At 40.9% G+C, this 72,089-nt stretch overlaps 1 protein-coding gene, 1 non-coding gene and 1 pseudogene across 3 annotated transcripts in view; 2 read left to right on the forward strand and 1 right to left on the reverse strand.

Annotated features, from left to right (window-relative positions):
* The first annotated feature begins 22,291 nt into the window (after positions 1-22,291).
* LOC121435647 lies at positions 22,292-39,238 on the forward strand (annotated as a pseudogene).
* An 11,834-nt stretch (positions 39,239-51,072) lies between these two features.
* The window catches only part of LOC121435185 (zinc finger protein 431-like), a 25,422-nt gene continuing 4,405 nt past the window's right edge, over positions 51,073-72,089 (reverse strand). Inside the window, exons 2-5 of one of the 2 annotated variants that reach the window (XM_041634278.1) lie at positions 60,875-60,958; positions 55,982-56,108; positions 55,669-55,729; positions 51,073-54,448 (exon numbers count right to left, since the gene is read on the reverse strand). In XM_041634278.1, the coding sequence (XP_041490212.1) occupies positions 53,413-54,448; positions 55,669-55,729; positions 55,982-56,108; positions 60,875-60,886 (1,236 nt within the window). In that variant the 5' untranslated portion in view covers positions 60,887-60,958 and the 3' untranslated portion in view covers positions 51,073-53,412. Of the gene's footprint in view, positions 54,449-54,900; positions 55,012-55,668; positions 55,730-55,981; positions 56,109-60,874; positions 60,959-72,089 lie in introns of those variants that run through there. The other variant, XM_041634279.1, reaches the window with a different exon arrangement.
* On the forward strand, positions 56,339-56,411 carry Trnar-acg. Its single transcript has one exon. It is a non-coding gene; the product is annotated as a tRNA-Arg (tRNA).

A 72,089-nucleotide genomic window follows, 5' to 3' on the forward strand; every position in this document is an offset into this window, starting at 1 on the left:
GTTAATATGTATATCTATATTAGTATCTGGGAATGGCCTGAAGATTTGTAGTGGATTACCGATAAATTAATTATATTAATTATATGGGAATACACACACACACACACACACACATACATATCACCAGATTTGAAACTGTGTTGGTTAAATAAGTGTACTACTGTAGTACTTGCTATACTGGACTGATGCAGAACATTTCCCTCATCACAAAGTTCTGCTGGGCTGTGCTCTATAGAGAATATATTAAAAAGTAATAAGGTCTGAGGTTGTAGCATAGTACAGTGGCAGAGTTCTTGTCTAGCATGTATAACGTCCTAGGTTTGATTACCAATGAGAGAATCGGGGGCATAGAAAAAAGTCTCGACTATTTCATATTACTGAAAAAGCAAACAGGAAAATCACTCAATCGATGAACTATATATTGTGTTCATCTTTCATGTAGACCACAATTTGAGTCATTTCCCGAAGAATCTTACATAAATGATTTATGCTACCCTCAGACTATATCACATGTGGCTATGTGAGAACATTTAACCACATTTTATAATAAGGTTTTAAAAAAGTGTTCGGTTCCAAAGAAACAGCACCTGAAATCTCCATGTGTTACACAGCACAGTAGCACTCAGGGTGATGTGCATGGGCACAGACCTCTCTCCTAGCCTTCAGGAGACTGTAAGTTGTAACACTATTTTTGGTAGTGTCTATAAAGAGTCTAGAACCCATGCATGCCCCTTGTCCTGGCAAGTATAGTTGTTTAGCTGTGGGCGTGAACAGTTAAATTCTTAGTGTACTTAGACAGAATTCTGAAACTACCGTGAACCAAGAGGTTGAAAAGTCCTTTGTTCAGGGGATTTTTGAAAAGAAGATAAAATCTCTATTACACATTTTCTTTATTCTTAGTCTTTGGTGACAGTGTATTCCCAGGATATTGCTTGTCCTCCTTTGCCGTTGTTCTCTGATGAGTGAATCTCTGTGATGCATTGAACTGAGCTGTGATTGCAGCTCTAGGTGAGCCACAGCCAGGACGCTGACTGCTCTTCTCCTTGTGCTCATTACAAAGGTCTGCGACACTGGGCTGTCGCTAGTGGAGCACATTCTTCTTTTCTTTTTTCCCCACCGCTTTGCAAAGCAAATAAGGTAGATATTCAGATACTGTAGCTGATGTAATAGCTTGAAGTGTTTATCATTAAAATATTATCTCCAAGTATGAAAACAGCTTTAGGAGTATAGAATGTCAGAAATTTAATGTCTCTTAATAAAGCATGTTTATTCTTTAACAGCAACACATTCAATAGGTTGATTAAATGAATATTATGCTTTTATTTAAAGTAATATGTGATCTTTGTATTTACTAATGTGGCAAAATGCTAACCATATATGGCTGAGTGAAAATCAACTTAAAATGATTTTCATGAGGTGGTTGGTTTCATTTTTATTCAAAAGAGAAAAGCTGCCACATGAAAGTGAGCTTTGCGGAGGTAACTGATGCATTGTGGAGGTGACTGATGCATTGTGGAGGTGACTGATGCATTGTGGAGGTGACTGATGCATTGTGGAGGTGACTGATGCATTGTGGAGGTGACTGATGCATTGTGGAGGTAACTGATGCATTGTGGAGGTGACTGATGCATTGTGGAGGTGACTGATGCATTGTGGAGGTGACTGATGCATTGTGGAGGTGACTGATGCATTGTGGAGGTGACTGATGCATTGTGGAGGTAACTGATGCATTGTGGAGGTAACTGATGCATTATGGAGGTAACTGATGCATTGTGGAGGTGACTGATGCATTGTGGAGGTGACTGATGCATTGTGGAGGTGACTGATGCATTGTGGAGGTAACTGATGCATTGTGGAGGTGACTGATGCATTGTGGAGGTGACTGATGAAGACAGGGCTCCAATTTTATTTACTCATTTCAGTAGCCAGTTGTTCGGGCCAGTTTATTTGAGTGCCGCCCATCTTTCCCCCCAGAGCTGCGCAGGTGGTTGAGCCACCCAGTGTGGGTGCTGGGAACTGAACTCAGCCCCTCTGGAAGAGCAGCTGCTAAGCACTCTTATCTCCTGAGCCATCTCTTCAGCTCCATGATTTCTGTAAATATTTTAGAGTGTTTACTAGGTTCCTTATAAAAGTTTCATAAGGTTGTCTTGTACTTATAGATCAATTTGAGGAGAAATGGCATTTCTATAGTATTGACCCTTCTGGGATATCAATGTGATGTATCTCTTCACTTACTGATGTCTTCAATTTCTCTCAATGGAGTTTTATGGTTTTCTCTATAATATTTGCCTGTTACTGAACGCACTGCTGGTTATCTCACTTTTAATGCTATTATCAATATAGCTCTTAAAATTTCATTCTCTAACTGACTAAGGAAACAGACATGTAATTGACTTTGTATGTGTGTATGTGTTGATGCTGAATCAGCATCCTAATTAAGTTCTTATTAATTGTGTAGCCTATGGGTTCTTTTAGATTTGCTATATCAACAACAAACAGAGCCAGTTTTGTTTCTCCCTTTTAAAGACTTCATCTTTACCACTCTTGTCTTTCCTTACTTCCTGTGGGGCCTTCCGTGCTGCACAGGATCAGTGCTTATGGGAGCCATTGCCCTATGGGAGCCGTTGCTTTGTTCTTGAATTCGGTATAATTTTTTTGGATATATTTTATTAGATAAGGAAGTTTCTAATAAAGAAAACTTTCAAGGTTTGCCAAGAGTTTTATTAACTTTAAATATCTTAGACATTAAATTCTATCAAATATCCTTTCATCTTCCTTTAACACAATCAGGTTCTCATTGAACCTGCCAATATGAGTTGATTTTTGAATGGATATGAAAGATGGAGAAGGCCAAGATATAGAACAAGCAATAGCTTTACCTTTGCACCTTAAACACTGAAGAAAAATCAATGAGATGACTGTTGGCAGAACTGGCCAGAAACAAACAGCGTAGGGCAGGGATCCCGGAAAGGAGGCCTTTGGCTGAGCTGTGCCTGATGTCTCTCCCAGCCCCCTGCTTGACAGAGGCCGCTGAATGGAGACGGGGCTCACCAGGGACCCAAGGTCTCCTTAGGGAAGGCATCTTTGTGAATTTAGGGCCATCGGGGCGATGAGAATGCAGGGCAAAGTAAAAGAAAGCATCCTTGAGGGGTGAGCCAGGGATCCACAGATGTCTGTAGCCTTCGTCTGCATGTTCACTGATGTATGTATATGAGAAGCCACCTGAGGTAAAGAACTCCTCCCAGGAACCCGGCCCATCCTAGGAGATTCAGGCACATAACAAGACCAGGTAAACATGAACATAGTTGTCAGTTCTTGGGTGTTGATGCTTTCAAAGGCTTTTCCTCAGTAATGGTAAAGGCTTTTCCTCAGGCAAAAGTAGTCTGCGTCCAGGCTGATATTTCCTCTAGTAAAATCTGGAGACTAACAGAAGGTGCCACTTCCAGGCCACATCACTGCCTCGAACAAAGCGGCAGAGTAGCTGTCACTGGAGGCTAACCACAGGCCCACCCCACCAGCCGCCTTCAAGCGAGGGGTCGCTACATTTTCACCAGTGGAGTCACACAGATTCAAGTTTCTGTGGATTCTGTTGGAATGCGAACACACTAACACATTAAGTACTGCATGGCTGTTTTATACTGCAGAACCTAGTGCAGTCATAGAGACTTCTGATAACTCTCTCTGGCCGTTACCAGAAAACACATGCTGCAAGCTTAAATATGCTGTTTTCTTTCCCCTTATCCTCTGTGAAATAATTAGACTTGGTGAATAGATCATTTCCCTCCTGCTCCCGGCCAGCTCCCAATGTCATGTCCCATCATCCCCCCATATCATTATCCTGGCATCTGCTGAACCTTTGTTCCTCCCTCTCATATCTCTGTCATGTTCCTCCCTGGCTCTCACCTGCCTCTGCAGGTAGAGCACAGTGAGCAGAGTGGCCCTGTTACAAAAGCCATAACATTACCTCCTTGGAGCCCTGCACGGCTCTCCATTTCACCCAACCAAAAAGACACATTCCTTACAGTGGTCTGCAGAGCCCTGCCAACAAGATGCTTTCTTCCCCATCTTCATCTGCTTCTCTTGGCCCTGCCACTCAGTCTCTTTCAGACACGTGGATTTCTATGCCATTCTCTGTACATTTCAGGGATTCTGCCACCTGAAGGCCTCTGCCGGGCACTCCCTTTGTGTGGATGGCTTGTTCCTAGAATAGTGGTTTCCAACATATGATCAGCAGCATCAGATTCCTGGATATGGTTTGAAATAAAAATTCTTGAGCTTCACAGAAGGCCCCTGAATGAGGAACTGTAGTGAAAAGTTCACTTGTTCAACTGGCCGCCCAGAACTGATATAACCACACAGAAACTGTATTATTTAAATCACTTCTTGGCCAATTAGCTCTAGCTTCTTATTGGCTAACTCTTATATCTTAATTTAAACCTCTATTATTCTGTGTATCACCACGAGGTCGTGGCCTAGCAGCAAAGATCCAGCACATCTATCTCCCATGGTGACGCCATTGTGTCTCCCCAACTCAGCCTTCCTTCTCCGAGCATTCAGTCCAGTTTTCTCTGCCTACCTAAGTTCTGCCCTATCAACAGGCCAAGGCAGTTCCCTTATTCATTAACCAATAAAAGCAACACATAGACAGAAGGACCTCCCACAACAAGGAACTCTGAGAACGATAGCAGAGTCTGAGTCTCTGTATAATAATTAACGTCTAGCCAGCAAATACAAGCAGGATCCTGATGTTGGCCAGCCCCCCTGTGCACCTGCTGTTTGAAAACTGTTGTTGTAGATGAAGATATTTCTTCTTGCTCACCTGCTGGGCTCCTGCTCTCTTTAAAGTATTGCTCACTGGGGCTGGAGAGATGGCTCCGCAGTAGAAGATATTTCTACTCTTCCAGAAGATCCAGGTCTTCAGAGGACTCAGGTTCAATTCCCAGCACCCACACAGTGGCTCACAACCAGTTTATTCTAGTTCCAGGGGATCCGATACCTTCTTCTGACCTCCATGGACATCTTGAACACATGTAGTATATGGGTATACATGCAAACAAAATACATAAAGTAAATAAATATTTTAAAAGTTACTACAACCAATGTCATCTGAGGCTCGTCTATTTATGACATTTTGTAATATATTCTGATGTACTTCTAGTATACCTATTTTCAACTGTATTCTGAAATATACTTATTGTTCTACTCCCTGCACTCTCTACTGTGAAATGTAAGTTCTTTGTGGGTTAAACTCCTTGTGTTTTTTTGTTAGTGACGTAAACCAAACATTTCGGGGATTGCTGAAATTCCGCTGGCACTCGGCAGGTAGCAGAGTGAAATGTGAACTCTGAGCAGTCATTAGGTCAGAGCATCGTGTGATTCCTAGTAGATTCAGCTGTGCTTTGGTGGTACCTGTGATGCTCTGGCAAGGGCTCAGAGGCTTGTGTATTTCTCCTGGGCCTATGTGTTTTGAACTCCAAGAAAGCCACATAGAAGTGCTGGGTTGTTTCACAAAGCTGGGCTAATGTTCTTAGTTAATAACTAGGAGCAAAATGAGGAGGGGCACAGGAATCGTGACTCTTGCCACAGTGCCTCCTTACAGATTAATCTTTCAGGGTTTTGTATGGATAGAACCACAAAGCTTTACAGTGATTATTGGGGAATAGAAAGGGTTGCTTGTCATGTTTACATTTCGAACATTTTAAAAAACACAGACTTCTGTGGCTGACAGCTGCATTAGCCCAATTTCCATGTCTTAACGTTCATATTCTTCATCTTTCTAGAGCAAAGAAGACTTTACGAACATTTGCATCAAGCCTGATACTGTCAGCAAAGGAGATTTCATATCCATAGGGTAAGTGCCTTGCCTGTGGGAAATGGAGGTTCATGAAATAACTTGTGTTGTCAACCCTTTCTGTTCAGAGTGGGCTGTCTACTTCAGATGGAAACCCAGCAAAGGCCTTGTCTGTCTGTCTGTCTGTCTGTCTGTCTGTCTGAATCCTTTGCCATCTGTAAAACAGAAGAAATCATGTCTGCTCTCTCAGGACTGCTTGTCAGTCTCCAGGAGGCTTTTGACAGTGAGCCGCACTCCCCAGTATCTCTTACTGTGCATGCATTCCCCGTCTCCCTGTTCCCAGAACATCAAGGACAAACTTGAAAGGACACCGCATACCTGGACATTGCCCAGGTTTCCCTTTAGTAATCCAGTAGACTCTTCAGAGCCCTGCCTGATTTGTTAAGTCCTGCCTCAGCTGGAACTCCATTGGCTGAGAATTCTGTAACCCAAGTATCTGTGGAGCTGTGTGTTCCCATGCCAACCAGTAGTCTGCTCAGCTGCCTTTGCATTGTCCTGGTGCTCCCTCTCGTGCCCACTTAGGGATTGGACCTTGCTGCTGTTGCAGCTGCGTCTCCATGGCTGCGTCATTATCGATTCCAGCGTGGGCAGCAGAATGGCTTTCATTAATCTGTGTTGTCTTGCCTTTGATACAAATTCTTCAGATACTGAATGGCTCCTTGCAGCCTTTGATTATTCTCGGTGTATAGTAAAGGAAGAAGGAAAAGGCTGTCCCTCTACAGTGTGCACAGATCACACTGTATCTTGAGTGATTGTGGCTAGTGGTGGCAGCCATATTCAAATCTCCTTTATAAAACTGACAGCCAAACAAAACCTCCCCTGTATCCCTCAGTTAGATGGCGCTGTAGTCAGCATTCTTATCAGCATGTTTCCTTTTGGTTCCTAAGGGAAGTAAATGTGTGTAATTCATGTGTCCACTGCATATTGAAAAGGCTAGAGGGGAGGCGCGCAGCAGACCAGAGCCCTGACAGAGACCAGACCCTAGTTTCAGTTCACTAGAATGAGGAAAGCAAGCAGTTCTCAGGAAAACCACAATTTAAGGGTGGCCATCAGGTACCCCGACTAGTCCTTCCGCAGGCTCATCAGGGTCCCAAAGCCCTTCTGCTAGCTCAGCAGATGCCCCCCAGCCTTCGACAAGCTAAAGATAGCTTTCCCTACCCTGCCACCAGAAAGTCCCTAGCCACTTGGCCTCCCACCAGTCAGCTCCAAGACTGATTCCTCCACCAGTCAACCCCAGATATACCCCTCCTTCCTCGAATTCCATTAACTCCACTTAAATGGAGCCTATAAGCTTCTTTGGGGAGTGGGGGGATTGCCATTTTGCCATCCTAGTATTGGAACCAATAAAGTGCTCTTGTTATTGTATATGTGGCTGTTGATCTTTCTTTGGGGAAGCAGCTTTTGAAACGCTAATGACAAATCTATACAGGAAAGAATTCTTTCCAAATAAAGATAGATAATAGACTTTTTACTCTTTTTGTTTGTTTGTTTTTTTGAGACAGGGTCTCTTAGACCCAAGCTTGCCTTTAACTCCCCAGGTAGCTCAGGCTGGCCTTAAACTCCTGCCTGTTTGCTTTCCCCACTTTTTATATTTATCATAACTAGTGAAATGGGGTACATATGCATTGAGGTCAAGTGTATTTGTGACCGATTGCTTTACTGGGGCTTGTGTGCTCTGTCCTGCACCAGGGCAGATGCCTATGCTGCTCACATGAGGGGAGCCAGGCACCAGAAATGGCGTGCTAGGCTAGGGAAGCCTATTACCTCTGAGTCAATGCCTCCGAGTGTCACCTACATGCGAGGATCAGACAGCATACTGAGACCTCAGTCAAGCAGGAAGCTCGCACCAGTCACAGCTCACACCTCTAGCCTAGACAGCCAGCCTCTGGGCCCTCATCTCCCTTGCCTCCCTGCTGAGGAAAATGTGGCACTCCCACAGATGTCAGGTCACCCCACCCCTCCTGTCAGCATCCCTCTGAGAGGGACAGCTGGCAATCAACAGTCAACAGGGGTGGGAAATCATCGGACACTAGTTATCACTTTGCATCTATTGATTAGTGGGGAATTCCTGTGGTTCTTTAGACCACAGCCATATGCTCACATGATGTCTCTGGATGAGGGTAGGCATTCGGGAGCCCAGCCTTCGGTCCACCTCCTGTGGGTCAGCCCTTATGTGAAGATGCCAGGCGAACCGAAACAGAAAAACATGTGCCTTCCTAACTGAATGGGCTGACAGACAACACAAAAGAAGGAAAGGATGGAGATCGCAGTGCTTACTTGCTAAAGGGACTGAGGAGCCTTTCAAAAGAAGGAGAGGATGGGGGTCCCTGTGCTCACCTGCCGAAGGGACCAAGGGACCTTTTCACTGAAAATACACCATATTGGGGACACTGTGCAGCACTGGGACTGAGGAGAGGAAGGTGACTAGAACCTGTTCTGGGCAAAACACAAAAATTACAGCCACAACAAAAAAAGGACTCTGACCAGGCAAGCTCCAACCCTGTGTTAGAAGTCCCTGTTCCGGATGCCAGATGTTGCCGGGCCCTAACGTCTTCCTCAGGGGAGGGGGCGAAAAGGTGAGGTGTCAAGGTCCTAGACACTGGGAGTCAGGTAGAAAGCTTACAGCAGACTTATTTAACAACAGGGAAAAGCTTATAAACCCTCCCAGCACCGAGGTGTTCTGATCCATTTACAGTTGGCATCTCCTGCTTGTCTCTCATTGGTTAGGCACGATCAGGATCTCTGACAATGCCTGTTGCTAGGCACTCAGGAAATATCACTAGGTCGCTCCTTATTGGTCAGGGCCTCTGACAACAGGCAGACTCCAGGTTGGCTCCTTTTGGCCTGGTAGGGCCTAAACTTCCTACAGTGAGCTGGGGAGAGACCAGTGAGCCCTGGGAGATTTTGTTAGACTGACCTCAGAAGAGATACTTCCTCATCCATGAGGCCACAGAGGTGCACTCAGAACCCCTTCTCTCTGCAGGGAACTGAGGGCTCCTTCAGCATCGACAGCAAGGAGTATGAAGCCATGCCTGTGGAGGTGACGCTGCTGCCCAGGAAACTGCAGTTCTTCTGTGACCCACGGAAGAGGGAGCAGATGCTGCAGAGCAGACTAGCACATAAACGGGGAGAACTAAAGATGCAGGTGAAAGAAAGTTGAATTAGACAACCCTTGGAACAAAACAATTTCTTTGCTGGATTATCTATGTGGGCCAAGTATAATCATAATGTTGCTTTTAAGTGCAAGAGAGAGCCAGAGGGACCAGCTATTCTTTCCATTGCAAAGAGAAGGGGTTATTCACCAAAGAAGGCAGGAATTTTCTAGAGCTGACAGAGACATGAGCATAGATTTCCTGCTTAGCTTCAGGAAATTCAGCCAACACCTTGATTTCAGTGGCAGGAAGTGAAGACAGATGGGCCTCATCTTACTCGCTGCATAACTGTCCATAGGTTCGGTATCTCACAGTCTGTTGAACTAGGGCTTAGTTGTCTGTTGGCTCTTGACCTGGTGATTCTCTTTATTCCCTGTCACCTATTCCAGGACAGTTCATAGCATTATGACTATCTTCAGTCAAAGTAATGTTTGCATTATTTAAAATGCATGTTTAATGAGTAGAGTCCATGTAGACAGCTGTACGAAGGCTAGAGGCTGGAGGACCTAAAGCCTCTATGGAGCCTTCTTTTTTGCTTAATGCAATTAAGCAAATTCTGGATGTAACTATGTTTTTAGTTTTTCTCCCCCCTTTTTGGTGGTTTGAAAAAAAAAAAACGGCCACCAAAAGAAGTGGCACTATTAGGAGGTGTGGCTTTGTTAGAGTAGGTATGACCTTGTTGGGAGAAGTGTGTCACTGTGAAGGCAGGCATTGAGGTCTCATATATGCTCAAGATACCATCACCCAGTATCTCAGAACACTTCCTGTTGCCTGCAAGATACAGGGCCCCACAATGATGACAATGGACTGAACCTCTGAGCGATAGGCAAGCCATCCCAATTAAATGCTTTCCTTTTGTTGACCTGATCATAGTGTCTCTTCACAGCAATTGAAACCCTAAGACTCCCTTTCTCCTGGGGAAAAAAAAAAAAAAAAGGAAAAAAAGTGCACAGGTCCTTTGGTCCTTTTAAGCATAGCTTAGGGAATTTCAGGGACAGAAGTTCTGTGAAAAATAATTGACTGTGCATTTGCAATAGACTAGGGTTCTAGTTTCTTATGTTTTGACATATTTAGGCAAGTCCGGGCTTGTTTATGGGGTTACAGGAACTGGCCTTTTTTGGTCACTCTCTTGTAATACTGCAGGGCTAACTCAAACCTTGTTTGTACTCTCTCTCGTTCTGGCTGTCAGAGCTGTTGTTTGGGTAATAGCCCTTTGTTTAAGAAACTGAAACTTGTTGGCTATTAAAAAACTGAAACCTAGATCCATCTGTAAAATGGGGCAAATTTAGACCCCTCGCTATCAGGAGGTCCCAGGAGGTATCCGGAATCGAGGCAGCGTGCAAGATATTCCTTGTAGTGCTAGAGCAGCATCCCCTGAGGTTTTTGCCTAAGAACAATGATCCTGGCAGGGCTCTGGTACCAAGCAGAAAAGTCTGTCACAGAACACTCCAGTTAAAGTTCCGATCATCCCTGCAGCAAAGCCTTCTGCCCAAGTCCATCCTGGGGACTCCTAAATCTATCCTATCCAGAGAACACCTTTCATCAGAAATGGGTAAACACTGCAGACAACAGTGTCGAGGGGTGGAGATCTTATCTCTATAAACAATGCTCCTAAATAAAAATGTATTTTCAGCCAGGACTGGGGGCACACACCCTTACAGCACATCACTTGGAAGGCAGAAGCAGACAGATCTCTGTGAATTCAAGGTTGGCCTGCTCAGAACGTACCAGAGAGCTCAGAAGGGAGAAAGGGGCACACAATTCCTCGGACACACTGAGTATCTGTTTGGAATATTCAGCTGGGGTGGGAAATTCCAGACTCTGCCCCTGAGAAAACCCACCATCAGAGACTCTTCCCCAGAGACCATGGCTGTTGGCTATTTAACACCCAGCCCACAGATCTGCCATGTATGCTCTCGTGTTCTGTCTCCTGCCTTCCTGAGAGTCACCCAAGAGTCTTCTGCTTTGCATTCCCTATTTATTAAATCCGTGGCACACACCTTTAATCCGAGCACTCAGGAGGCAGAGACAGGTAGATCTCTATGAGTTCGAGGCTAGCCTGGTCTACAGAATGAGTTCCAGGACAGCCAGGACTGTTTCAAAGAGAAACCCTGTCTCAAAAAACCAAAAAAAAAAAATCTGAATTTATAATTTTGGTTAGATTTGACATATTGCATCAGTGGTGTCAGAATCCAGCAGTCTGGGATCCAATACTTACTATCTGGTGTGTGGGGCCAGGATGAGTCGAGTCCTTATGCAACTGCATGGCATAGCCGTGGAAAGCCACTCACTGTCCCTTCCTCCCTCTGCCTCTGCCACACCAGATGAACTGCTTGGTGGGCCTTCCATTCCCAAACCAAAATGCCTTTAGAGGTCCCAGACCTCTTCCAACCTGCAAGTTGAGGGTGTGTGTGTGTGTGTGTGTGTGTGTGTGTGTGTGTGAGAGAGAGAGAGAGAGAGAGAGAGAGAGAGAGAGAGAGAGTATCTGTGTAGATGCACATGTGCATGATCATAACCCTATGTTTGTGCATGTTCATTGTTTTGGGAAAGTGTGTGTTCACGTTGCCTGTATGTATATGGGTGGGGGCATGTACTTGTGTGTGTGTGTGTTTGTGTGTGTACTAATGCATGTACATCTGTTCACTTGTTCATGGTACATCTTTAACAATGATGGAAACCATCTTTAATGAGAAAGTTCTCTGCCCTCTCTGGTTAGTACCACTTTGCATCCATCAAACATCTCATGTCCACCCTGCTCCCTAGAATAAAAGGACACAAGAACTATTGTAAACTCAAAGGTTTGCAGATGTTTGAAGAGGCACAAATATTTATCTGCAAAGAAATCCTTTGGGAGGAACCAGAGGAATGGAGTACATGAGGGTGGATTGGGGGCTGCTGAGGCCAATCAAGATGCATGAGAGTCAGGAAAGGCTGGCTGAGGGATTGTGTCTCTTCTTGGCTGGTTGAATGGTCACTGCCCACTGGATAGTCAGGTGACTCGCTATGTCTTCCCTGCACCCTGTTTTGCTCCTATCCTCATTGCCTGTGACCATCTTCTTTTCTACCTTTGCTGAATATTGGTTTAGTTAATGTTGGCCTTGGATCTTGACCTGAATTTATTCTCTTAGAGATTCTGAAGGATAGTGTGCCTGTGGTTGCATCTCAGGCCAGCAGAAGTCCCACAGCTGTGCTGAGGTTTGAGAATAAGGCTGTCTCAATGCAGCCCACTTAGGCTCATCATAGTGTAAAGCACCCACCCTGTGCTGTGTCTTCGGCACTCGGTAGCTGCTGTTATTCCAAAGGTTTTCACACTGAGTTAAAATTGGCCTCATGGAGTGTTGGGAGAAATGTAGACCCTCAGACGAATAGTGTAGCTTCTGAGAAACTATGTACAATTTTCCAGAAAGTTGAACAGCAGTCATCAGGTGACCCAGAGATTTCAGAATGATAAGTAGGTGTCCACAGAGAAATTCGGGGACATCAGCCTGGGATCATTCCTCGGAGCTGTCCTGAAGTAGAAACTATCCAGTTGTCCATCACTGATGAGTGAAAAAGCAGAATGTGATTCCTCCCTTCAGTGGAATAGTGTTCAGCATGAAACAGTAAATGCAGTCATTAGTCAGCCTTCTGTAGCTCAAACAAATCACTTACACAATCCCCTTATGGAGATGAAAGGTTTATTTCACCTCTTGTTGTGGAGATTTGCAGCCTGTGGTTAAGGGAGCTCCTTTTTGGAGAGAGCTACTTGTTTCTAGGCAACACAAAAGCAATGAGTGAGAGCAAGAAGCTGGTCTACCACCATCCAGGGGTCCTGTACTGGGAACCAAGCCTTTCCTGCGCTAACTTGGGAATTTGCTAGGCAGGTTTGGGTACCTGGTCAAGGAACCCTGGGGCCCAACTGTCTGTGCACTAGGTTTAGAGGACAAGCATTTGTTGACTGAGCTGTCTGTCTCCCTTGCCCACTGTGTTCTCCCATTCAACAAAATTTAAATTTCTTCTCCAGGTATCCCAGGTGATCTCGTTTTACATCAGCATTAACTGGTAAACTAAACGTGGCTGTAGTGGCGTGTGTATGTGTGTGTGTGTGTGTGTGTGTGTGTGTGTGTGAGAGAGAGAGAGAGAGAGAGAGAGAGAGAGAGTGTGTGTGTGTGTGTGTGTGTGTGTGTGTGTGTGATTTATATATGAGATTAGGTGTGTGTTTGTGTGTGTGTGTGTTTATATGATTAGGTGTATGTTTGTGTATGTGTAGCTGCACCATTTGCCCATTTTTCTGTATCCTCTCCCCTTGACTTTCTTCATCACAGTGCTCATCCGCTCACCCATCCAGAGACTCCCCTTGACTTTCAGTCATCACCCTGCTCATCCACTCACCCATCCAGAGACTCCCCTTGACTTTCTTCATCACCCTGCTCATCTGCTCACCCATCCAGAGACTCCCCTTGACTTTCTTCATCACCCTGCTCATCTGCTCACCCATCCAGAGACTCCCCTTGACTTTCTTCATCACAGTGCTCATCCACTCACCCATCCAGAGACTCCCCTTGACTTTCTTCATCACAGTGCTCATCCGCTCACCCATCCAGAGACTCACATCACACCATCCAATTTTTCCTTGCCCTGTCTATGCAGCAGTATTTCTGGCAAGTGAGCCACTTGTGAGACACTGAATTTTTGGCAGGAAACCCTCCTGCTCTGCTTGAAGCTATCATTCAAAGAGGGAGACAGGTCAATAACATACCACATACCATGGGGTGGTATGCTCAGAGGTGAGAGTGGGCGAGGTCTCTGACCTCTGGCTCATTTGTTTACCAGGAGTCATGTGAGATCCAGATGGAAACAGCATGCAAGGAGGAAAGCCCAGTGCAAATGTCAGCTGAGTGCTTCTCATTGTCTTCTTTCTGTGGCCTTTTCCCCCTGTGCTCCCTGCATCCTCAGCTCCTGGTTCATCCTGACAGAAGCCTGAGTAGTAGCTGTCAGCCCTGTTTTCTGTGAGTGCTTCTAAACAGACCTCCTCTCCTGGAGCTTACATTCTGGAGCTGACTGGATGACCACGGGTGGGGGAAGGGCGTTTGAGAGGCCAGGGGAAGAGGTTGAGAGATTTGGTTCTTCAAGAGAAAAATTTTAGCAACCACCTCAGCATAGTCTGGCCCAGCAGGGTACATTCCCCCCACAGCATTTTCAGTCCCTATGGGATGGATAGCAGAGTTGTGAGACTTCTGAAAAAGCTAATATGTTTAATCTAAACTCACATCCTTACCAATCAAGTTGCTTTTTGCTGACTGTGTCTGTGTGTGTGTGTGTCTGTGTGTCTGTGTGTGTGTGTCTGTGTCTGTGTGTCTGTGTGTCTGTGTGTGTGTCTGTGTGTGTGTGTCTGTGTGTATCTGTGTGTGTGTGTCTGTGTGTGTGTGTGTCTGTGTGTGTGTGTCTGTGTGTGTGTGTCTGTGTGTGTGTGTCTGTGTCTGTGTGTGTCTGTGTGTCTGTGTGTGTGTGTCTGTGTGTGTGTGTGTCTGTGTGTGTGTGTCTGTGTGTGTGTCTGTGTCTGTGTGTGTGTGTCTGTGTGTGTGTGTCTGTGTGTGTGTGTCTGTGTCTGTGTGTGTGTGTGTGTATCTGTGTGTGTGTGTGTGTGTGTGTGTGTAGGTATATGGGTTGTGCAGAGCTTCCTACATGTGTGCACTGTCTAGAGGTGAACACTGGGTTTCTTTCTTTGTCAGTCTGTGCCTTGAAACAATATTTCTTTCTTCCCCATAAGCTTCTTTGGGTTAGCTTGGCTGACCAGCAAGCTACTGGGTCCCTTTGTATGTGCTTTGTTTGTGCTTGTATGACAGTGTGTGGATGCCTGGGCTCAGGCCTCCACTAACAACACAATCTTCTAATGAACAGGAATAGCACAGGATGGAGCAGAGGAAAAACTGCAATCTCTGTTGAAGCAGAGGCAGCTCTTCGCCAAGCAAAAGGACTTGGCGGAAAAACTGCAGCATCACCTAGATGTCTCCCTGATGAGCCCAGGCTTGGAGGAAGTTTTAGAGCAAAGTGGATCCTGTACCTGGGAAATCTGTCTTTTGTGGGCTTCTGCTCATTGGCAAGGCTCCCAGCCACAGCCAGAGAAAGAAAACATTAGGAGTATTGTGCTGGTCTAGTCGACAAGAACTTTTGGGCAAACTTTTGTTTGTTGCTGGTAAGTATTGGATCCTCAGTTGCTGGATTCCTCTGCCTCTAATGCAATAACCCAAATCAAACTGAATTAATAAATCCAGATGTAATAAACAGGGCAATGCAAACCAGAGCACTCCCAGGTGACTCTCAGGAAAGGAGAGCACCCATGGCAGATCTATGGGCTGGTTTTTAAACAGCCAGTAGATGTGGTCCCAGGCATCTCTGGGTGAGGAGCCACCGATGGACGTCTTTCTCAGGGGTGGAATCTGGAATGCCCCCTCCCAGAGTGGAGATTCCAAAATCCCAACTTTTTTGGGTATTTATGGGTGCAGGTTCAAGTCTGGCTGTTTCCTGTTGACAAGGGACATTGTGGGGAGGGGCAGTCAGGAATCAGTGGGCCATGCTTTGTGGGGGTATGGGTGGAGAAGCATTCTGTTAACTGCCATCCTGGAGACCACAGGCCTCTGTTCCTTGAGGAAGCTGAGAAGGCAGGTGGCTAGGAGAAAAAAATAGGTTATTAACACCAGCCCTATGAACAGGGCTAGGCATGCGAAGACTGATGACTGCCAGAAAGGGTGAGATGGAGAAGTGCCTTGGCTGGACACAAGAGGCAAGGGTGAATGAGTGAGACACAGGAGCCCTTCGTGGGGACATCTGAAAATCAGGTTCCAGTTGCTGGAGAGGTGCCCAGGTGAGCCTGGAGAGGTGGGACCAGCAGATGAAGTCCCAGGAGCTTGGGGTACACCAAATCAAAGGATGGTGTGTTCTCAGGGGTACAAGAGCCATCACATCTGCCGTTTCTCTGGAGGTGAGAAATGCCGCTATCCATTTGTGAAAGTGTCAAGTTAGGAGAAATGGACATGTGGGTGACGTTGACCTGTAAGTATTAGTATTACCCAGTTGACCTCAGAGCTGGTGCAGGGGCTGCCATATATGGAGGGCCTCTGTGAGTTGGCCTTGGCCCAGTAGCAGAATTTTTCCCAGGAAGCTGCCGGTATCAGCTGGAACAGATTTACATCTTGGTATCATAACAAAAGGGTATGGCTTTGAGTTAAAAGGCATAAACATTTTTCAGTCTAAATTCACCGAACAAAAATGGTTGGGCAAGCGAATGAGGAGGGATCTCAACATGCCTGTGGGATTCTATACCCTGTTTAATGCTAACCTGTTTCAGAGGGGACGGAGTTGGCATTTCAGCAGAGGCTTGTCCGGTGTGACTGGACACGGTGCAGTAATGCTGAAAAAGCCTCTATGCAGTCCTCAAAACCGGGACCAGTAAAACTCAGAAAAACTTAAGAACTCCTGAAAACTGTAGTCAATACTATCATTTTTATCAAAACTGAATCCATCACTGTTAAATTCTGAGCCTCTGAAGTTACCTCTGGAACCTGTTAATCCTGAACTATGAAGCCCGTGAATGAGGCACACCTGTCTGTACTTTTAACAGGAAACTTAACCAGTGAACTACCATGATGCTTGTACCCTTGGGGGTCAGGGGAGCTGTTACATGGCAGGTGGGTATGACTAGAAAAGAGTGTGAGAAGAATACACTACAAGAATGCAGGGAAGTGAGAGGGTCTTAGCAGGAAGGAGGGAGTCCCGTTACAGTCCCACCCTTGATACAGAAACTGGCGAGAGATCTGTAGGACCCAAGTGAGAGGCTAAAACAGAATCGTTAGCTCCCATGTCCAATAGACAATGGACTTATCAGCGACCTGGATCGTTACCCTAGGCTTAGAGAGGATGATGGGGGTCACCAAGTCTAGGCCAAGTCAGTCCTTCACCAAGCAGAGGAACTCAAAGGCTGGAGGAGTCTCAGAAGCCAGTGTCAGTGAGTCTGGACCTCTGGTGTGGCATAGGGGATGAGCCGCCCTTGGGGCCATTCTGATTTCCAGTGCCCAGGCTGTTGGCAGATGGAGCATGCCTAGTCATCAGGCGGGGGTCAGGACAATACCATAATCATTGGCCTTCCTGACCGCATTAGTAGCAGGCTTCTGGCAGAGTTGACTTGGCTTGAGCTCTATTAGGATGGAGCCTCATGGGCTTCCCTTGTTCCCATCGTGGGGCTGCTGGTGATTTTAGGTGTGGGCTCGGAGTGTAGGAGTGTAGCCTTCTGTTGCAACCTAGTGTAATGGCGTAAACGAATGCAGACAGATTGTAAAAATAGATATATAGCTTTAATGGAGAAATAGACTTACAGAACCACCATTCCCGTGGAGACCAGGAAAGCAGAAGTAAGCACTGCAAGCATGCTTGCCAGATTTATAGGTAAACATTAGCCTGAGGCGAACACGCCCCATAAGGGGCGGGACTTATCCCTACAACCTAGCTTGTTGGGAAGACTATGCTGCCTCCTCTTGGGCATTAAAACTTTAAAGGCCATCTTCTCCAGTTCCTGTGTGGGGTTGGGGACCCTCCTTAGCCTTTGTACATTTCTTTCTGCTATCTGGCACTGACTGAGAAATGAAATGGGTGGTCAGGACCATGAATCCCACTTGATAAGCTAGGTCAAGACAAGTATATTGAACTATCATCTCTTGTACCAAATCAAGGGGTTTACTCGTAGGTTACAAAATCTGGCTGCCAGCAAGATTATCCCTGTACATGAATGCAGAGGTGCAACTTTAATGTCAGAGTAAACCGGCATTGTTTTAAGCCTTATCTTTTATAAACGTTGTTTTTAGGAAAAGACAAGAATTATCATACAGAAATATATCCTAACGCAAAGTATATTAGAGACCTGATGTCTCCTTGGTGGGGCCAATCCATGTGGTCACCCTTACTAAAGATGGTGTGAAGTCTCTGTTTAACCTTTATTAAAACAGTGGCTCTCCATGTGGTTGGCTATAAATTTCACTGGAGATTTTAATCATACCCAATTTCTTAGTTGTTTTTGTTTAGTAAAGTAGAACAGCATAAAATAACTTTTTCTGCCCTCATATATCAGATTCAGCAAAGCTCAGAGGCAAAAATACATGGAACACACAAAGTCAGACATTCAAATAAACATGTGGCCACATGTGATTCATATACACAATATAGATGGGACTTTTAACAGAAGGATGGGCAAAACTTTTCTGGGAAACTGTGCCAGATAACCAACTAAAAATCCTGAAATAGCTGAACAGTGGTGGCGCACGCCTTTAATCCCAGCACTTAGGAGGCAGAGGCAGGTGGATCTGTGTGAGTTCGAAGCTAACCTGGTCTACAAGAACTAGTTACAGGACAGCCAGAACTGTTACACAGAGAAACCCTGTCTCAAAAAAAAATCCTAAAATAAGAGTTCACAGCGTAAAGCAGCATGTAAGGAACCATAAGACTGAAAGATGTTTCTGGGCAATGGTTGTGGAGGCAGTGATGCCAGACAGAGTGGAGAAGGTGCTATGCAGGGAAATTGAAGAACAGAGTAGCAACACAGTTGGAACCGCAAGTGCAGGATTTTGGAAAAAGAGATTTTTAGGAAAGAGGAAGCTGTAGCAGAGTATATTGGGTGAGAAGGGATTTGTAGCTGGAGGGTAGAATTTCAGCACAGTTTGGAGGGTATGGGAAAGAGGGACGTCCTGTGGTGTGGTAGCAGTAACAGTGGCAGGAGAGAGGGAAGGAGGGAATGAACAGAGACAGAACAACGAGAGGGAAGGAGGGAATGAACAGAGACAGAACAACAGAGACGTAAGACATTTATGTAGTGATTCAGACAAAAGAGCAGACAAGAAAGGAGAACGCATCCGTTGTGGGGAGAATCCCGGCGTGCCCCCCCTGCATGCCAGGGAAGCAAAGGAAAAGTCGGAGTGGCCATCTTTTAGCAGGCCCTGCCGAAGGGTGCCATTGAGAGAAGGCAGCAGTTCAGGGGAACTGGAAGAACCATGGAGCAAGAACATGAGATGTCTAGTGGGGTAGGGGATACAGAGAAACGGGGAACGGGGAGGGGGAGAGAGGAGAGGAAGGGAGCAACCCTGGCTAAGGGACTTGGATAAATTTTACAGGAGACAACCAAGGGGTTCTGGTGACTAAATTTGGATTTAGTAAGTACCTGTTCACAAGCCATTAGCTGGGAGGTGGGAGAGGATGGTGATACATCCCCCGAGATAGCCTGGGCCCAAAACAGAGGGGGTTGGGCTATCTCCATGCAAGACGTCTCTAGTACAGAGGAATCCCAAAGAGTAAGAACTGTCTCTGCTCCAGAAGGCCAGATTTGCTTTGGCACTGCAGTGACTTGGCAAGCAATCTGCAGGTTGGAAGAGGTTTGAGACCTTTGAAGGCATTTTGGTTTAGGAATAGGAGGCTTACCGAACAGTTCTGATTTGGCAGGGGTGGGGTGGGAGAAAGTGGATTTCCATAGCCAAGCCACATAGTCACAGAAGGACTTGACTCATCCTGGCCCAACACACCAGAGGGTAAATCCTGGATTGTTGGATTCCTCCACCACCAATGCAATAAGTCAAATCAAACTGAATTAATAAATCCAGATGTGTGTGTGTGTGTGTGTGTGTGTGTGTGTGTGTGTGTGTGTGTGTGTATTAGTTTTTCAAGACAGGGTTTCTCTGTGAAACAGTCCTGGCTGTCCTGGCACTCACTCTGGAGACCAGGGAGAAAAGCCACTTGCCTCCCAAAAGGATGACAACGAGAGTCACTTGTTTGGCATATATATGGTGCTCTCCTCTGCAAGCTGCTTCCCACCTGTGATTTCACATAAACTCTGGAAAGGAAATGAGCCACAATATGCTGGCCTCAATCACTCAAAGCTCTGTATTACTCTCCGAGTGGCTCCCACACAGCACCCATCCTACCATAAGGACATGTACGTGTGTGATATGGGGTTGACCTGACTTTATCAATGGACTGGGGCTTCTAGTAGAGCAAGAGGGTTGGGTTGCCAATCGTCCAGTTTCTCCCAAGAGGCTAATATCGCAGAAAGACTTGTGAATGATCACAGAAATGAACAACTGGCTGGCATGTAGGTGAGTGGTTGAATAAGTGGATGGATGTGTATGTTAGAAAAATTCCAGCCTGCCCAAGATGTCTTAGCCTGCCTCTTGCTTTTTGGCTCAGAGGCACAGATCTTTTCATTGGCCTTCTCACAGGACCTCTTTACCTCCTCACAGGACTCTTGCAACAAAATCTGCTCCCCTGACAGCTTCTGTTCTTATGTCTCAATGTCTTCACTTTTTTCTTCAGCCGAGGCCACTCACTCTGAAGTTGACTGTGGAGAATACTGAACACCAACAAATGTTGAACCACCACCAAAAAGTGGTGAGCCCCAGGCAACCTGCATCTGCCACCCCCGCCTCCAAGTACCATCATCCTTGCAAGATGCCAGGTAGCAGGATAGTCCCAGACTGGAGGCTACAGTAGCCATGCCAGCATGACTTCAAGGCTGGCCAAATCCAAAGAACAGCAAAATTCTGGAAAGACTCAATTTACTTCTGAAAATCCTGACAACAAAGGGGACCGTGTATCTCCAGTAACAGGAAATGTCCCCCACCTGTGGTTTTCTCTTCATGGTACTTGGAAAATGAGAGCAGGAAAAGGGCAAATGTGCTCCAGGGAAGAACAGAAAACCAAACTGGAATATAGTCCACCTATGGGTCCCAAGGAAACCAGCTCTGTAAACCCTTGCAAGAACCCCAGAGGCCCAAGGCTGCCTGACACTCCCCTGATGCTTTTTTGTCAAAGATGATTGGGGAGTTTTTGAATCCTTGGGGGAGCCTGGTCCAAGTCAGTTGTCCATTGTATCCCTTTACAGTGTCATGCCATTAAAAGGCAAACAAGGATTGGCTCTTTGGGGCTAAGTGCAGGCTGAAGAAAACATTTTTGATAGCCAACACCATATACCAGGCCTGGGTAGGAGAAAGTGGGCTCAAAAGGGTGTATGGATTCAGCACAGTCAGGTGAACATCCATAACCCTGCAATTGATCTCCCTAAGATCCTACATGGGCTAGTAATCATTTGAGTTTGGCTTTTTAACAGGGAGCAGCTAAGTATTCCAGGCTGACCAGTAAGGGGCCAGAGTTCCTAGTTCCATGAGGCACCTGATGTGAGGGATGATTCCCTCCTTTGCCTCCAGGGACACGGGGAATACATGTTGGACCCATGGGGTGGTGCCCGAGCCCATCTCCACAGGACAGATGTGTAAAGTCGGTGAAGAATGAAGAGTCTGACCGCCAGTTGTCTTTCAAACTGATGGCCCCGACTAGCTCAGGCTGTCTTTACTTATACAAGTTCTAATGCATTCAAACATGATCAGTTTCAAATCATTTCTTCTTAATCATTTTCCAAGTATCACTAACATTTCAGTTTCTCTTCTTTTACGCTCCCTTGACGTCATTAAGATTTACCCCATTTCATTATAATGTAAGCCAAATGTTTTAAAAGATTTTAACTGATTGAGAAATTTGTCAGAACTGATAAACAAGGAGAGGAGGTACAGGCCAAAGACAATAGTAAAGATTTGGCAACACCAGTACCTCTCAGAGTCAGAGATGACTTACCAAGTGTTTTAGCCTCTTATCCTGTTACTACCTCTGAAAAGCCAGCAAATAGTCAATACCCAAATACAGAATGCAAAAATGGAAACCTATATGTATGAAAGATCTAAAAGATATTAAGCAGGCAGTAATATCTTATGGCATGCATTCACCATGTGTGAGGGAGATGGTAAAGACATGGACTTCAAGAAATAAGGTTAGTCGACATTATTAGCTTCAACTAGTCTCACCTGTATTAGACCATGGTTCACAGATTCAGTGGAAGAGTTTTTGGAGGAAAAAAAGCTAAGGCCCTTGAATATCAAGGTAGAGTCAGAGGTTTTGAGGCCTCCCAAGATCAAATTCTTGGTGAGGGCCATTCTACTGATATTGATAGACAAGTTATATACAATGAACACATCTTGTCCATATGCCATACAGCAGCAGCCTTGAATGCTTGGGATCTGATCCATGAACCAGGAAAAATAATTGAATCATATACTAAGGTTATTCAAAGCCCAAAAGAACCCTTTAGTGACTTTTTACATAGATTAACTAAAGCTGTACAAATAGGTGTAGCCGATCCAGAAGCTAGGTGAGTATTCATTGCAGCTCTTGCTTTTGAAATGCTAATTTAGGTACTTGGGCCTTAAAGGTCAGATCAGCACCAATGGGTGAATGGATCCTACACAAAGCCAATATTGAGTCCTATGACAATAACACTGAGGCTTGGGTAGGAGAAGTGATTTCCAAAGGTATGAAAAGACGTCAAAATACCAAATGTTTTAATTGTGATAGAATAGGCCATCTGAGAAGGGACTGTAGGCAAGGCATTCCTAGAAATGTTTTTTTCTGTGAATCAACCAAATAGAAGGCCCCAAACTTCTAGGTTATGCAGAAGATGTAGCAAAGGCTGACAATGAGCATAGAGCAAAAAGAGAAAAACAAGGCAAACCATTACCATTGGGAAATTTCTTGAGGGGCCTATCGCAGGTCCCCAGGTCAAACGTGTTCCAGTCATTCCCAGTCACTCTGGAGGACATGCCTCACCAGGAAAATCAGAAAATCCAATGTCTGTTATTAAAAAAAAATGTACTGCTCTGAATGATAGAATAACCATGGAGGATGAATCAAAAATTCAAACAGAAAAGAGAAAACATATTTTGGCAGACTTCTATAAATGATCAAACACGAAAGTTGAGAGTATGAGTAAATAACATTATAATGAAAGGATTATTAGACACAGGTGCAGATGCGACTATTATCACTCCAGAATCAAGGCATCTGAATTGGCCTCCTCAGGAGGCAGATGTTCAGTTCTTATTGGAATTGGAACCCTTTCTCAGGTAAAAACAAAGCACGAGATGGGTTGAATGCATAGAGCCAGAAGGACAGAGAGGAAGGCTGAGGCCATATGTGACTAATATAGCAGTGAGTCTATGGGTTTGTGATCTGTTGCAAGAATGGAATACCCAGGTTAACATTCCTGCAGTCTCAGAAATGGACCATAAACCAACTCATGTTTCTAGGAAGGATATTATAAGGTACTGTAAAAAACAGTCACCAACCGTTCAGGCTATACAAAAACATAGAACAACAACTAGAAAATTTTCAGAGGTACCGAAGTCCATACTTTTAAAATCATTAACTAAGAAACTTGTATGTGTTAAAAAATGGCCTTTAACAATAGAAAATCTGCAGGCTTTAGAATCGCTGGTACAAGAACAACTAGATGCTCAGCATATTGAAGATTGAACCAATCCTTGGAATTCTCCTGTATTTGTTGTTAAAAAGAAATCTGGAAAATGGAGATTGTAATAGATCTAAGAATCATCTAATAAGGTGATTCATCCAATGGACCCTATACAGTCTGGAATTACTTTTCATTCTCTATTGCCTAAAGGATGGCCTTCTATAGTTATTGATTTAAAAGGCTGCTTCTTCACTATACCTTTATAAAAAAAAAGGGGGGGGGCAAAGAAAAATTTGCCTTCACAGTGTCTACGTATAACAATTCTCAGCCTGCTAAAACATGTCAAAGATTCTCTCACAGGGAATGCTAAATAGGCCCATCCTGTGCCAATATTTTGTGAGTTAGCCTTTGGAAAGGACATAAGCAATTTCCTGAATCTATAGTTTACCATTGCATGGATGGCATTTTGCTATCTGATTTAAATGTAGATACTTTTGAAAGAATGTTTGAAGAAGTAAAGAAAGTTTTGCTTCTTTGCGGATTACAAATAGCTCTTGAAAAAATACAAAGAGGAGATTCTATTAATTATTTAGGTTATAAAAGGTTTACAGAAAATTAGAACACAAAAAGTACAAATTAGGAGAGATCAAATTGCAGACTCTTAATGACTTCCAAAGATTGCTAGGAGACATTTCCAATCAATGACCCACTTCTGGGATAACACCTAATCAAATAACTTTTTTATTGATATTTCTCTGCTACCGCCTTCCTCTCCCTTTCCCTTCAACCCTCTCCCATGGTCCCCATGCTCCCAATTTACTCAGGAGATCTTCTTTTTTCCTACTTCCCATGTAGATTATATCTATGTATGTCTCTCTTAGGATCCTCATTGTTGTCTAGGTTCTTTGGGACTGTGGTTTGTAGGCTGTTTTTTTTTTTTTTTTTGCTTTATGTCTAAAAGCCACTTATGAGTGAGTATATATGATATTTGTCCTTCTGGTCTGGATTACCTCACTCAATATGATGTTTTCTAGCTCCATCCATTTGCCTGCAAAATTCAAGATGTCATTTTTTCTGCTGTGTGTGTAAATGTACCACATTTTCCTTGTCCATTTTTCAGTCAAGGGGCATTTAGGTTGTTTCCAGGTTCTGGCTATGACAAACAATGCTTGAACACATGTCCTTGTGGTACAATTGAGCATCCTTTGGGTATATACCCAAAAGTGGTATTGCTGGGTCTTGAGGAAGGTTGTTTCCTAATTTTCTGAGAAATCACCACACTGACATCCAAAGGGGCTGTACCGGCTTACACTCCCACCAACAATGCATGAGTGTTCCCTTTATCCCACATCCTCTCCAGCATAAGTTATCATCAGTGTTTTTGATCTTGGTCATTCTTACAGGTGTAAGATGGAGTCTCAGAGCTGTTTTGATTTGCATTTCTCTGATAGCTAAAGATGTTGAAATTTTTCCTTAAGTGTCTTTTAGCCATTTGAGATTCATCTGTTGAGAGTTCTCTGTTTAAGTCTTTACCCCCATTTTTTTTATTGAATTATTTGTTCTTTTGATGTCAAATGTCTTGAGTTCTTTGTCTATTTTGGAGATCAGTCCTCTTGTCTGATGTGGCGTAGGTGAGTAACTTTTCCCATTCTGTAGGCTGCCATTTTGTCTTGTTGACCTTGTCATTTGCGTTACAGAAGCTTCTCAGTTTGAGGAAGTCCCCTTTATTAATTGATGTTCTCAGTGTCTGTGCTACTGGGGTTATATTTAGGAAGTTGTCTCCTGTGCCAGTGTCAGTGTGGTCTTTGATCTATTTGGACTTGAGTTTTGTGCATGGCAATAGATATAGATCTATTTTCATTCTTCTACATGTTGATATCCAATTGCTGAATATGCTTTCTTTTTTCAATTTTATATTTTTTGCTTCTTTGTAAAAAAATCAGGTGTTCATAGGTGTGTGGATAGATATCTGGGTCTTCAGTTTGATTCCAGTGGACCTCCTGTCTGTTTTTATGCCAATAACAGACTGCTTTTATTACTGAAGCTCTATAGTAGAGTTTGAAGTCAGGACTGGTGATGCCTCCAGAAGTTCCTTTATTGTGCAGGATTGTTTTGGCTATCTCTGATTTTTTTGTTTTTCCATATGAAGTTCAGTATTGTTCTTTCAAGCTCTGTGAAAAATTTTGCCAGGATTTTGATGGGAACTCCATTGAATCTGTAGATTGCTTTTGGTAAGATTGCTATTTTTAATATGTTAATTCTACCTACCCAAAAGCAAGGGAGATCTTTCTATTTTCCGATGTCTTCTTAAATTTCTTTCTTTAAAGATTTAAAGTTCTTGTCATACAGGTTTTTCACTTGTTTGGTTAGAATTACCCCAAAATATTTTATTTTATTTGTGGCTATTGTGAAGGGTTTTGTTTCTATGATTTCTTTCCCAGCCCTTTTATAATCTGTATAAAGGAGGAGGGTTACTGACTTTTTTAAATTTTGTATCCTGCTACATTACTGAAAGTGTTTATGAGTTGTAGGAGTTCCCTGGTAGAGTGCTTGGGGTCACTCATGTATACTATCATATCATCAGCAAATAATGAAAGTGTGATTTCTTCTTTTCTAATTTGTAGCCCCTTTATCTCCTTTTGTTGTCTTATTTCTCTAGCTAGGACTTCAAGAACTATATTGAATAAATATGCAGAGAGTGTACAACCTTGTCTTGTTCCTGATTTCAGTGGACTGCTCAAATAATATAAACAAAACCTTAGATGGTGGCAAAGATTTAAATAGTCCCAGGGAATTACCAGCTGAAGCTGAGAGAGAATTGACTTTGATTGAAGAGAAATTAAAGGAGGTACATATGGATCATGTAAATTTGAATCTTAACTGCATTCTGGTCATATTACCATCCAAATATTCCCCTACAGGAATTTTAATGCATAGGGAAGATATGATCTTAGAATGGATCTTTTCACCACATAAACCAGGTAAAAAATTAAAATCTTATGTGGAAAAGGTCTTTGAATTAATTATAAGAGGAAAATACTCTATCATCTATCCTATCTTTGTGAGTATACAGTTTTATGTCTAATATATCTTTCATCATAACTATAACTATCATCTGTCTTCAACTCCATCAAAGAACCACGTAAGCAGAAAGTGCATTATAAGCAATTTTTATAACTCTAGAATTAACAGAGACATCTCACTGACTGGACAGTCACCCAAAGTTCTTCTATAACATTGTGGCATCCATATTTAGTCTACAGGCCTATATTATTTGGCAGACTTTTCCATGAAGGAGGACATTTGAAAGATCTATTTTGCCCTGTATTGGCAAAGTTCATTAGTTGCTTTCTTCTGTGTCCTGCAGAATGGCTGGCAGACTCTTTGATGAAGCAGGAGCCCTAAAGTACCATTCCGTCTTTTGGAAAGTTTAGCAGTCACTTTTCTGTGGGTCCTGCAAGTCCATTTTATACAGCATACCATCAAGCAGTCCAGGCAAGAGCAGATTCTTGCCCAAATGACAAACTTGTTGTATTTGAGGCAAATTCCATAATGAGTTTCTTTGATGATTATCAACCTCTGTGAAGTAATTGATTCTGCCAAAAGCAGACAAGTCTCACTGTTGAGAAAAGTGTAAATGCTTAAAACATTTTAAATGCTATATTCTTTAGGCCTTCGAAAGGTTTGAAGAATACCTATCCATCTGAAATATATCTCTGTACTTCTAGAAAACCTAACACAACTACAGTTTAATTATTATAGATGACTATCTATTAATCCATAATATTTAATTATACTTTATATTTTTAAATGTTTATACATAAACATAACACAAAATTGACCTTAAATTTGTATCAGTAGCTCAAAGTCCATACTATCATATTCATTTCTATATCATATCCCCCTTTTGTTTTTAGAAACACCTTGACTGTGACCATTAACCATTTATAATTAAGCCTTTAAAATGAAAATAAACATTCATAAACAATCTCTTGGTCTGGTTGCTTCACCTGGCTTTGCCTTGCTAAGCCATTGGCAAAAAGAGCTTTATTCATGAACCAATAAAAGCAACAGGTATACAGAAGTACATCCTACATTACTTACAGAAGGATATCAAAAAAGACATGAAATGAAATGAAACATGGAAAACTCACCAGCTGAGTGAGGCTGAAAGCTCCACAGACAGTAAGTAGTCCTTGTTGGCTTGGTGGATCCCGGATGAGCCCCCAGATGTTATGCCCAGATCAGGGAGTCCTCCAAAAACCAACAAGGAGACCAAGTCCCATATGAAAAAAGCAAAGGGCCTTTATTCTTATTCAAGTTCGAACTCAGACTCTTAATGTATCCAATGCATTGGTATGATCAGAGAGCCCTGAACTCAACTGGGGTAGGGTTTTTATAATATCAGAGTTTGGGGTGAGAGATTTCTAAGGTTCAGGACCCATGATTGACTGACATTTGTCAGTCACCAGGGTGTCCTGGTGAAAGGGGATAGGTTTGTGCTGGGCTAAGAGATATCAGGTGATCCTATCTACAATGGTTGGAACCTTAGGTATTTCCTTTGGATGCTCATTGGCCCATTCCTGGGTGGTGCCTGGGTGTTCCCACTTTGTGGTCTTTCTGGAGTCAAGTATTGCCTTAGGGTAAACTGAGACTCAGGCCTATTTTCTGGTTGGTCTTTATACAGTCTGTCTTGGCAGGTGTGGAAGCCTATGTATGACTCAGTTTCCATTTGTAGTCAATTCTGATTCATAAGTAGTTTGAATTCAAGCTTGCCTGCTCTGCCTGCATCCTTGAGGGCTGTGAGAATGTTCTGATTAAGCCCACAGGAAAGAAAATTTTGCGCATGCAGAAAGAACACTCTATCTAGTAGAAAGAATACTGCTGACGCCAAACCTGAGGCACATCCAGTTAGATACAGAAGCTGCTTGCCCCTAGCTGAATTCTTGTGAGAGATAATGCATCTGCTTGCACTTTCTCCTAAGGACATTCAGGGTGGTGGTTAGCTGGCAGTACTGCTCTTTGTCCTGCCTTCTGTCGTTAATCTGTATGTAATCAGGCTCTGAAATAACACTGGTCTGCTTGGTATTCACCTTTAGTACCTTTAGGTCTATCATGTGTTTTCTGTCTCAATTTCTCTCAATCTGCCATTTCCTAAACCTCAGGCTCCCTCCCAGTACCCCCTGCTGATTCCTGTTGGAACCTGACAGGCAGGTAATACCAAGCTGCCCTGGGCCCTACATAACCCTTGAAAAAAAAAAAAAAAAACCCAAAGTTGTAAAAGGAAATTAAATGATCCTATTGTGTGTAACGGAAAATAGATGGCAAACTGACCACTCTTTTAAAGTTTCTCTAGAGTAGAATTAATAATGGAAACCTGCTACACTAAAACCACAAGCAGCTGCCTGCCAGTACAAAGGAACAGGCTGAAATATATTTAGCCTGCTTACAAATTTCTTAATCAATTATAAAAGAATCATTGCTGACTGAAGGAGCTGGAGCAGCGGGGCAGCGGCTAAGAAAGTGAGGGAGTGAAGGAGCAGAGATCCGAGGGTCCGGGGAGCAAGGAGGGGCTGGAGGGGGAGTGCTTGGGAAGGTGCAAGCAAGAAGACGTGCAAGGGCTCAAGCCTGGGACAGCTGAGGATTCCGCCCATGGCTCTCCTCCCCCTCCCCAGGACCGGGCCCAGCAAGTCATCCTTCCCTCCTACAAGGGCACAAGTTGAATAAATTGAACTAGGGCACTAAACCGAATAGTTGACAGTGTCATTTTATGCTGGATGATTAATTATTGTTTTTCTTCTTGCTATCTGTTGATGCCTGACTTGAAGGCTTCATTTTGGGAAAAGTTGTGGTTGGTTACTAGGGCTTTTTCTGAAATGTGCATCTATGTAACATCACTTATGTGTGCTTAATAAATCTTTAAGGGTGTTAGATAAATAAGACTACAATTCAAAATATTTTGCTCCGTCTGTGTAATTAATGAGGATTACACATTGAAGTTTTTGTCATGACACCTTTGCCAAATCAATAGGATATGTTTGTTTTGGCAGCCTATCAAGCAAAGGCTAGTGATATATATATATATATATATATATATATATATATATGTAAGCAAATGATCGTAACTCTCAAGGAAAATCTCAGCAGCTAATAATAGTGAATCCTTTTTTCATTTGGGTCTTACTGCTTTGTAAACAGGTCAGGAGAACACTGTCCTACTCTAAGCTTCTCTCCACACCAGACATGCTTTGAGTTGTATTCTCCGTACTGTTGGACTATGTAGTCATGTAGAATTTGATCTTCCCATTGAGTGTCATGATACAGATAAGTCACTGTGTTTATGATGTTTTTAGGGGTGTGCAATGTGCATTTCAGAATAACAAATGCTGAAAAACTTGCGTGCCTATTTTAAAGGAGCAGGAACAACGGCAGTTTCCAACATGAACCTGAACTGCTTCACTTAAAGTGGCAGGGTTTAATGAAGCATGCATAGAAATCCACTGGGGTTTTCATATTTGTTTATATGTAAATGTTTATAAGTATATGGACCTATCTATAAGTGGATATGTCTATATATGTATATCACACACATACAACCCCCATGTTGTTGGGTCTTGAATTTTTGAAGATGTTCTAAATCATACAAGCAGAGTAAATCTAGCTGTGGAATACCAACCACAGTCTTGTTTTTGATGCTTCTGGCTCTGAGGGGCTTTTCCAAGCTAAAAGAAAGCCAACTCCTTTATTCGCCACTCTAATGTGGCCTTGTAACATCTTATACATCCTTGATACATTGTGTATTTTGATCCAAAGTTACTGCAGTAGGGCTAGGAGAATTTTGCCCATGACTTTTGGAAGACTATTCCATTATCAGTTGCTAATAAAGAATTCCATTGCCTAGCTAACCATCCTTTTCTTTTTAAGAAATCAGTTTCAAAAGTTAACAGAAACAATGAAATAACAGTGACAGTTTAACAACAATAATTTTTATTCATTTGTGTAACATATGATCTTTTAAAAATGTCACCTTTGAGCTGGGTGATGGTGGTGCACGCCTTTAATCCCAGCACTCGGGAGGCAGAGGCAGGCGGATCTCTGTGAGTTCGAGACCAGCATTGTCTACAGAGCTAGTTCCGGGACGGGCTCCAAAGCCACAGAGAAACCCTGTCTCGAAAAAAAAAAATGTCGCCTTTAAGTATTTAAAGGAAATTTGATTCCTGAAGGGACAAAGGATGAGAGTTAATGTCCTGTAGATATACGCAGAGATTAGAGCACTAGGAGCAGCTTAATGTCTGGCGTGTGTCCTTTTGTTCATCCACTTGTGTGCTCTTAATACTCCTCAGACATGTCTCTAGGAAGGAAAAGTGTTTTGAGAATTAAATGGCTATTTTGAGGACAAAAGCTCAATCTTGATTCCACAAACACTGTAGGTTAGTTTTAAAGACAACATTGCCTCACACCCCTGATTACACTGAAAAGTCTTTTTTTCCTTTTCAAAAGCAATGGAAAATATCTTTGTTCTCATTTTCTGCTATTTCTTGTTCTATCTCAAGAATATAATCACACAGAAATGTCGCATCTTTAAAAAAAGAATCATTGCTTTGGGGTAAAGATGTTTTGGTGAGAAAATTTATAGAAAAATGTTTAACTGCTTGTGGGCTTCTAAAGGAAGAATCTCAATGAGATTTCTTCTTAGGAAAACATTTTAATTTGGTTTTGGAAAATATGTAAGTTGTGGTTATGAGATAATCTTTTATTGTAAAAAATTTTGTATTAGTGGTATAAAGGGATTAAAATAAGATAAGAAGGAAATGTGTTAAAGGGAAACCTCAGGGAAGAAATAAAAGGATAACCTCAGGAAAGATATAGAAGGACAACAATGGGGTTGAAAACATCAAGGTAGAAAAACAGAACAGAAAAAGAACAGGGTAAGAACAACTAGCAAAGAGAAAAAAAAATGAAGAATTAAGCTTTGGACCTCAAACAAAGTTCCTGTGTGTGTCTGTGTGTCTGTCCAGTAGTTTGTCTACTCTGCATCTCCTCTCCAGTATCTGCCTTGCTGGAGGCTAGGCCCCTTGACAATAGTCCTCTAGTTATGGTGACACATTCTTTTCGTCTCAGCACTCAGGAGGCAGAGGCAGGAGGATCTCTGTGAGTTCAAGCCCAGCCTGGTCTACAGTGTGAGTTCCAGGACATTCAAAGCTACATAGTAAAACCCTGTCTCAATTTTGTTTTGTTTTACTTAAACAAGAATTATCAGCATCAACATGATTTTGATATTTCAGAGCACCCATCCCTAAGTTTGGGCAAATAATATGAAAATCCCAAATGGGTGCTCGAAACTGGAGATAGTACCAAAACTTTCATATACTATTTTCTCACATATACACATATTGATGTTATAGTTTAATCTACATGCAGAGTTTAATAAGAAAAAATAGAGCAATGTGTAATAACAGCTATTTAAGTCAGATTCCTTTATTTTTATAAAGTTATAAAGTTCAATTTACTATTTTCAGACTTAGGCATGGCAAAGGGGAACTACTCTATTTTCTCACAGAGAAAGATGATTATTGCAAAGACTAATTTTAATTTCATTTAATTTTAATTTAATTTTTAAATTTAATTTTTAATTTAATTTAATCACCCATGTGAGTATGGGTTCCAGTGGAGGCCAAAAGCATTGTATTCTCTGGAGCTGTAGTTACAAATTGTTATGCGATTCCTGACATGAATTCTGAGAACTGACTTGGGTCCTCTAGAAGAAAGATACATGTCCATATTTGCTGAACCATATCTACTTCCTGAATATTAATTTTCTATGAACAGCCTCAAAGAAGCTGCAATTCATATTCTAAGTCTTTTTATGGGTTGCTGTCAATGTATTATGGAAATAAATTCTAAAATTGTGATAAAATTGCGTTCTTTCACAGTTTTTGTGTGGACGTCTGGATGTTTATGTCCCCTGGTGATTTATATCAGCAAGTTCACCTTTGCACCACTACAGAGAAGGAGTTTCCCCGTCACTTGATTTCTATCAGCAGATAATGACTGTTAACTGAGATGCTGCACTCTAGACTCTGTGAGCACACAGGAACATGATCCATCCAGGAATGGGGATGATTGCTTAATATGCAGAATAGAGAATGCTGTAAACCCTTGAAGAAATAATACAAACTTATATACATTTGTAAGATTCTTAAAATAAGAACCAGTAATTACTCTAATTCTTCGATCTTTTCACAACATCTATGATGTTTAAGAAACAAAAGACAAACAAAAACACATAAGATCACCTCTTTTCCAGCCTATGAAATTTTTTATTTAAACGTAATTTTTTAAAAAAAAATTGAGTTGAACTGTTTTAAACCATCTTCTCATGTCTTTGTTTCTGGTTGATATTTGTATGTATCTAAAGTGTTAAAAAGCCTTATTTCTTTAGTGTAGGCTAGTACAAAAGGCCCTGGCATCAGGGAGGCCTGGACTCAACTAGGACCACTGATATCTGTACAAACCACGACAAGTTATGCAAGTCCTGCAACCCTAAGAGCTGCTGGTAAAACTGGAATTCTGCACATTTGACTCCAATATTTTTAAATTTAAATAGATCATACAAACATAACAATTAGCAAGGAATCATAAATGAAAGCTATCCTTACCTCTCGCTGTTTGGTTTTTGAGACAGCATTTCACTGTTTAGACCTGGCTATCCTGGAACTCACTCTGTAGACCAGGCTGGCCTCAAACTGACTTACAGAGATCTGCCTGCCTCTGCCTCCTGAGTGCTGAGTTTAAAGGCATGTACCACCACTGCCCGGCTTATCATTAGTTCTCTATGCCAACCTTCATATTCTTCTTAAACCAACCCATAATGGTGAATAATTTCAAATGACAACATTATTTATATCAAAACCAGGAAGAAAGTCCTACCCACACCTCACATATGGGTCCTGCATTACACTGCATTCCTCTTGACCTGCTTTCTTGAGAATAGTCGAGAGAAATGTTTCTCTATCCGTTTTGCTTGTTTCCGTAGAAATTCTGTGAAGGTAGAGACAATCTGGGTGATTACAGTGCATTTGCAATCACAGTCTGGATTAGAGCAGTGGACATACACAAGTCAGCAAGAGATGATCCTATCCAAAACACGCAGAGGACTTCAGATAATCTCCAAAGCAGACCAGAGGTCGATAGAACTCGAAGAGATCATTGGAGAAATTAAAATAAAAGCCACGAGACAACATTTATCACTCATTAGGATGGCAAGCACCTTGGAAAGCAGAAGCAGGGAGATTTCTATGAGTTCATGGATAGCATGTTCTACACAGCAAATTCAAGGGCAGCCTACTGTAGGTGGTGCCTTCCCTGGTCTGGTGGTCCTGGGTTATATAAGAAAGCAGGCTGAGGAAGCCAGGAAGAGCTAGTTAGCAAGTTGCACCTCTCCATATCATCTATATCAGTTTCTGCCCTATTTGAGCTTCTGTACTGACTCCTTTTGGTGATGAACAGGTATGGGAGTGTAAGCCAAATAAATCCTCTGCTCTGCAACTTACTTTTTGGTCATGGTGTTTCATCACAGCAATAGAAACCCTAACTAAGAAAATTGGTAGGTGGGTGCTGCTACATGTTTGGCCATGTTTCTCTGAGGATTGTGGGAGGTCTTTACAACTTTGTGCAAGAAAAGCCACTGAATGTTCAGTGTGTGGTGAGCTGACCTGTAGAAGCTTGGAAGATAATGTGGAGGGCAATGCAGATGATGAAGAGCTGGCTTGCGAAGTTTCAGAGGGAAGCATAAAGACTCTACCATGGCTAGTTTTATTTTGGATTAAGAATCTGTGATTCTGTGTCATTGGGAGTGAAGAATTAGATGTGCTTAATAATATATCACAACTACTAAAGGGAAATTGTTGCTTTGCTGGGATACTCGATGCTGGCCAGTTGAAGCTGAGAAATTAGTAATGATTAGGAAGAGACCAGCATCACTGGAGTGAAATCTTCTGGGAAGTGTTTCCTGAGATCACACAGAAGCTGTGTTCCACAGGCATCCAAGGCTGTACACACATGTGCGTACACACACACCAAATAATTAATTAATTTTAAAATGGTATATAGCTACTAAATATTTTGCATCAAAGTAGTACCCATCCCAAGAGGAGTTTAGCAAAAATCTCAACACACTTTCCCACAGGCCAGGCTTTATCTTGCCCACCGTTTTGTATGGCCAAACACTAGCTTTTACTCAATTAAATGATTCTGAAACCAACAACTCAGAGCCTTAAAAGATGATGTGGCAAAGATCCGTTAACCCTTTCAGAAAAATCTGCCAATCTCTGTGAGGAAGGAAGGAAAACAAAATCATAAATTTGAAGTATTCTGACAACAAATTATGTATTCCATTAATTCAAAATAATCTCATTATCAAAGTATACATTACAAAGTCTATCTTATCTAAAAATATATTCTGCAGGAAAATTAGTTAATGATGGGGTGAGAAAAAAACACTAATATTTTACATTTTAAATTAGTCCTATTCCCTGCCTGTGAAGGAGGCACATAAGGTGGTAATTTAATAATAACCTCGGGAAATTAAGACAAGATAAAGCTACTTAAACTTACATAGCAGGATTAAAAAAAAGCAAATAAAGCAAATTTCTTCCATGTATTCTCCTTATCCCTAACCAAAGTACCATTTTTTTTATCTGCGAAGTAGTATAAAACTTCAAAATAAAATGCACTCTGCTGTTATGAAGGAGCTGCAGGTGGAATTAAACCATTTGTGGTGATAAATGGAAGTGCATTCCATTCCACTGGTAAAACAATTCTGTATTTATTTAAAGTAATGCAGTGTTCATAGTGTTTGACATAATGCAATATGATGATTTTAAGGAAATAACAGCTTAGTTAAACAAGGACAGTTATACACTAAACAAATCCTAAAAGGTCTTACAAAGAAAATTTTACACACTAAAGACCATGCATCACTACACGATGAATGGGACAAAACAGAAATCCAAAGGGAGAGAGAGACCCATAAGTAAACAAAAATGAAAACACAATATGACATAAACCCTGGCACACAGTAGAATCAGTTCTGTGAAGATATTCACGGCTCTAATTACCTACCTCTAAAACATGTAAGAGCACAAATAATGGACTTTAGTTCACAGTTCCAAAATTAGGACAAATAGAAGTACATCAAACACAAACCCACTAGAAATAAATTACTTCAGCACACAGTTCAAAAATTAGGAATAAAAACCAAACAAATCAAACACAAACTCACTAAACCCGCTAGAAGGTAATAACAACCAAAGCTGAAATATAAAATGCAGAAATTTTCTTTGATCAAATCAACCATGCCTTCATGATCAGAGTTCTACAGACAATAGGACTAGAAGGAATAGTTCTTTATAAATAAAAGCTAGACTCTTTAGGTTTGATTTTTGGTTTTTTTTTTAAAGGGAGGGTTGTTTTGTTTACATAATTTCTCCTTGTATAGCCCTGGCTGTCCTGGAACTTGCTCTGTGGACCAGGCTGGCCTCAAACTCACACAGACCAACCTTCTCCCTCTGAAGTGCTGGGATTAAAGGTGTGTATGTAGATCTATACAGAGCCTTATCCCAATTAACCAACTTAAGAACTCAGGAATTTATGAACTCACTAACTCAAGCCCTACTGAACAACCAAACTCATGAACTCGCAGATGAAGGAATGAACTCATGACATCAGAGACTCAGACTCACTAGTTCACGACCGACAGAACAACTAAACTCACAAACTCACAAACAAATGAATGAACTAACAAAGAACGAACTCACAGACGAATAGACAAATGAATAAACAGAGGTCCCAATTGAACTTATGAAATCTAAAGATAGTGCTTTGGCCATTTTTTCTGACAAATCTGTCTTTATGAGGAAATGAGACGGTTCCCAAGAGACTGGGCATGCTACCTGCCTTTTTTTTTTCCCAAATGTCATTGGTCAATTAAAAAAAAGAGAGACCTTAAAATGATCCAGAGGCGTCTGTTAACCAGTGACATAGTGCTCCTGCTTCCACTTGTCTCCCTCCTGTCATTTTGGGTGAAAAGACCGTGATAAAACCAAAGAAAACTGTATGGGTGCTCAGCCATAGTTATGTCTGGAGGAAGCCGGGGCCACAGGAATGTTCCTCTTTGTTATACATGGTGTAACCCTGGAAGTTGATTTGTTATGACAGGTAAAGCCAGCGAGGCTACAGAAAGACAGAAGGTAGAGGAGGAGCTATGAGTATTACAGAGTCGAATGAGGTGGAGGCTGGAAAGATATCTCAACGGTTGAAAGCACTTGAATTTCTCCCCGAGGATCTGGGTTTGGTGTCCAGGACCCACACAGAGGCTAACAGCCACCTGCACTCCAGTTCCAGATGGCAATGCCATCTTCTAGACTGCACACACCTGGGAAGCCTGTGGTGCATCCAAGTAACAAGCAGGCAGAATGCTCATAGACTCAAAATAAGAAAATAAAATTGAGAGGGAGAGAGAGCGAGCACACACAGATGTGGTACAGGTCTAAGTTTTATTTTACTTTTTTTTTTTTTTTGGTTTTTTTTGAGACAGGGTTTCTCTGTGGTTTTGGAGCCTGTCCTGGAACTAGCTCTTGTAGACCAGGCTGGTCTCGAACTCACAAAGATCCGCCTGCCTCTGCCTCCCGAGTGCTGGGATTAAAGGCGTGCGCCATCACCGCCCGGCCAGGTCTAAGTTTTAAATAAGTTACAAAAAGAATTCCTTAGGCAGAAAACCCAGGGTTTCTCCTTACTCAACTAGAGCCACAAAATCTCAGGGTCATGCAGCCAGTCTGAGCTACCTGCACCCAGACCCCACAGAGATGCCGCATTTACATAGAGAGAATTTTGTAATGGGAAATGGTAAGCAAAGTTGCTCACCATACCCTTAAGAGGACTCATTTCAAATGGTTACCCAGAGAACAGGGACCAGTAAACTTGAAAACAAGTTTATTTTCTCAAAGTGTATCTCTTCCAGCCTTAAATAGCAGTGATCTATAGTATGATTTAGCTTGAAGTTCTGTCTACAAATAGCATTTTTTAGAGACATAGAAGTGATAGAATATTCTAAATTTGAAAGATGTGGAGTCCTGAGTATTGATGTAATATAGCAGCAGAGTTTATGGATACAGTTGCACTTCTATACAAAATATATGTAGATTTCTAATCTGCTTTTTAAAAACAATAGTATAAGGTCAGCTACTTTGGCTTTCAAAAGAACATATGTAAAATGTAATCTTACTTTCTTATTTGTTTTGTTTTACCAAAGAAGTGTGTGTGTGTGTGTGTGTGTGTGTGTGTGTGTGTGTGTAGCCTGAGCTGTCCTAGAACTCACTCTATAGACTAGGTTGGCCTTCAAATTAGAGATCCACCTTCCTCTCTTCCTATGTGCTGGGATTAAAGGCATGTACCACCACTATCTGGCTACATTTTTATATTAATGTTTTAAACATCTTTGTTATCTGCCTGGTTGCCTGGTTTTTTCATTTGTCATGTATGTTTTCTTGGCATGACAACGTTTGCTTTTATATTCTGCACCCAGAAGGAACTCAACATTATATTGTCTTCAATGACATGTTCATCTAGGTTGCCAAAGACTGAAATTGTATTTTAGGACAGGTTTCTTTGCATGTATATTTAACCTATAGCTATTTATGTAAACCAGGATGTTCTACTCCCTGATATCTGCCTACCTCTACCCTCCTCCTTGAGCTCTCAGACTAATATTGGGCACCGCCATGGCAAGCAGTTCCTTCTTGGTGTCCCACAACCATAAACAATTAAGTTCCTATTAGCTTTTTATAAAATATGGCATCCATTTATGGGATTCAGAATATTGACTGAATTTCTATCATGGCATCTGACATGGATTGTAGAGTAATAACTTTTAGCTGGGTATTTGGAGAACAATGTCCCAAAGGTCTAGACAGAAGACAATGGCCAGAGTTGACCAATGATATTCAGTGTCCCAAAGGTCTGAAAGACCTTTGGACTTTTGCCAGGTAGTGGAGTGAGCATGAAACTCACTTGGAGCAAGTGTGTCTTTCCTTTATGACTAAGTTTGGGTTTCTTTTTGAGAGAGGAGCCATGCTTGTTGTTAGGGTGACTCAGGTCTACCCCTAATCTCAGATTTGGAGCAGACAAAGGCAACTGTGGGAGGAGACGCTGCTCAGGTGCACTAAACTCTTACTTCCACAAGGTGGCACACCACACCTGGTATGCACATCCTCATTTCCTCAGGACCAGCACAGTGAGCCATCTGGCTGGAAGAGATCACAGCTGTACCACCCTCTTTCCTACTTGTTTAATGGAACCACAGAGCACACTTATACACACGGAGCTGCGGTCAGCATGGAGGGAAGTGGTCTTTTATTCCTTCTCACTGGTGTGAATTAGAAGTTGGCATGGCTCCAGCCTCCGCCTCGGACCTTGCAGCTGCAGCTATGTTAATGCCTAAAGGACCAGATTACCATCTGGGAACTTTTTAAGAAAGGAGTGATGGTAGCCAAGAAAGATGTCCATATGCCCACACATCCAGAGCTGGCAGACAAGAATGTACCCAGCCTTAACGTAATGAAGGCTGTGCAGTCTTGAAGCTAAGTGAAGGAGCAGTTTGTCTGCAGACATTTCTATTGGTACCTTATGAACGAGGGCAACCAGGATCTTGGAGATGACCTCCACTTACATCTGGAGAGTGAGCCTGCCACCTTGTGCCATAGCTATCCTGAAACCGGCAGGCCTTGGTTCAAAGGTCTAGAAGTCACAAGACGGGAGGCAGACAGAGGCACCTACAGAAGGGGTGCTGTGCTGGGGCTGACTCAGCAACTGAATTCCAGTTTAGAGGCAGTTCTGGTCAGGGAACATGGCCAACCACCTCAGTGAAGTTGGAGATTGTGTCATATTGAATAAACTTTAAAGAAAATTAAGTTGGCATGGGGCCCTGTTCTATTGTGTAATGTTATATTGAAGGCTTTTGTTGATACTTACTAATGTTAAGGCATAAGAATGAAACTGACAGAGGTGAATCTTTTTTATCTGGAGTTAGTGTGACAGCATGTATGAAAACCCTAAGGACATCAATGGAAAAGTCACTACCAAGAATAATTTCAAGCAGATTGACCACTAATTATTTTGCATCAACTGCAGAAAAAAATCAAAGCAAAAGCATATGTTAATGAGTACTGAACAAAAAGACTGCATGAATTTTTAAAAATGCATTTTTGTTATTACTCAATGTGTGTGTGTTCCCACATTTTGTACAGATGTGTAAAGGCATGTATGTCTCTGTAACATGAACAATGTAAAATTGTCTATAAAAATAAAAAGTAATGTCAGGAGATGTGAGAAAAGGGAGGATAATAGCCCCTGAATCTCTCTGCTTTTACATTGTGATCGTGTTCAGAATTGAATTTAAGTGAGCATGCTTAGGAATAGGCAGAACTCTACAAGAATGTGTCCAGACTCCCAAAGTAACATCCCCAATGCTTCTCATTTAGGAAAAGTTTTGCTTTGGAAATAACACCCATGCTCTCCTTGCCTCCTGCAGGTAAGAAATCTTTCTCAGGTCTTCTGTCTTAGCTGTTGTGATGGCTAGTCTTGGTAGTCAAACTGACTACCTCAAGAATTATCTAAAACCCAAAGAATTGGGTACACCTATGAGGGATTTTTCTTAATTGAAGGTTTTAAAATGAGAAGACCCTTCATTAACCTGGATCTTTTGGTGTAATAAGAGTTCCCTTTAATCTGGTAGACCTTCTGGTGGTATGTAGTGAAGAGCGGCGGGTTGCATTCCTACCCGGCTCCCGCACGGCTAGCTTTATACCCGAAATAACAACACACAAATTGTATTCTTTTAAACACTGCCTGGCCCATTATCTGTAGCCTCTTACTGGCTAACTCTCACATCTTGATTAACCCATTTCTATTAATGAGTGTAGCACCACGAGGTGGTGGATTACCAGAAAGGATTTAACCTGTGTCCATCTTGGAGAGGAGAGCTATAGCGTCTGCCTCACTTCCCTTTTTCCCAGCATTCTGTTCTGTCTACTCCACCTATCTAAGTTTTGCCCTATCAGGCCAAGCAGTTTTCTTTATTAATTAACCAATGAAATTAGCATAGACAGATGACCTTCCTACATCAGTGGTACCCTACATACATAAAGGATATTGAAGAAGAACGATGTCTCTCCTTTGCCTTATTGCCTTGACTATGGATTTACTCTCCTTAGAGCCGAGTTCTTAAGAATTGTGGTGTATACTGAAGATCAGCTGAGACATGCAGCCTTGTGGATTGAGTAAATACTGAATTCTTCCGCTCTTCATTGGTAGATAGCCATTGTTGGACTACCTGTGAAACAGTCTAATAAATCTACTTTCTACATACATAGACTTGTCCTATTAGTTTTGTTCAAGTAGGGAAACTTGGCTAATACTGCTGGGGTTTTATTGTTGTTTCTCTGTCTGCTCACTGAGGAAGATGTGCTGACTAACAATAGTGCTCATAAAGTCATTCTTCCTTGCTCCATTTCTCTCTCAGAATTCACTTACCATGAAGACTATGCTTTTTATTATTATTCATTTGTCAAGTGATTGACCTGAATTTCCAGAAGAAAATTCCAACAGCAATAGAGCCATTATCCAGCCATCATTCAGAAGGAAAAAAGACCTATTTATTATCTTGCTTGTGATCTGGTTCCTGCTTTTGTCTCCCGATTTTCTGAAGTCCCTGTAACAACCAGATTAAAAAAAAAACCTGCATTTCACCTGTCCCCAGCATAAAGTCACAGAACAAACAACTCCTTTTGTATACTAAAATCTCTCTTGAATTGTTAATATTTGGGGCACACTTCCAATTATGGGACACAGGAGACACCCCATTCTACTTTGTGTAATGGGTGTGCAAGCTAGCCACACTGTGTCCAGGAAGAAGAAGGGGAAGTGCCTATGGAGCTCCGGAAGATAACAGCTACTGGAACCAGGGGCAAGTGCTATGGAAATGCATCTCTGCAGAACTGGAAAAGGTCTGGGTCTGGAATGGAAAGCAGGACCAGGAACCACTGTGCTGTGCCTTTAAGCACACTGTAACCCTGGGGAGGTACTCTTGTCACTCAGGCATCACTAGCCAGTCAGAATTTCTAGTCTGACCTGCAAGTCAAAAGGGTTGCAGGACTCTTCTGGGAGCCAGGCTGCAGGCTTGGTTTTATCTTGAAGCAGGCACCATGGTTTTGTGTGCTGTGCTGTGAATGCTGCTTCAGGGAGCTGTGAGGTGAGCATGGGTGAACTGGCAAGCTATGACCTGGTGAGCAAGGGGCTGACGTTCCCAGATGGGGAGGAGTGGACTGTGAAGCACAGACACCAGTGTGGCAGGTCCTCCCCAAAGCTGGGTAAGAACCCACAGCCAGATGCCCTGTCCTGTGAAGTCCCATGAGGTCTTTTCAAGTCCATGGACCCAGGTCCCTGTCGCTGAGTCACTTTGTTCTGTGGGCTGCATCTGTGTAGAGCATTGGGAGTATGGTGCTGTGTGCAGAAGCATCTTTGTAATCAAGGTCACCATGCTCTTGATATATCTATGGAAAACCGGCTGCCAAGTTCAGAGAGGTCTAGTTTCTCTAGTATCTTCTAGAAGTTCTGCACTTCGCATTTGATATTCAGGCTTAAGGTACACTTGGAGTTAATTTTGTGGAGGATGTCAAAAGCATGTCATGTGCTGGGTAACACTCCATCACTAAGCTGTGATGTAGAAGAGTAGAATGGGTGATGTAAAGGATTTACCAATGCTTAGTATGAGTTCCAAAGTTACATTTTAATTTTAATTTTAATTACTATGCCTGAGAGATCCACGAAACACAAATGCCTCTGGTCTGCAAACCTCTTGTTTCAAAGAGAGGTAATTCCTGAAATGCTTGATGTGAAGTTCCCCTCTGTACACTATGAATGTTTTATTGCCATTGGTTAATAAAGAAGCTGCTTTGGCCTATGGCAGGGCAGAATACATGTAGGAGGTAAAATTAAACTAAAAGATGAGAGAAAGAAGGCAGAGTCAGGAAGATGCCATGTAGCTGCCAAAGGAGAGAGACAACATGTAGCCCTCCAAGAAGCAAGATGTAAGGTAACAAACCATGAGCCTCATGGTAAGATAAAAAATAATAGAAATCTATTAATTTAAGATGTAAGAGCCAACCAGAAATATGCCTGAACCATTGGCCAAACAGTGTTGTAATTTCTGTGTGATTACTCGGGTCTGGGTGGCCGGGAAACCAAAGCACAGTCTCTATTTACAAATGCTGGAGTCTGTTGTTTAGGGAAATAACAAGCCATTTGTTTTCACTCCCCTAAACAAGTTTGTTGACCCATATGCACTGGAAGTGCTTGACCACATGTGGGCAGGAGGTATGTGGGCAGGAAGTACATCAGGATATATGCTTGTCCCTGCTTGCTCTTCAAGGGAAGTGTGGTGAATTATGGGTTTTGCCTTTTTAAGCTCTGCAAAAACAAACATGGGGCCATTTAAAGTTTTCTTCAAATTTGCTTTTAAACTGTGGTTGTGGTCTTATTCTTAATCAGTGAGATTAACATTAGGAGACAGTAAGTCACACAAAGTAGAAGTTAGCCAAGGGAGCATGCCTCTGAAATACCCCAAAGATAAGTAGTATGCTCGCCAGGCCTGGTAGAGATTAGGATGCTAGGATATGCATGTTTGTTCTCCAGGATTGTGCAGATATTTTGGTTTTAATTTTCTCACTCTGGTGCAGACCTACAAGCAATCATCAATCATAGGAAACAAATGGTTTCTAAATGATCCTAACAGACATCCTTTTCCTTATCTTAAGAGAATGAGTTTCTTTTACTACTCGAAGCTGCTTTCTACAAAGTTAAAACATTAGATCGTTTGAAGTGAATCTCTCCAATTTTACTGGAACAGTGGTGTGGGAAGTCCTTCTGTAGATGTGTTGCATTTATTGGTCAATGAATAAAGAGCTTCTTGGGACCATGACAGGACAGAATAGAGCAAGGTGAGAATTTCAAGCAGAGATAGAGGAGAAAAGAAGGCAGAATCAGAGAGACGTCACGTAGCTGCCAACGAAGCCAGATGCCAGAACCTTACCCAGTAAGCCACAGCCTCATGGTGATACACAGAATAATAGAAATAGGTTAATTTAAGATGTTAGAGTTAGCTGGAAATATGCATAAGATATTGGCCGGACAGTGTTGCAATTAAAATAGTTTCTGTTTGATTATTTTGGGTCAGGGCAGCTGGGAGTGAACGAGCAGTCTCCGCCTACAGAACGGCCCTCCTCACCCAACACATTTTATGTTATCAGCAATGGAGTGCACAGTATAAGTGCTGGTCAGTGACTTCTTCAAGGCTGATTTTGATTGGAATTTTGTAGTTGTTTAAGGGACCATGATATATATTTGTATGTTTTTGTGACTCATTCCAGTGGTGCCATCTATGTTGTTGATTTTACTAATTATCATCTAATTTTATTGTTATTTCTCTAGAAAATGATAGACCTTCACCAATTTTTTGCATTCAGAAAATTTACTGTATTTTGTTGAGTTCCTTGAGATTTTGTTGGTTTGGGAACTTTCTGTGGAAAGATATTTTTAGTTCTCTTTTGATCTTATAGGCTTACCTCTCATATTTGGCATATCTGTGTTTTCTGGTTGTTGCTAGTTTCCTGTTTGTATTTTTGCCCTTTAAGTGTTAGTAATATGGTTAATACATCAAGTTTGGAATTGTAAAACTTTGTCATATATTATAGTTTCTTTGTGTTAATCAGATTCAGCTGTCAGCATGATGGAGCCTAGAGTTATCTGAGGGAACATCAATTGATAGTGTACCCAGATCAGAATCACTAGTTACTATGTCTGTGAGAAATTTTGGTGATTGATGATTGATGTGGGAAGGCTCTTCCACTGACTTTGCAATACCCTCAACAAGTGGGTCTGAGATGGATAAGAGAGCTAACTGAACACAAGACAAGTGACCAAGCAAGAGAGAAAGCCAGTAAACAAAGTTTCCCCATGGCTTTTGCCTTCAGTTGCTAGCTTGAATTTCTTTTCCAAGCTCCCATGATTATGGGGTTGTTATCTGGAAGTATCAGACAAATAAACCTGCTCATTACCTGAATCACCTTTAACAGCACTTAAATGTTACCAGTCTCCATTTTCCAGATTTCTTTTTAATAATGAATAGAGGAGAATTCCAAGGGCTGGTTGGTCCTTCAATATGCTGAACATTTAGTTGTTCCTTTCTTTACCAGTTGTCCTAAAGCCTACAGTTTCTCTCTTGTTAAAGGGCATTGTGCAACTCATATATTGTCTGTCATCCATTTTAAAGGCAGGGCTGTTGGTGCCTTGCAAGATTAGCAACTATTGTGCCATTCTTGAAAAACCTGAATGGTCAGTGATTATTCTTTATAATACCTTCTAATATTTTCCCCAGAAACATACATTAATTTATGGTTTGTTTCTAAGATGGGGTGAATGTTAATCTGAGTATTCCACTGCAGGAACAAATCATGCCCCCACAAATTCATTGCTATCCTAGACACATACAGCTTTAATTTTCCTCTCTGTTCTTCTGGGCCTATACATTCAACCCATTTTGTGCTGTTTTATCTGAGACAAAATTCCCATCCCTAAGCATGAACATTTGCCTCCTGAAGAAGCCAATTAGGATGACAAGATTCTGGTGAAATTACTGTTACATCCATACCTGTGTCTAACAGGCATTCAATGACATCACTTATTCATTTTTCTAATTTGGCCTTTGTTCATTAATAGAAGTTTGTCAAAATACTGGCTTCATGGTTTTTCCTGAAGTTTTTGTTCTCTCTTCTACAGTTGTACTATTATCCAGAGTAGTATCGTTTCTTAAAATAGGCATTAGTTTCTTTAAATGATCTGGGGAGGAATTTCCTCTACAGTGGCAGGAAATGAATGAACCTGATTTGGCATAGGGGCCTGTGGGAGGCCCCTCAAGGAATTTCCCAACAGGAAAGAGTTACCTTGAACGTCTCTTGTTGATCTACAATCATTAGCCCAATGCCTGCATTTGCCACATCTTCTGCATAATCCAGAAGGGAGGGGCTTGAATTAAGTTTAGAAAAAAATTGTTTCTAGGAATACCCTGTTTACTATCCTTTTTAAGGTGACCTTGTTTGCCACACTTGACATTTCAATTTCCCCTCAAAACTCTGGAAAACACTACTCCTATCCAAGCATCATCTTGGTCATGAGTTTCAATATTGATTATATCTGAGTACCATTCCTTAAGGAATGCTGACCTTGCCTTTAAAAGCCTAATTATCATTTTGTAATGAGAATTAGCATTTTCGAAAGCCAGAGATTGAATTATTTGTCTAGTTTAAAAATTGGATATCATTCTATTCACTGCTGAAGTCAATCTTTATAAGAAATCCATGAAGGCTTCCTTTGGGTCCTATGTAACTTTAGTAAATAACTCAAATTTTTTTTCCTATTTTCCAACTCTGTCCCAAGCATTCAAAACTGCTGTGTGAAATAAAGTCAGGATGTGGTCATCATATAAAGGTTGTCTTTCTCTAATAGTATAATCTACAAGAAGTTGATCTTGGGAGATTTCTATACCTCTAGCTTTACTCCGCTGCTCAATAGTCTTAGCCTCTTTTCTGAACCAAGTACTCCCTTGCAGTTGTGTACCAGGCTTTAAAACAGCTTTAACCAAGTCTATCCAGTCTTTAGGGATAATTCTATTACAAAATGACCACAAGTTGAACATTTGCTTCACATCTGAAACTACTGCTTCCTTGAATTTCCTTAAATCTAACACTGGTATAGGAGTCCAATTAGCTCTTACAGAGCCTCTATCATTTGGCAATCCCTATAAGGTTACTGGATATATTAAGGTTGGTTGTTTGAAAACTTTAAACTGTTCTTCTCTAACTTAAAATTCCTCTGTCTGGACCTAAATATCTCTATGATCTCTTTTATTAAGTTTTTCTAAGGCCTGTATCTTGGCAGTTAAACCAAACAACTTTTCAAGAGATGAACTAAGAATTGTCAAATAACAATGATTATCAAAGTAATAATTAACAGTACATCAATCCCAGTTGATTATTCCTTCATTTAGCTGTTCCATTTTAAATCATGCATTATATAACCATACAGAGACCTATCTTTATTGTAATTGTGCTTCCCATTTTTTCTAACATGAGAAAAAACTTCTGCCTTTTAACTAATTCCTTCCTTAAGGAATTCCCAACTTTCTCACCAGATTTACTACCTGCTGCCAATGATGACGTGAGGCTTATTACTGCTGCATAACAGTAAAAGCCTGATTGGCTTTTAAGGTGGCTACATAGCTTAGCAGCTGCCTGAGAATATGATTCAGGGAAAGCCCACCAGGAGAGAAGGAAGGAAAATTTCTGGTATTCATGTAGCTCCAGTCTATGCTGGTGACTGCAAAGTCACAGGCAAATGGTTTTTTATGAATTTGTACCCCAAAAGTTGGGTGCCAGATGTAGCATGAATAATAAGAATCCAGATACAGGTATTGGAGTTCAAGATAAAAGATCAGAGAAGGCAACTACTAGAAAGCTCTTGCCTCTATGAAATCTTAAGACTGAAAAGACAGCAAGTTCCTGTCTCATCCTGCCTTTTATTCCTCGCTAGTGCTGGTATTAAAGGCATGCACCACCATTGCCCAGCCTCTATGGCTAACTAGTGTGGTTGCTGGGATTAAAGGTGTCTGCCATCACTGCCTGGCCTGTATGGATGACTAGTATGGCTAGCTTTGCACTCTGATCTTCAAGAAAGCTTTATTTGCTCAAATACAAATAAAATATAAATCTTGGCATATACCCAGATATGCCAAGAAATGGGGAAAGGGAAGCCACTGGAGTTGAGAAGAGGATAATACAACTCTACAGAAATTCCTCCAATTCTACAAATTCCGAGGGACTACTAAGTTACTGTAGTCAATTTTCAGAATATAAAAATACATGGAAGTCCACTTTTTTTCTGGAAAAAATAATTAGATGTATAATTAATTTTTTAAATGCAACATAAAATACAACTGATGATTGGGGGAGGGGGGGAATGGGAGGCGGTGGCGGGGAGGAGACAGAAATCCTTATTAAATAAATAAAAAAAAATACAACTGATGAAAGACACAAACCCACAAATATATCATAGTCTTTTAAGCAAAGAAGTATAGAATCTAATACAACAAGAACAAACCATAGGCCCAGGACTCACTCTTGTGCACTCTAGTACCCTGCTCTGCCAGTCATAGAAATGGTGCATTTGTGGGGCTCTTCTTCCAAAATTTGAGACTTACTCAATAACTCTGATGTTTCCCAACATTGTAGATGATACTTTTAACTAATAAAATCTATTTCATTCTCTTATGGTAAAGGAAATGATTCCTTTTATGATCACTTAGAAAATATTTTATGTTTCCCATGATTAGTGACTGGATGCATTTCTCCATCACAGTGAGGTAAGGTAAAACAAACCTTTAAAAACCAAAAGCAAAATAACAGATTTTAAAAGAAAATTTGTATGATTTGTTTTATGCACTGAAAGCAACTTGTGCTCCAATTGCTTTATGAGCCATAAACACTTTTAAAAAAAGGTTAAATTGCACTTTTATGTTTGCTTGTGTGAGAGTATCTTTCATGTATATACAGGTGACACCCGAAGAAATAAGTTTGTCAGATACTTTGAATCTGGAGTTGCAGATACACACATATGAGCCTCCCATCATGGGTACCATTATATAAATATAGGTATTCCCAAGGAGAGTGCATGCTGAGCCAGCAGTCCAGCCCCAAAGTACATTTTATGCAATAAACTAAGTCTTTCACATTTTCACAAAAAGAAAGAACTAAATAAATGGGGAGTCATTTGATGATCCCTGTGTACATGATGACTCAATAGTAAGATATCAGACATGTTCAAATTGCAGTATAAATTCAACACACTCAAAGAAAACTCTCAACTATTTGTTAATGAAAAGTTGTTTCTAAGAAAAAAAAGAAAGAAAAGTTGTTTCTAAAGTTATATGGAAAGCAGAAAAGCTATGGATTGCTCAATAGGATTGTGTTTAGGGAGCGACAGTACACATTTAACCTATGATACGTTTGGATCCTGTAGAAATTTTGTGCAACTGAGCCCTCAGGATTACAACTGTGCGACAATGGTCTTTTGTCCTGTCACTTTTATTATTTTTATTAAGATGCTGATTGGCCAGTAGCCAACAGAAAGTAGAGGCAGGGTGATGAGAAAAGGAGAATTTTGAAAGGAAGAGTCAGTCTGTAGCTGTCACCCAGACACAGAGGAAGCAAGATTAGAATGTTTCACTGAAAAAGGAAACAAGTCACATGGCTAACAGACAAGAATTATGGGCTAATATAAGTTATAAAAGTTAATAAGAAGCCTGAGCTACTAGGCCAACCAGTTTAGGATTAATGTAGACCTCTGTGTGTTTATTTGGGACTAAACGGCTGTGGGACCTGGTAGGACAAAAACATCTGTCAATGGTTACCACATTTATAATAAAGAGGTGACACCAGACTACTACAGTGTGTGTTAGCTTTGATTTTGACACACTGATATATTTAATGATATATTTAATGGTTGATATAGTTAATATTTAATGACCTATTTAATGGCTTCAAGAGGCAAGTGAAGAAATTTCTTAGTCATGTGCCTTCCAAAACTAGCAAGGCATCATCTGACACTTTTAAATGGTTAGGCTTGGAAGGCTTGTGTCAAATTTCCATCAGCTCAGAACCATTCTTGGCAAAGCACAGGCCATACCAGAACCAAAAGAAATGAACATCGGGTGCTAAAAAGAAGCCGTTGCCAGAAGGCAGGTGTTACAGCTGCAGGCTGGAGATGGAGTCTGTACTGGGCATTATTGCCTAGCCACAGCTTCCCACCTGAAATTTCCAAGAATTTTTCTTTAAGGAACTGTTTGGTACATGTTTGCTGTCCACTTTTGCCCAACCATGCTCTAAAACAATGTTTTTGTTTGTATTTCCATTCTATTCACAGGCATCAGGGAAGCAGAATACAATCCCTTTCAAACAAGTCAAACTTTATGCCTGCAAATTCCTTTTTCCTCCATGAAGGAGGCAGAAACTCCAGCTGAGGTCCACCTGACCTGTCCTTGTGGGCTCCAATTGCTGCCTATTTATCACATTTGGAACAAACTCACTCTCGTGGCTTCGGTCAAGTGGACAGAAGCATTGGGGCTTCTATTGTCATATTCTCTTCAGCACCCTTTACATGCTTCCCTCATTTTGTGGCGATCTGGGCTCAGACATTTCTTGAAGCACCAAGTCTAAGTTAACTTCTGATGTTATCAATCTTATATTTCTCTGGGGTCATTGGGGCTGAGGTAAAGATGAAGTAAAAAAAAAAAAGTCATTCGCATCTTTATTCACTTCAAGAGAAGTGTGTTAACCATGACAATAAGAAGCAATATGGAGAGCCCACTAACAGCACTAGAAATCCATTGCATCCTTCCGTGTAGCAGGAACTTTCGTTACCTTCAAGTGACAGATGACAGGAATAATGGGGCATCTTCATCTTCTGCATTATAATGACATATGTGGGAGCTGGAGAGTTGGCTCAGTAGTATTGATCATGTTAGATACCCAGATTCGGTTCTTAGCACATCAGATGTCTCGGGCTATCTATATGCCAGGTGCAGTAGAAAGGATGCACTGTTTGCCTGCTTGGGCACCACGGCATGCAAATGGTGTAAAAAGAGATACATATGTGACAACATATTGTAAAAGTGTTCTTCATGTGAGTGTTATTTTCTAAATAAAATTAATTTAGGTGTATAAATTTGCTAATGTGTATACTAGTTGCAATCCAGGTACTAATGGTAACCTGAAGATAGTGTTAGATCCACCGTGACTGGTTGTACAGACAATTCTGAGCTGTCTTGTGGGTGCTGGGAATCAAAGCCAGGTCCTCTGGTCAAAAAAAAAAAAATCCAGTGTTCTTAGCTGCTGAGTCATCTATTCCACCATATATACACGTCACTACTATACCAAGTTTGGATATATTGTTTAAATGACCTATCTCTGAATCAGAATGAAAAGATAATATAAATTTAAGCAGGAACCATTATTGTTTTGATGAACAGTAATGTTCTTAAAGTTCTACAATGTATTAGTTTCAATTGGTAAATCATTTCATATAATCTCAATATTTTGTTTATTTTGTTAACTTCAACTTCTTAAACTGTTTAACTGTGTGTATACACTTGTGCCTTGGTGTGCATGTAACACTTACAGGACAGGTTACAGCTGTCCATTACTACTTTGTCTATGTGCGTTCTTGGGATCAAATGCAGGTAATCAAGTTTGGTTGCAAGTGACCTCACTGACCTTACCTGGGTTTAAAAATTATTTTTCTATGTGTTTGTGTTGTGCACATGCCAGAGCCCAAGAATAGGAATAAGAGAAAAATAATGCGAGAGTCCACGTGTAGAAATAAGAGGAAAACTTGTCAAGTAGCATGAACTATTACTGAGGAGGACTAGTGGTAGAGACTGAACCCACGTCATCAGGCTTAGTCAGGTCACTGTGCTTAGTAGCAACTTTACCCACTGAGGCAATTCTCTGGAATTCATTTGTGGTTCTAATAAAGTCTTATCAACAAGTGGTTAGTCCTCAGAATAAAATAACACAATCAAAAAGATAGCAGTATAAATATATTTATTTGCAAATAGGATTCATTATTCAAATTATACTGTTCCTTTATCCTGATTAAATGACAATATGTTTACAATCTGAATAGGTGTTTTATGATATAATGTTTCTACTAATCTTATTTGAGCACTAATGAGATGCCTCATCAGGAAAAAAAAATGTCTCTGGTGTGCAAGGCTGGCAACCTGACCTTGATCCATGTGAAGAGGGCCAAAAGAAACCCCACAAAGTTTTCTTCTGGTCCCAACGTATCTGTCATCCATTCAAACCTATAATCACATTACACCACAGACATAACAAAACTGTTTTAGAAAATAAATCTCATTGCCCTTACATTATCTGGCCTCTCTAGAAAATTGCTTTAGGAGGCAATACTTCAAGATGGAGTGCCAAACGAGTAAAAATTGGATCATGAAGAGGCAGAAATGTCCAAATAATCTATACCTAGCACATCAAGCTATGTTGTGAGATATACAGTTGGTTGCTGATTATTCTAATTTATTTTATCTATCAGATAGATGAAAATATTCCTTTGGATACACACATGAGGTATTTAATGTTTCCTACATTCACTTCTACTAAGCATTTTAACATTAACATTGTTAAAATGCACTGTCAAAACAGGACACATTAGAGATCTATCTTCTACACTTGGACTTGGACTGGGAAGGCTGACACATGAGAATCATGAGTTCAAATGTAGTTCCAGTGAATTACTGGCATCTGAGCCAGGCTAGATAACAAACAACATCTAAAGGGAGTTTGTGAAAGTTTGAAAAACCAAACCAGGAACAACAAGCCACTGCCCTTTCACAGACACCTTTGCTTTTTGCCAGGTATTTAAATAAACAATGAACCACTTAGATGATGGGCATCTCTTTCTGTGCGTTTCAGCAGAAAAATACCTACCTCCAAGTCAGATCACAACAGAAGATGAAGTCAAAAAGGACTATATGAACCACCAGATAAATTTCAGTAAGTGAATTTGCCATATAAAATTCAATACCTACTCCAAAAGTTTCAAACTGCAAACCACAATACTGTGATCTCCAACATCAGACTTCAGTGAACATAGTAAACAATTTAACTTGCTTCAAGGCTCTGCTAACAAAGAGATGAAACAAGATTTTTTTTCTCTTGAAACTGAAGATAGCTCTGATGTCTAAAGACTTTACCATAGTGTTTACATGCCCAGTGTTTCTCATTTGTATGAGTTCTTTCCTATTTCCTAATGGTACGATTATACATAAAACTTTAAAATATTTACAGGGCTAGAGACAGGGCCAAGCAGTTAAGAAAAGTTTATGCTCAGAATCCAGGTGAGATTCTGGACAACTTCCTGTAATCCCAGCTAGAAATCCAGAAGACTGCAGGGTCTATCCTTTGGAACCATCAGACAATGCCTATATCCAAAGACACACTGACATAACAAGATAAAAATTAAAACAAATCATTAAACAACCATTTTCCTTCATGAATATTATTCTTGTATAAGCATTCTTGCCTGTAACCCAGATGCTGAGGCATCTAAAGGCTTCCCTACAGAGTTTTTTCTTCATCATGAATTGGTTCATATAACAGAAAGCAATCAAGTAGGCTTCAAAATCAGAGAAGCAATACTTTTCAGTTGTTGGTACCATTTGGAAAAGCTTAGAAAATGCGGCCCGTGAGAGGAAAAATGTCACTGGGGGTAGATTCTGAGATAATAAAATTCTCAGACCACTCCCGGTTTCCACTCTCTGCCCCATGCTTCATGCTCAGGATGTGAGCCCTGAGCTTCCCGCTTTAGCTGTCAGGTCTGACACTGGTTGCATATTTCTCTCATAATGATCTTGTTTAGCTTTGGAACCATAAGCCAAAATTAAGCTCTTTTTAAGTTGCCTTAGACATGGTGTTTTATCACAGGAAGAGTAGTACACATCCATAAATTCTACTCTGGGATGAATTATTTCATGTAATTGAAGAGAAGTGTGATATCTAAAATGTTTGCCTTACGAGTTAAATCCACAGGGCTTTTTTCCATATGAGTTTATAGGTGCAAAAAATAAATAAATAGAGACATTATAATGCTTGAATAGATTGTTGACATCTGTCAGTTTTACCTCCACCATAAATAATCTTGTGTAACTAAATGTAAATTTGCTGGCTAAAGTCTTTATTCTCATAGATTCTCCTTTGGTGTAAGTTCTTTTGTGTCCTTAATACTACTATAATGTATGAAGACTTTAGTAGATAGAGTGATTAAACATGACAGGTTTTACTCTTGGATGAACTCTTTCATGGTTTCAAAGACTATGGTGAAATGCAGACTTTATGACATTGATTACATTCATAGGGTTACTCTCCAATATGAATTCTTTCATGCCTTTGAAGATTACTGTGGCACGCAAAGGCTTTACCACATTGCTTACATTCCCAGGGCTTCTCTCCCAGGTGAGTTCTTTTATGAACTTGGAGATGACGCTCTTGTGAAAAGGTTTTTCCACACTCATTACATTCATGCCGGTTCTGTCCAGTATGAATTCTTTTGTGCCTTTGAAGATTTCTATGACGTGCAAAAGTTTTTCCACACTGATTACATCCATAGGGTTTCTCTCCAGTGTGAATTCTTTTATGAACTTGGAGATAACTCGGTTGTGAGAAGGCTTTCCCACACTGATTACATTCATACAGTTTTACTCCAGTGTGAATTTTTTCATGTACTCTAATATAAGTGTAATCTGCAAAAAACTTACCACATTGTTTACATCCATAGGGCTTCTCTCCAGTATGGGTTCGTGTATGTATCTGGAGATAACTCTGTCGTGCAAAGGCTTTTCCACATTGATTGCACTCATAGGGCTTCTCTCCAGTATGGGTTCGTATATGTATCTGGAGATAACTCTGTCGAGAAAAGCCTTTCCCACAGTGATTGCATTCATAGGGTTTTACCCCTGTATGAGTTATTTTATGCCTTTGAAGATTACTATGACGTGCAAAAGCTTTTCCACACTGATTACATTCATAGAGTTTCTCTGCAGTATGAATTCTTTTGTGACTTTGGAGATAACTGTAACATGCAAAGGCTTTCCCACACTGGTTGCATTCATAGGGCTTCACTCCAGTATGTGTTGTTGTATGAACTTGGAGATGACTCTGTTGTGAGAAGGCTTTACCACACTGATTACATACATAGGGTTTCTCTCCAGTATGAATTCTTTTATGACTTTCAAGATGAGTGTAACGTATAAACGCTTTCCCACAATAATCACATTCATAGGGTTTCTCTCGAGTATGAGTTCTTCTATGTATTTGGAGATGACTCTGCTGTGAGAAGGCTTTACCACACTGATTACATTCATGGAGTTTCTCTCCAGTAGGATGGCTTTCATGCCTGTAAAGATAGTTGGCACATGTAAATGCTTTAACAAATTCACTACTCAGATGAATGTTTTTATCTGTATAACTTAATTTTACAGTGTGGTCTAATGGCACAGAGAAGTCCAATAATAAGGTTTTAGCACGTTCTTTAGAGTCATAGCGTTCCTCTTATATGTGCTCTTTTGGTTATCTGCAGATACCTGAGATGGTGAGAGCCTTTAGTACACGGCTTATTTTTATAACATCCTTTTTCATGAGTTTTTCATATAATTAAAGAGAACTGGAAGAACTCAGAGCTTTACCACACGGATGACATTCATAGCATTTTTCCATACCGTGAATCATACATTTGCAAAGTGAACTAGGACAAACAAAAGGATTTACACACTTTGGACTTGAAAGGGCTTTTCTGTGGCATACTGATGCATTTCCAATGAGGTTTGAAAAAATTAACTGTAAACTTACATGACATTCAGAAAGACTCAACATGGGGACCACTGCATATCTTCTAATTGTTCTGGGAAAGAGCAAGGTACACTGCTTCTTTCCATCTCATCTGAACACTTGGCCTATTCCCTAAGTAACATATGATACAACATTAAAGAAAGAATAACAAATAAAAGGGTCCCAAATTACATTCACATAGTTGATTGCTTGTTCCTGAACACAGACATATGGTATTGATATTCAGTTTTCTCCACAACAGCTTTCTTAATTCTCATAAACTACCCCCTTACTAAAATTTGGTATAGCTCACAAGTATATCAGTAACACTAGCTTTACCATGAAGTCCTTGCTGATTTGAAGATTTGGGACATATACTTATCAGCCAGTCAATAGGTATGCCTTTTGCTATGCCTGAATGGTATGGAACTATATGGAGTGACAGTTCTACAGCCTGGCTCTCACGAGGCGATGATGAAAATGGAGCATTGTTTTACTGTCTTCTTAGAGGAATACCTTAAAAACACAGATAATCTGCCTGATATTGAGGTACATAGTGTTGTGAAAATTTAGTAATGATCAATACACTCAAAACTATGCTTATTACACTGTTGCTTTTCCTTATAACTTTTAGGGCACATTAAATCCTTTTGTGGAGTTCGATGCCAATCTGGTCTACAAAGAGAGTTCCAGGACAGCCAGGACTGTTACACAGAGAAACCCTGTCTTGAAAGACGAGGAAAAAAAAATTCTGTGGAACATTTGTTTTAGCTTGCACATAAAAATTACCTTCCATTTCTTCTAGATCTTTGACAAAGTTCTTTAATATTGTGGTCTTCCCATTTGTAGCCTAAAATACAGTAACAGAAAATGTATGCTATATTATTGGAAATTATGCAAAATTTAATATATCAAGTATATTATATATTATATTAACTTAAATATAATATAATATTATATATATATATATTAACCTAAAAACCATACCTGATTTATTTACCACATTCTTCCCCTTTATCAATCCAAATTACAGAAAGGCATCAAAAGCCAAGAAACATCTGTCCCCTTATTTTAAAAGTTGAAGGAAAATTCACAGTCTTACCTATAGCAGTAAGGTTCCTGTAGGTCTCCAGCATCACATTTTTGTAGAGACTCTTCTGGGAAGCATCCAGCAAAGCCCACTCTTCCCAAGTAAAGTCAACATGCACATCATCATAGGTCACTGAATTCTAAAATATCCCATACATGTGTACAACAGAAAGAGTGATATTGATCACAATGTAAATGTATATTTCTTTGTCAATATATTTGAATAATTTTGGAGCTTCCCACACTTACTCGATGACAGAGAAGTTATAATGTAATCCCAAATTACTTTAGAAAGAAATTGAAAAGAAGATTCGCACATGACATTTCTTGGCCTTTTGAATGGGATTTACCCTTCCAAGAGAAATGAGGCGGGCCAGTGGCGCAATGGATAACACGTCTGACTACGAATCAGAAGATTCTAGGTTCGACTCCTGGCTGGCTCGGCCTAACACCTTGCAGGGCGGTGGTGGCGCACGCCTTTAATCCCAGCACTCGGGAGGCAGAGGCAGGCGGATCTCTGTGAGTTCGAGACCAGCCTTGTCTACAAGAGCTAGTTCCAGGACAGGCTCCAAAGCCACAGAGAAACCCTGTCTTGAAAAACAAAAACAAAAAAAAAAAAAAGAGAAATGACTATTAACAGACATACAGAGAGACAAACAAATCAACAGCACTAAATACATGTCAGAGAAATTGCATGAACAATAAATAACTATAAAAAAAAAGATGGGCAGGGCTGGAGAGATGGCTCAGTGGTTAAGAGCACTGGTTGCTCTTCTAGAGGTCCTGAGTTCAATTCCCAGCAACCACGTGGTGGCTCACAACCATCTATAATAAGATCTGGTGCCCTCTTCTGGCATGTATATACATAAGAAATAAATTAATTGAAAAAAAAATGGGCAAGCTGGGTGTACTGTCTCATATCTTTAACCCGAGCACACAGGAGGTAGAGGTGGGTGAATCTCATTCAGTTGGAAACCAACCTGGTCTATGAAATGAGTTCAGTGTAGCCAAGGGTACATATTTGGAGTCCCCCCCCCAAAAAAAACCTAACCAATCAGGTTCTCACTGATGTTCCTACAAAGAGACATGCATTCATTCCAGTTCTATATTCATCTCCTAGAAACATGAAGTGTCACAGTTAAAACTGTAACATTAATAAGAGCTTATTAAAAAGGAATACATGTTTGACCCATTAAGAGATGTACAGATGAAATGTAAGCATTGTAAATGCAAATAAAAAGATAGCACAGGAGAGATAACTCAGCAGTTAACAGCGCTTGCTGATCTTATAGAGGAGACAGGTTCAATTGGAAGTACTTACATAGTTCACAACTATCCATAATTGCAAGTTTAGAGATTCTGAGACCATATTCTGCCTACGAGGAGCACTAGGCACACATAGTCGGTGCATATCCCTGCATACCGACAAAATGCTCATATTTATAAAAACATTTCAACATACACAACAAGTAGGAAGAATGTCACAAAATTGCTATCTATTGACAGATGACCCTCAGACATTATTAATGTCATGAATATATGCCATCCAAGGAGGAAAAAATGACACCCTCTGCCAAAGTGTAGAAGTCAAGATGTTGGTGAAGCTCAGCATATCAGCACATGCTTGGAATGTACAAAAAATATACATTCCAGCTTCACCAGCAAATAATATAAAAAAAAGTGGGTATGTTAGCCCACACATTTAACATCAGAACTTCAAAGGCAGAAGTTAGCCAGATCTCTGAATTCGAGGCCAGCCTGGTCTTCAGAGCTATTTTCAGGATCATCAGTGCTATACTGAGAAACCTTGTCTTCAAAAACAAAACAACGAAATAAAAACAGGTGATCAAAAAGGCTTAGTATTAAAAACAAAAACTTGTACTGTACCTTCTGTTATGTAGGGACAGATTTATAATGTGGTGAACTCATGACAGCATGAGATGGAAGCTGGCTGATCAATTTCAACCACAAGAAAAGTAGACACAAGGAACAGGAAATGGGATGAAGCTATAGACACTCAAATCACATCCCCCAAGAGGAGTGTCCTCTAGAAGGCTCCTCCTTCTAAAGATTCCATTAGAACCACAAAGAAAGTCATGAATGAGAGACAAGAGTTCATATATATCATCCTATATGAGAGGTTTTTGTTCAGTCATTTACATCTTCTGCCCCAGGTCACTATGTCAGATGATGATGAAAAAACATTTTTTCCTGTGTTCCCCGAGAGCCCCCAGTGTTACTCTCTCTGTGGATTGTAGTGTCATTATCCTTGACTTAACAGCTAATATCCACTTATTAGTGAGTACTTATGTTTCCTTTTCTGGATCAGGGTCGCCTCTCTCCAAATGATTTTTTCCTACTTCCATCCATTGCCTGCAAATTTCATGATGTTATTTTTTTAACAGTTAACTAATACTCCATAGACATATGTTATTATCCTTAAGTGTCTCTTAGGCTCAGGCTACAGGTTACACTTTGAAAATTTTAAATAGACTCTAAGTCTAGACACATAAGCAGATGGGAGACTTACAGAGATATTACCAGAACTATTTCTTAAGCACACCAGTGACCTGAAATGGCAGGTCATCCTTCAGTGACAAGGTCCAAAAGGACAAGAGCCAGGGAATGATAAAGACAGGAAAGTAGAAAGTATAAAAGCTAAAGGTGGATTTGGGGACTTTGCAGAAGCTATGTGTTATGCCAAATAAGACATATGTTATTCTATATACATATATACATACATACAAACATACAAAGAATGAAAGGAAGAAAGAAAAAAAGGAAGGAAGGAAGGAAAAAAGCAAGGAAGGTAGGTTAAGACTGATGTGCCCTAAAGGCCCAGTTTTCTTTTTGAAAATAGCATAGTTCTGACTAATGGGCAATATGACTCTACATGACAACTCTTTGTGTTGAGGATTTGACTAGTCAAGCAAGACTGTCCTATTAGGGCCTCATGCAGGGAGAAGAAACATGCTTTGAAGAACCAGTAACAGCCTGGGGCCTAGGCCTCAGGAGCTTTTGCTAAGTGCCTTAGGTATAGAGAAAAAACAAAACAAACGAAAACCAAATCTATAAAACTAGAAATATGCTTAAAAGAACTAGTAATGGACTGAGACCAGGAAGTTTGGGGGTTAACATCTTCTATACAACTTCCATGGGGGAAATGTAAGCAAATTGGAGACATCTATGAAGTCAGTTGATACAATGGATTGACTCAAGAGAAGGCTAATCAAACAATGTAGCAAAAGGGAAACATAGGGTATCTCAAGAACATTACTGACTAAGTCCAATGGCCTTTGGACTAATAACCACAGCTCCATGTGGTAGGAAGTGTTGGGTTCTCAGGATCTGAAACAACCCTTCACCACATGGCTCTGGCTCTTTTTGCCTGCTGACCCATGTGGACACCTTCCTTCTCTCTTCTACCCGGTATTCTCTTGCCTTGTAGTCTGATGACCCCTACCGTGTTCTGCTATGATACCCTCTTGCTGTGGGACAATGATCTTGTACTCTGTAAAGATTTGTCACTTGTACTGCTTTAATAAAATGCTGATTGGCCAGTAGCCAGGCAGGAAATATAGGCAGGGCAACTAGTACAGGAGAATTTTGGAAAGAAGAAAGACTCAGTCTGCAGACAGAGGAAGCAGATGAAGATGCCTTGTTGATAAAAAGGTACCAAGCCACACAGCTAACACAGCAAGAATAATGGGTTAATGTATGATGTAAGAGTTAGTTAATAAGAAAGCCTGAGCTAATAGGCCAACCAGTTTATAGTTATTGTAGGCTCCTGTGTGTTTCTTCAGGACTGAATGACTGTGGGACCAGGTGGGACAGAAACTTCTGTCAACACCCTCTCTCTTTTTCCATGGACACAGATTTTAACAGCTTGGCCTCAATACAAATGAATAGCCAAACTTAGTGAACTTGATTACCAAATTCTCACAAATTGTTAATTAAAATGGAGTTACTCTAAAACAGAGCAGCACTACCTCTATTAGACACCAAAGGGTAACAAATAAAAACTCTGTGCAATGTTTAAGTTATTTCTTTTGAAATTCTTGCCAATTAGGTCCCAAAGACTCTTCAAACAGTACATTGTGATGTGGGGATGTCTGTCTTTATATGTGCTGCTTTTATTGGTTGATGAATAAAGTTGTTTGGGCAATGGCTTAGCAAAGCAAAGTCAGGTGGGAAATCTGAATGTGGGGGGGGGGGGCAGAGTCAGGGAGATGCCAGAAGCTGACAAAGGAGAAAGATGCCGAAACTCTTACCGGTAGGCCACAGCCTTGTGGTGATACACAGATGAATGGATATGGGTTAATTTAAGATGTAAGAGCTAGTTAGGAATATGCCTAAGCTATTGGCTAGGCAGTATTATAATTAATATAGTTCCTGTGTGATTATTTGAGTCTGGATGGCTGGGAACAAAAGAGTAGTTTCTGTTTACAACATTGTATTGCTATTGTTCTTGGTGATCAAAAACTTGACGATGAGATCTATTGCTGAAGACACCATATGCTTGAGTCATAGAGCATGGCAAAATCAAAGGGGTAAAGAAGCAGAAGCTTCATCCCCACTGACTGCTTTTCACAGTGTTGGAAGGTGCTATGCAAGCTACTGGAGGAGACAAGTAATCCTAAGTCATGCCCATCTGCAAACAGTTCAAGCCGTAATGATGACTGACCTGACAAGGCCTGCCCACTGGGATACGAGCAGCACAAACATCATGGGAGTAGGCAACACTTCCTGACTGTATCCATGTCCCTCTCCACAGGATTAAACACATATCTGGCACCATTAGCAGACTTAGAACTTAAGGATTGGCTGGTCATTGGCTTTAGGGAAGAATGGATTACTATTACGCTGCTAAGTGGACACAGAATTAATATGACTTAAAATAACTTACCATTATATCCATAGATCAACAGACCTCCCATCCCTCCACTCAGATGCTTCTAATTGAAGTAGACCGCGATTGTCATGGTGGTACCTAGGTGTCCAAGATGCAGAGAATAAGTGATTGGGGAATGTTCAGTCTTAAAGCAGCATGTATAATACAAGCCCCTCCTAAGTCTCAGGGATCACTGTGGAAGATGTGGCAGGAAGAGCATAAAATGCAGAGATGTGCTCTGTTCCCCCAGTCCCAATCCTCTCAGGCTTTTCCCTAGTGCTGGAAGAGATCATCAGCTGAAGCCTCCCTTCCCACAGCCCACATCTCCTGGGACCCCCACAGACCATCCTCTCTACATCTCCCTCTCCACACTCTTTACTGTGTTCCAGTCACCAACACCAGCAGGCATTCACTGTGAACACACCAGCTGAGCAGGCCAATAAATCAGACAATGCACAGCCATCACACTTTAGAAAAATCCAGAAAGGAACCAAAAACCAAAGAACATAATACCTACCCAACTAAGACAAACCCTTTCATCAACACCTAGATCTATATATAACCATCCCAAACTTAGATGCCAGTGTAAGAAAATAATCAATAACAATCAAGGCACTATGTCTTGACCAGACCCCAGTTATCCTACCACAGCAGGCCATGAATATTCTAACAGCATAGCTCAAGCATAAGAGAGAGTGAGAGAGAGAAAGAGAGAGAGAGAGAGAGAGAGAGAGAGAGAGAGACAAAAAAAAAAAACCTTAACACAAATTATATGAAAATCATTCAAGTCCTTAAGGTGGAAATGAATAAATTCCTTAAAGAAAGACAGGAAAACATAAACAAAAAGTTGGAGGAAATAAGTAAATCCTTTAAATAAAGCCAAGAAAAAGGAAACAAACAGTTGTAAGAAATGACTAAAACTGTTCAAGACCTGAAAATGGAAACAGAAACAATAAACAAGATAGAAACTGACAGAATTCTGGGGAAAAAAGGGCTGAGGAATACAAACAGGAACTACAGATACAAGCTTCACCAAAAGAATAGAAGAGATGGAAGAAAGAAACTCAGGCATTGAAGATATGATAGAAGAAATGGAAATATTAGTCAAAGAAAATATTAAATCTAAAAGAAATTCCTGACAAAAATCCAGGAAATCTAGGCTATTACAAAGAACAAATATAAGAATAATAAAAAATAGAGGACATTTAATAAAAAAAAAATAGAGGAAAAAGAAACTCAGGTCAAAGGCACAGAAAATATTTTCAATAAATTATAGAAGAAAATATCTCTATATTATAAACCTAAAGGAGAGGCCTATCAAAGTAGAAGAAGCATACAGAATACCAAACAGATTAGACCAAAAAAGTCCCCTCACCATATGATAATCAAAATACTAAACATACAAAACAAAGAAAAAGTATTAAAAGCTTCAAGGGAAAACACCAAGTAACAAATAAAGGAGTGCTATTAGAATTATACCCAACATCTCAATGGAGACTCCAAAAACCAGAGAGGTCTGGACACAGTGCTGCAGACACTAAGAGGCCACAGATGCAAGCCCCGAATACTATACCCAAAAATTACCATGGAGAAAATAAGATATTCTATGATGAATCCAATATAAACAGTATCTTTCTACAAATTCAGCCCTACAAAAGGTGTGTCTTAGAAGGAAAACTCCAATCTATAACTGTTATTCTTTTTTAAAAAATGCTGCAAGATCCCCGCGGCAGTAGGCAGCAGAAATGCTGTAGGTCCCAAATGTGGTAGCGGGCCATGTGGTGGCAGGCAGCGGAGGAGGAAGGGAGAAGGGGGGCAGAGAGAGAGGGAGAGAGAGAGAGAGAGAGAGAGAGAGAGAAGAGAAGAGAAGAGAAGAGGAGAAAGAAAAGGAGAAAGGAGAGGAGGCAAAGCAGTGTGTACACTGGGAGAGAGAACTGGGAGAGAGAACAGGGAGAGAGAGCGAAGACAGGCGAGGTCAGAGGTTAAAAAGGAGTGGGCGTGGCTAGGGCAGGGACCAAAAGAATAACAATAACCATGAAACCACAGGAAATAAATAATCTCACACCAGTAAAGTCAAAAGATAGGAAACTCACTCATCTGCTCTCTGTCTGTCTCACACACAAATGCACAAACAACAAGAACAACAACAATATAACGGGAGTCAACAATAATTGGTCATTTTTTTCCATTGGTCATTTTTATCCCTCAATATAAATGGTCTCAATTACCCAATAAGAAGACAAACTATTAGAGTAGATGTGAAAACAGGGTCCATCCTTCTGCTGCATACAAAAACATTCAACATCAAGAATAGACATTACCAGGTGGTGGTGGTGCACGCCTTTAATCCCAGCACTCAGGAGGCAGAGGCAGGTGGATCTCTGTGAGTTCAAGGCCAGCCTGGTCTACAAGAGCTAGTTCCAAGACAGGCTCCAAGGCTACAGAGAAACCCTGTCTCGAAAAAACCAAATAAATAAACAAACAAACAAATAAACATTACCTCAGGTAAAGGGTTGGGAAAAGATATTCCAAGCAAATGGACTTATGAAGCATGCTGGTGTAGCCATTTTAATATCTACTAAAATATGCTACCATAGTTTCAAGTCTCCTAAATATCCTCAAAGGCAGACTAAAATCCAGAATTGTATTTTATTATTAGTTCTGGGAATCTTTGTGAAATCTCTTCTTGAATAGTGTGTATTTTAATGCTTGGTCATTACATACTTAGAACAGTTACAATATTTATAGCATATTAATAGGAATTTTTATTTTTAATGTATAAGGTTCTTGAATTACTATTTTCAAATATACATTTTGTTACTGCTCTGTATATTTTTTATGAGCCTAGGTAGAAGAGCAAACACAACATGCTAAACTACCACGCTAGCACCTATAAAGCAAATGAATGCTTCTTAAACCCAGAAAACAGCCTTTTTAAAAAAAAAAAACTGCATAGGAACATACTGAAAAGGTGACCGTGTTCTGATTTTTGAGAAGTAAACATTATTTTAAGATTAATATTCAGAACAGTAGTGGAAAACCACAAAGACACGACAGTAAGAATGCTGACACCAGTTCTTACAGTATTTATTACACCTTCAAATATGACCTAGCTCCTTCATCACTAAGCCCACGCCTGACTACTGAAAGCAGTGAACTCAGTGAACACACTGTGAAATAGAAGGCAGCTTGGTTTACTGTGTTTCATGTGACAAGCAGATGAGACTTAAAAGAGACACTGATTTATCTGACCAGTGGCTTTGCAACATAACCCAGTCAAACCAGTCTCCAAGACTTATAAACACTGAGCCATTGCTGAATGAGAACTTTTATGTTTTCTATGGGTTTACTTTCAAAAGTCAATTTAATGGGTAAGAAAGGGCTAGTTTACCCATGTAAAATGTGTAAGAAAGGGCTGGTTTACCCATGTAAAATGTGTAAGAAAGGGCTGGTTTACCCATGTAAAATGTGTAAGAAAGGGCCGGTTTACCCATGTAAAATGTGTAAGAAAGGGCCGGTTTACCCATGTAAAATGTGTAAGAAAGGGCCGGTTTACCCATGTAAAATGTGTAAGAAAGGGCCGGTTTACCCATGTAAAATGTGTAAGAAAGGGCCGGTTTACCCATGTAAAATGTGTAAGAAAGGGCCGGTTTACCCATGTAAAATGTGTAAGAAAGGGCTGGTTTACCCATGTAAAATGTGTAAGAAAGGGCTGGTTTACCCATGTAAAATGTGTAAGAAAGGGCTGGTTTACCCATGTAAAATGTGTAAGAAAGGGCTAGTTTACCCATGTAAAATGTGTAAGAAAGGGCTAGTTTACCCATGTAGTACTGGCATTCTCACTGTGTTCTGATTCAAAGGGACTCCCTGTTAACATTAGTCCCTTCAGGAATAAAGTCTCAACAAGATAAACCGCGGGATTAAATTGGAATAGTGATTCTCAAGAATGAAGGTCATAGAGCACAACACGGCAGCATTTTTAGGGATGGACAAAATACAGTGACAATCTCTGATTACCAGAAGCCTATAGTATAGCATATAAACCACACGTGAAAATCACGCATGGCTATGAAGACACTATAATAGGGGCTAGGGCTGTAGCTCACCTAGTTGGTAGAGTGTTTGCCCTGCATTCATATCACCAACAACACATGTGACAATGGTTCACACTTGCACTGGTTACTTTTCTAGGCGACCTGAGTTTGATTCCCAGCACCCACATAGCAGCTCACAACCATCTTTAGTTATAGTTGCAGGCAATCTGGCATCCATAGGTACCAGAAGTGCAAGTGGTACATACACATACACGTAAGCAAACCTATGTATGCAGCAAAAAATTTTCTAGTAAAAATAGAAAATATTAGTACATACACATTAGTATATAACAACTTGGCCTAGAGCTAAACATGTATACTTTACTAATTCATCCCATATTACACACTACCAAACAAATTTTCAGTTCCTCTCACTTCTGAGTTTAGAACTTATGTCATAGAGAATTTCCTGACTCACCTATCAATAGTTTTCCATTTTATTTCCTTCTCTGTAAAACTGTAAAACTAGAGATACGATTTATGCTACTTTAGACTGTCAGCACGAGGGCCAAGTGTATCTCAGTAGTTTCTATTGTTAATTTCAAAGCCTGTTTAACTGAACCTCAATAAGCATAAGGTCACACTGAATGCTATTATAAAAAGACGCAGATGTTATTAGAATGTCTAGAAAATTAAAGTTATTTACATTTAAATAATCATTACTGAGCAGTAACATTAATACACTAAGATGTTAGTGTATTAAACAAAAAATTTCAGAACCTTTTGACGTTTAGGTGTCCCTTTAGATTTTACCAGTTAAGCATCTTTCATCCAAAATGCTTATCAACATTTTGACAGGATTTCAGATTTTCTAACAAGGCATGTTAAACATACCCAGTGAATATATTAGAAGATGAAAACACATTTTTAGAACTGATGGGATAAGAAACATCATATAGCTAGAGACTTCAAAGTCCTTAGAAGCAATGCCTAGTCTCTAAAACATGAAGTTTTCTTACCTGCTTAAACAATGTCCAATCTTAAGTGATGAAATATGTAATTTACTAAAATCCTACGAAGTCTGGAACTATAAATATTCAATTGAGACACTGTCCAACATTAAAATTGGTATCTACCATATCCTCCAAATCACTTGCTCACACCACTGCCTGCAGCATAGGAATGGGTACTCCAAGACTGGACTTCCGGAACAGTTCCATGGAATCCCTATGAAGACTCCGCAGCCTTCTCTCCCACACTATTTGTACCGTTCCCTTTTTTAAAGATTTATTTATTTATTATGAATACAGTGCTCTGCCCACATGTATTCCTGCAGGCTGGAAGATGGCACCAGATTTCACTATGGACAGTTGTGAGCCACCATGTAGTTGCCGGGAATTGAACTCAGGACCTCTGGAAGAGCAACCAGTGCTCTTAATCTCTGAGCCATCTCTCCAGCCCCTATTTGTACCATTCTTAAGTTTGAGGTTTATTTTAAATTGTAAGGCTTCTCTCAAGACTTTCTCTTCTTTTGTTTTTGAACACAATGAAAATAAAACTGTGGATCCAGAAACTGTGGATCATTCCTCTAAGCCTATAGCTCAGGAGGTTGAGGCTGTGGGGTAAGGCCTTGCTTCAAAAAAAGACAAAGAAAAAATTATACAGTACATAAGCATGTATAATGAACTTCAAAGATATATTCTGAATTCAAGAATAAAGGGTGATTTTATGGGAGACAGGCGAGTCTCAGTGGGCTTGGGCCAGCCTGTCTATATCAAGATTCATTCCCGCCAGTTCTAGAGTAAGAACCAAAACCTGAATTAAAAAAAAAAAAAAGATTAGCATGGGACATTCCATTTCTATTGTAAGGACTATGAGAGTGGGGATATGGTATCTGTCTCATTCCAGGAGAAGAGACACACACAGTGGAAGTGACTTAAAAACTGAGAAGAATGTCGAACAAACTGCTTGCAAATGGAACTAGTCAACAAGGATACACATAACAGGAAACAAAAGCCAACAAGTATTTAGAAGCTCATTTAGGAAGGGAAATTAAAAAATTAAGAAAAATACAAAAATGCAAGCAATTAAACTACCACTAGGTCCACATCCAGGCAAAAATTGTAAGGAAACTTCCAAGCACAAGATGACACTGTAGCTTGGCTTGCAAGAGTATCATGCGACTCTTGGCACATATCCAACATCTGTTGAAAGACGAAGCAACAGAATTCGGCGAGGAATAATTTCAGCTCTAAAGGAACTCACTGCCTCACTATCAACTGATGACATAATTTACAGATGTTTTCTGGCACGAACATTAAAGTGGGATGGTAAGGAGTGGCAAGGACCACTGCTGCTTGACAAAGTTCCAGCATTCACCACTGCAGACCACAATTCTCCAGCACCTGTTTACTTTAATCTTGGTGATTCTCACTATGTGTTATGGGAATGCCCTTCTGTCTTTTCCTTTCGGAAATTTTGTACTGGTTTTAAAGAATGAAAATATATACAATGGCAGTCTCCTTAAACAAAATAATTCTTTGGAGACTCTTCCTGTCACCATGGAACCATACAATGTGATGACTATGCACACCGGAATCCCCACTGTGCCCTCCAGGTAAGTTAGAGATTTACTAACTGGATACACCTGACCCCAAGGGTAAAAAGCACACAATGCAGGGGGTGAGCCTGAGGCCATTAAAGGCTCAGTTAGTAAGTATAGAGAAATCAGAATATGGTATAATGGCAAAAGGGTAAGATATCAGGACCTTCCCTTTGAGGAGCTTATGTGGGGAACAGGCCCATATAGTAAGACTAGGACTCAAGGAAACACAATCAGGGAACAGCTCAGCGTTTACACTGCATCGTTCTTCGACTGTAGTGGAGTGTCTGTTCCCCAAGGAAGTCCTTTACCCGAAGTCAAATATTTGGATAAATACCTCCATTTCCTCGGGAGCTTAAGGCCATTTCCTGCTTGCTAAAAGCATTCATTCTAGCAGGAAGACCTCATGGACCTTCCACCAACGTGAGAGGGCATTTGGCGGAGTTACTGAACCTTTGAGAACAGGCATTTAGATACTGGCTCAATGATAGACTGGTTCTGCTCAAAGGCCACATCCTTTGCAGGCTTATCCATGTAACAAAAGGTATCACCATGGAAATGGTACCTATCCGCATTCCATCTTTGTGCCTTCCTGCACTGAGGAAATAGCTCAGTTGCTTATAGTCCCCATCCCTAAACCTCTCACCCTCACCTAAAAGACAGATCTGTTGGATTATGGGAACCAACAGAATGGGCACAGCATTTGGCTAACAAACTGTTTACTGATGGCTCATGAAGCAGGAGACAATAGTCCGGGGAATCAAATGGCTGTTCCTGAAAAGGAAGCACCAAATCAGCACAACACGCTGAAGTAACAGCACCACTGCTGGTTACAAGACAAAAGGAAAAGTCTGTATCTTCTCCAATCCATGGTGTGTGTGAAGTGGTATAGCCATCAAAATGGAAAACACTAACTAGCAAATAAATGGCAAAGACATTTAGCCAAGGGAAACATAGGTGGTAATGGCAAAACAGCAAAAACATAAAAATTATGTAATCCATGTAAATGCACACAAAGGCAAGACAGACATCTAAAAATAATGAAAAAGCAGTCAAATTGGCATTATGTTTAAGAAAGACTAGAATATTAAGACTTGCTAGTGAACAAATTCAGAATAAACTATCAAGGATGACAGATCACACAGTTGGTAAACTTGAAAGTTCACCCCTAACACTAAAAAATGAGGAGAAACGGACAATCAAATTACATCAGGACAACCCTCTGAGAATAACATTAAAGGAAACCCAGACTGGAAAATTAAGAAACCTGAGAATGTTAGCATAATTAGTAAAGAAAAATCCTAAGATTACATAAAATATTGGAATATATAGGCACATACAGGTTGATAAAAGGAACCTTAAGGTATCCAGGCAGGTCTGTATAGAAGCCACTAAAGAATGCCAACTTTGTCCAGCACTTTAAGGTAGATTCAGACATCAAGTAACAGCTGTAGCATGGTCTCTAAAACAATTTAACTAAAAACTACAAATATACTCCATTGGACCCCTGAAGACTCCCAGGGCCACATGCCGGCACACTTACAGTTCTAAGTGCAGGGCTTGGATTAGCTAAGGAAACTCATAGACCAGACCAGTTAGCAACAAAACACACACTCCGGTGTTGGATGGTCACCATACAGCTGCCCAGGAACTACTGAGTCAGATCAAGGGACACGCTTTACAGGTTCTAAAGTTCAGAGGAAGTCCCAGACTATGGACATACAGGGAGTCTTCCACTTAGCATATATCCCAACTGCAGCTGGCAATATAGAAAGATGGACTGGACTCCTTAAAACCAAGTTATTACAACTCTAAGATACCCCTTGAAAAAGGCTATTGAAATTGCATGCTACGAGTTAAATACTAGACAAAGATTGAATAGAGTTTTTCCCTTGGAAGATGCTATTAAGTCAGACTTAGAGATAGAACAACCAGATACTTCCTGACCATGCAGAATAATTCCCCATAAATGTGTTTATAGAGACAGAAATACTCAAGAATTAAAGGAGATAGAAGTCACAGCGCCCAAAACAGGCAATACAATCTGGACCACAAAAAGAAGAGAAACCAACACCTTATTAAATGAGATGATCTACAAGCATAATGTAGCTAAACCAGTGTATTGGATTTGCACCTTCATAAGGATAGTAATAGTCTTAGAATTACTTTACTAAGCACTGATGCTAACAGATCATTATACCTTCACCCCAGAAAGAGAGGGAAACAGAATATGGCAAGGCAGGGCCATAACAACGGACACGCTATGCCTAACAGAAAGTTTAAAAAGAAAATAAAAGAGAACACAAGATGGAACAATGCCATGGTAGAAATCTGCTGGGCTAAGGCACCCGAGACGCTGCTCCTGGGACTCCTCCTGTTGAGTTCTCTGCCCAGTGAGTCACGCTCAGGCCCATCAACAGCACCATTGTTAGCTTCACCATCACCAACAGCACTGAGATAGTGAAAGTTAGAGACATCATCACCTTCATCCACAAAAATACCTATAGCAAAAGGAACAATGAATGAAACATCCACCATACCAACCACCACCGCAACAAAGAGTAAAGTATGATATTGGTGACTTACTCTACTATACCTTGGAGGGGTTCTTAGCAGAAAACTGGGACCATGAAGACTTCATCCTAAACCTCACATATACCAGGAATGCATTCTATATTCCATATGCTCAATGTACAAATTTCCTTGTAGTTCATCAAGGGCTCCAACTTCAACTGGACCACCACTATACAAAGTTTAATACAGCACCGCCAAAACAACACATCTAAGTGGTAGAATAGAGAAGGAAGCAACCTAACTGACCTACCAGTCTTTCTCATACACCACTCTCAGAAGATTTACCACTTGACAATTAGTTACTCACACATTTTTAAGGAAAATTATGAAGCCAAAGCAACAATGGAATCCACTAATCATCAATGATATACTGGAACCCACCTTTATAACCAAAAAGTAAAAATAAATAAAAATAAGCTTGCTAAATGAGGAAGAATTTTTAGCTGTGATTCCATGCATACACTACATGATAATGAAACAATAGACTTCCGAATTCCTCTGGATGTACATGCCAGGGATATCACACCCTTCTTTCTTCACAGAGACAGAACATTACTTCCCAGTCTGCAGAAATTCCAGCCTGGACTTATACTGGCTGCTGAACTGATTACATCAACCTAAGAGTGGACATGATACAATTTGCAACCAAAGGATGCCCTAGATCCTATAGCTTCTTTGTGCCAAGGAATCACATCAAAAAGCAGACACAGAAACTTACATTGGTGGAAAATGGCATATGGATCTTTCCAAACTGGAATCGTGAAAGCATACAAACCCAGGGCTTCCCTATTAATTTTACATGATTCCTCAAATACCACTGTTCATGGAATGGGGCACTAGAGACTTTGTGGCCCATAAGACCAAGCTCATTATATCACATTCAGGAACTCTGTACAAAGGACCCCAATTTGATACAAGATATATCTTCCCCATAAGGTGGAAATCCTGTGAATTCAAAGAAGGCAGCTTGACGCCATGTATTATTGACAGAGGAGGACGGGATGTGAACAACTAACAGGGTTCAATTAAAGATGCCACAAACAGCTAAAGGGGGGCTAAGGATCTGAGGGTAAGAAAGTCTACTCAAACAGGTTCCGTCTATCCATAATTCTTTATTCTTCTCTCTTTAATCCACCATTTCTCATTGTTCCGTCTTGTTCTCCCTGTTCTACTTTGTTCTTAATTCTACATCATTCTTTCCTGTCCTCCCCATTACAAAAGTTTCCAGTCATATATATCCTTAAAACCAGCAATACCCCAGCCCCAGCAGGTTCCGCGGCCTGAATTCTTTTGCCCTGTAGAAAATCAGATGAGGGTTTTCACACACACACACACACACACACACACACACACACACACACAGATCCGTGGGAGTGGCTAGTACATGTCTGGTAAACTCCATAATGGAGAAAGTTAGTCAAGAGGGAATTAAATCATTGGGGAATTCTAGAGGAGAAGGTTAGTGTGCTATACTAAATTTTTAGGTGGTTAGTAAAAAGCTAAAGAGTTTATTTCTAGCGCATTGCTGCATTGCTTTTTCCTCTCCCAGCATGCATAGAATCAGGTAACCAAGCAACCTATGTAAACAGTCAGGGAGAAGCCATAGCTCTGTATCAGATAGCACTTACACCAGAGGCTGCAGTTTCTACAGGCCTAGGTCTGGAGTTAGACTTATTGCTCGAAGCAAAGAAGAGACCCAGGCCTCTAATAGTCAGCTCCAGGCTGTGCTATTATCAGCCATTCTGGCTGTGGGGAAAATCCAGAGCAGCAGCTTGGGCAGGTAGTAATTCTATGTCCTTGAAGATCTGTGGACATCTTAGACAGGGTGGATGCTCTTTGCCTGGACCCTAAACTCTGACCAAATTCCTGCTGATAAAGATAACTGCAGGAAGGCAGATCTCTGCCTTTATATAGCAGAGAGGAGCAAGGTCTGGGTGTGGGAAATTGTTCTGAACTAGGAAATTAATTCCCAAACATGTAACAGAAGGGGAAGTCGGCTACAGAGAAAAATCTACAGCAA

The sequence above is a fragment of the Microtus oregoni genome, unplaced genomic scaffold, assembly GCF_018167655.1.
Source record: "Microtus oregoni isolate MIOR12 unplaced genomic scaffold, Mior012 000046F_ref0000063, whole genome shotgun sequence".
In the NCBI taxonomy this organism is placed as follows: Eukaryota; Metazoa; Chordata; class Mammalia; order Rodentia; family Cricetidae; genus Microtus; species Microtus oregoni.